A 71508-nucleotide genomic window follows, 5' to 3' on the forward strand; every position below is an offset into this window, starting at 1 on the left:
ACAGTGGTGGTGGGGCTGCTGCAAGAGCTGGTTCATTCATTGATTCATGCATTCATTAATTCATTGGAGAAACCCTCAGGTTGTGCACTGTATGTACCGCTCAACATGTGGAGCTTCCAGCCCTGAACCAAATGCACAATCTCTTGATGGGGGATAGTGGTCCTTACTCTCCATAGTCTTCCCAATCAGGATGTTTTTCTTGTGGTCCAGATGGCCCTGACACTCCCACCATGGCCTCACCAGACCCAGATTTTGTGATTGGTTCCAACTTCACCCTAGTCTGCTTGGCTGACTCCCAGCCCCCTTAGTCAGTACATGTGGAACATCAGTGGGCTCTCCAGGCCTGATGGCTAGACCCTCTTTATCCCCAGTCTCTCCAGGGCACACTCAGAGGTCTATACCCACAAGGCCTCAAACTCTATTTCTAGCTTACACAGCAGTGTGGACGCCAACATCACTGTCTCAGGTATTGCTATGGTCTGAGTGTTTGTATCCCCTGCAAATTCCAATGTTGAAATCCTAACCCCCATAGTGATGGTGTTGGGGGGGGGGGCCTTTGGGAGGTGATGAGGTCATCAGGATGGAGCCTCATGAATGGGATAAGTGCTTTTTATAAAAGAGGCTCCAGAGGGGTCCCTAACCCCTTCCACCATGTGAGGACACAGTGAGAACCAGGAAGAGGGCCCTCTCTAGAACCTGGCCATGCTGGCCCCCTCCGGTACCATGAGATACCAATTTCTGTTGCTTGGAAGCTACCTAGTCTGTGTTTTCTTATAGCAGCTCATATGGACTCAGACAAGTATGATGCTAGGTTTGACGGTTACTGGTTAAAAATGAAATCCCCAAAATTAAAAATAAAGAAAGAAATCAAGAGAAATATCATTCCCTGCCCCAGGACTTTATTGGTGAGAATTTATTGCATTTTATTTTAGGATTCTTTTTTTTTTAAGATTTTATTTACTTGACAGAGAGAGAGATCACAAGTAGGCAGAGAGACAGGCAGAGGGAGAGGGAGAGGCAGCCAGAGGGAGAGCAGGCTCCCTGCTGAGCAGAGAGCCCGATGCAGGGCTCTATCCCAGGACCGTGAGATCATGACTTGAGCCGAAGGCAGAAGCCCAACCCATTAAATCACCCAGGCGCCCCTCTTTTTAGGATTCTTTTCTTGGCTGTACCACTACTCTATAAATTCAACAAGATTTTTCTAACCCATGTTATGCAAAATAAGTTTTTATATTGTTAAACTTGGCAAACAGACTCTTACTTGTAGAGGTTGCCTTTTAAAAATATTGTATGCTACCTCTTCATATTTTAAATAACTTTCACAATAATTATAGAAAAAGTAAAGTATACAGGTGAGCATGAAGGAGAAAAAAAAACTTGTCTACAGTTAAGCTTCCCGGAGACAATGATGTGGCTTCTCTAATTCCTTCATTTTAGTAACTACTTTTAATATATATATCTTAAACACAAATAGTACCATTCTTTTACCTGTTTTTAAACTTTAATCTTCTAATCTTTTATTTTTTTTTTTAAAGATTTTATCTATTTATTTGACAGAGAGAAATCACAAGTAGATGGAGAGGCAGGCAGAGAGAGAGAGAGGGAAGCAGGCTCCCCGCTGAGCAGAGAGCCCGATGCGGGCCTCGATCCCAGGACCCTGAGATCATGACCTGAGCTGAAGGCAGCGGCTTAACCCACTGAGCCACCCAGGCGCCCTCTTCTAACCTTTTATATCCTTCTATGTTAATATAGAGCCACATTAAATCCTACAGTTAGACTTTTTATTGAACACACACTGTATACATACATACATATATATATAGTATATATTGTATACACTGTATATATTGTGAACATACACAAAGGGAATGTACTATGCATACTGTTTTGGAACCAGCTTTTTTAGTTTAATGGAATTTCGTGAATACTGATTTAGAACAACACACATCGATCTACAGTGTAGCTTTTAATGACCACATGTATTTGCTTTAGGAATGTGGGGTAGCCAACTTGGCTAGTGTCCTGTGACAGAGCGTATAGGCCCCTCCTATGGGCTTTGTCTGGTCTTTCTCTATTCATGTGACAAAATGTACTAAATACCAAGTTTTGAAAGGGCCATTCCGGTCCTAAGACTCAAGGCCATTCTGCTTTACCACGAATTTTATGTTTATTCAGTGTTTTCAAATTTCCAGAAATACTCACCTCTAAGTGTCACACCACTTTGATCTCTTAAAGATACGTTTACGTTGTGTATCAACTGTAACATTGTGTATCAACTATACTTCAGTAAAAAATGTAAAAAAAAAAAAAAAGGCCATAATTACATAAAATCTAGAAGAAACCATGTCAGGTTTTAGGCCTCTGTCTTCTTTGTGGCGTGCAGTTGACAGACATATACCGGGGAGGATTAGAACTTACCAGGAAGAGGGGCTCCTGGGTGGCTCAGTGGGTTAAAGCCTCTGCCTTTGGCTCAGGTCATGATCCCAGAGTCCTGGGATCCAGCCTGACATCGAGCCCGACATCCGGCTCTGCACTCGGTGGGGAGCCTGCTTCTCCCTCTCCCTCTGCCTGTCTCTCTGCCTACTTGTGATCTCTGTCTGTCAAATAAATAAATAAAATCTTTTAAAAAAAATAAAAAATAAAAAGAACTTACTAGAAAGAGGTTTCTCTTATTTCTAGATCAGGAGTTTCCTGTTCACCCTGTGGGTTTATTGGGAAAGAGTTGCGGCATCTCAGACTTCTTTTAGTGTCAGCTGGTCTTGGAGTCTCTCTCTTTAGAAGGGAGGGGCCCTAATTCCTAGCTAGGATTGGGGAAGGTAGCCAGGATTGTGATGGGCAGATTGGAGATGCAGAGTCCAGAGACTAGAGGCTGGCACAGTTTCTCAGGTGAGTTTCACAGGCCATGTCGTCAAGGTGAGGCAGTGGGATAGAGAGAAAGGGACAGAGAACAGAGTTCATGAAAACGTGGAACCCACAGGATTCGGTGACTGATGGGGTGTTGGAGGTGAGTTATGGTAGGGAGGGCATCCAGGAGGTTGTCCAGATGTCTGAATTTTGGAGAGAAGGAAAGAAATTGGAGGGAGAGGGGCCTGCTGACCCTGACTGAGGAATCGGCGTCTGTCCCACACCTGGAGGAGGCTGAAGCATTTCTGAATTGTGGGAGTCAGACAGAAAGCTCCTTCTGTGCGTAGGGCTGACCAAAGTTTCATTTTGTTTCTTTTTCTTTTTCCTTTTCCTTTTCCTTTCCTTCTTTCCCTCTCTTTCTGCAGTGAGGGCAAGGATTTTATTAATAAATGATACTGATTAACTAGTCTCTATATGAAAAAAACCGATTTGCATCTCTACCTCACTGCACACAAAATTTTCAATTCCAGATATGCATCTAAATGTGAAAGATGAAACAGGTAGCGACTTCTTCCTAGACATGTCTCCTGAAGCAAGGGAAACAAAAGCAAAACTAAACTTTTGGGACTTCATCAGAGTTTTGTGTAATGTTTCTTACTTCTGGCCAATAATTTCCTTTAAGGCTTCTTATTTTTCGAGGAGGTGGAGCTGTCGTCCACATTATAACAGGCTTCAAGACCCTGCCTGGAGGTGCCAAATCCTTCCCAAGCCCAGAGGAGAAACTGAATTGTAGAGGTCAGCTATTTCAGCAGATTTGGGGTTATTTGCATAGTTAAATAGAGGATTGCAATCATTCCCCGATCACTTTGGTTTTTAAAAAAAGCATTAGAGGTTTTCACGATGTGTAGGATTACCATGTGGGTTAATAGACTACCTCCATAACCTTTATTCCACCAATCAAGACTTGTTAGGATGAAGATCACCCCCTTCCATACCGTGGGTTGCCCCATAGAAAACATGGCTTGTGTGGCTCAGTTCCAGAGTGGAATTGCATTTAAAAATTCACGGTCCAAATAGAAATTCCAGGCTTCAGTCCCCTCTCTCAAAGGACATACAGGAGTATGAACATGGTCTTTGGCACCTTTGGCCAATGTCCTCATGTCATCCTTTTGTCTCTAACATCCCACCATTCCTGGGAGACTCTTGATTTCCCACGACAGAGCTCTCCCTCTCCCTCACCCATGCTTCCCTGTGCCCACCACCTCCCCCAGATGGAGTTTCATTGGCTGGCTTAATTATGGAAGACCGGGAACTCTTCTTCCCTGTTGTTGGATAGGAGCCAGGTAACTTACAAAATTGTTGATGCATGATCATAAGGTGAACTTAAAGCATCCTGTAGGCAACAGGCTATAAGGAAGATCTGAAGCATTTTGCTATCTAATTGGTGGTGCCCAGGTTCTAGAGGTCACGATTCAGAGGTACAGATTGTTATGGTGAAGAAAGGGGTAAGACTGGGAGGGTGCTGCTGAGTTATCCTGGTGGCCAGGGGTGAATATATCTCAGCTAGAGACACTTCTGGGAAAGTTTCCTCCTTTGAACTGTGGCTGAGAAGTGATGTGTCCATTCCTATGATGCCTGTGGGCCTCGTGAGCTCAATAAAATATCTAAGTGTCTATGGGCTAATCTTTTGTCTGTTTTCTCTGTTGTCCTAGAAATTTACAGTCATGGCAACAAGTATGGTATAGTGGTCCTACTGGTGCAGGTTGATGTGTGTGTGTGTGTGTGTGTGAGTGTGTATGTGTGTAGAGGTTCTCAGTTATGGATTTTCTCCATCTTATCTTTGAGATATTGGGATTGTATCACCTGGGCCCTTGTATAAGAGATCCTTTCCCTTCTCATTTATACTTCTCCTGAGTTTCCTGCATCATGGGTCCAATAAGTCAATGATACAAAATCGAGTTTCCCAGTGGCTCCAAGAGGACTCAGCTCTATGACCCTGGAGAAAAACTTCACTTTCCCCTTTGAGACTCAGTTTATCTATACAGAAGGGAACTAGACAGAAATCTCTTTTTAAGTGGAGTAATAAGATTAAGTAGATTCCTTCTCAAAAGTGAGTTTTACAAGTTTTACTATCCTTTAAGACAAAGGACAAAAGCCCTATAAACTCTTAAGTTTCTAAAAGATCAGGGTTCTAATCCCAAGGTAAGCAATTCAAATAAACATTTCCAGTGGTGATGGAACAGGGTATCATGTGGGAGGCATTCAGCTGCAAAACCCATAATTGTTACTTTACAAGGTGCCCCAGGCTTATTTCATGGTTCAGTGAAATCCTTCTGTCCATTCCTCCACCCTGAGTTTATTGAATATCCTCCCCAGAATTCTACCTCATAGCCTCAAGATGGCTGCCTCAGCTCTAGATATCCGGCCCTCACACCACATCACAGTGATAAGCAGACTAGAAGCACACACCCAGATCTGTGAATATGTTACAAATGTGTGGATATGTTGCTTTCCATAGCAAGAGGAACTTTGCAGATGTAATTAGGGTTACATACAAGATAGGCAGGAAGCCTTGATTATCCAGCTGGGCCCAGTCAAACAACACAGTCCTTCAAAGCAGAGAACTTGTTCCAGCTGAGAGCAGTAGAGAGACATGGCAGGAAAAGAAGCCAGAGAGATTCCAGGCATGAGAGAGAATTGTCCTGTGCGGCCCTCCAATGCAGAGCCTTGGTGCTAGGACTGGTGGGAGACCTCAGGAGCCAAGGGTGGCCCCTAGCTGCATCACCAGCAAGGGAACAGGGACCTCAGTCTTAGCTCCAGGAAACTGGGTTTTGCCAATACCCGGAGTGATCTCATGAGTGGATTCTTCCCACTCACAAGGGGCCCAGCCAGAGGGACACCTTGATGTCAGCGGTAAAACTTGCAGAACCAGCCTGGACTTCCGACCTGCAGAACTGTGACATAATGAATTTATGTTGTTTTAAACAGCCGAGTTTGTGGTGACTTGTTATGATCTGTTATGGCAGCAATAGGGAACTCATGCAGTTATTTATTTATCTGATAGTGAGCCTGAAGAAGCAGAATCCACACTGAGCAAGGTGTACATGGGGCTCGATCTCAGGACCCTGAGATCATGACCTGAGCCGAGGCAGACACTTCGCAGACTGAGCACCCCCTCCACCCCGACCAGTGACCCACACAGTGTTTAGATACAGGAAGCAGGGAATGGCTCTTTGGGACCCTGCCTCCGTTTTTTCCGAAGTGAATAAATTCCCAGGAGCCTCCAGACACAGGCTTGATTCACCTCATTACTTCCTTCGAGTTGTTGCTTGAGGCCAGGTGAGTCTCCCAGGGTTGTCTTCCGTCTGGCATGTCTGTCCAGCATGCTGACCCCTTGCCCTGAGCCCTCATATCAGCAGCACTTTCTAACGTCATACGAGATTCGGTTATTTAATCACATGCCCTGTGCATTGTCTGTTCCCTCTGCCTCTGCCTATCCTTGCATAAAAGGTGATCTGTTTCCTTTACTGGTGTGCTCTAAGCATTTAAAACAGTACCTGGCACATAGTAGGGCCAGGTAAATCTTTGCTGAGTGAACTGGGCGCGGGAGGGGGGCAGCGATAGGGAGGCAGTATGGGTTGGGAGGGCAGTCCGGCGAGGCCACGCCTGGAAGACACAGCCTTGAGCCTTGAGCAGGAGGCTGGCAGGTGACGGTGTGGGAGCAGGAGGGCCCTGGGTTTATTTTCACCTGTCAGAAACAAAGCGAGAGTTGTACCGCAGGGAGGAGCCCAGGAAGTTCCTCTTTCTTGTCGGGGCAGGAGAACACAGACCCTGCCCTGGGGAGGGTGGGGAGGGGAATTTGGAAGAGAAGACTCCCCTCCTGTGTGAAGGGGCAGATTTGGGAAGTCCACTCCAGGGGCGGCTCTCTCCTCTTGGGGGGAGCGGAGGTCAGGGAGAGGGGAGAACCTTGGGATGGGAGCGGGACTGAGCAGAGGAATCAGGAGGGAAGCCTAGCTGAGGAGTGGGTGCACGGTCAGAAGACCCAGAAATCCCGGGAAGGGCAGGATGGATAGATGCCTGGATGCAAGGTGCGCCCGGCACAGGGAGCCACGGACTGTGGGAGTGTGGTGGGCTGATGTGGCCACAGGCGTTGATCCATCTGGGTGTTCAGAGGAAATGAGGCTGGGGTTAGCCAGAAGCCACATTAGGACCTTGGAAGGCAGGACAGATGGAGGTTAAGAGCCAGGCAGACCAGAATCTATGGCCCGATAGGCCCTGTGAACACAGGCAAGTCATCTCCCTTCCCTGACTAAACTACAAGACGGAGATGATCCCCTCTAACCTACTTGACTTTTCATTTGTCTTTTTTAAATAAAGATTTTATTTATGAGAGAGAGAGAGCGCGTGCACGCATATGGGGGGGAGGGGCAGAGGCAGAGAGAGAAGCAGGCTCCCTGCTCAGCAGGCTGGGTCCCTGGACCTGGGATTGTGACCTGGGCAGAAGGCAGACGCTTAACCTCCTGAGTCACCCAGGCGCCTGACTTCATTTTTCTGTAGCTTGTATCACTTCTTGATATTCCACATAACTTACCTGTTTATCATGCTTATTGTTTATTGTCTCTCTCTGCCCTGGAACTGGGTTTTCTGTCCATTTCATCCGGAGCACCTAGAGCAGACACAGGAGGTGCTCGGGACATGTGTGTTGAGTGACTGAGTGAGCGCACACTTGCTCCCCGGAGCTGCTCTCACCACAGTCACAACACCTAGTGGAGAGTTGCACGTACTGCACCGAATGTACTGAATGCTTACTCTGTGCTGGGCACCTTCCCAGCATCAAATCAGCTCGTTCTCACCGACGTCTTGTTTGTCCAGGTCTGGAGATGGGACCAGGAGGCTCACGGGCTTTCACATTCCCACCCAATCTCAGCTGGGGCGTGAACTCCGCCACCGCCTCCCAGTCACAGCCACAGACCCTCGGAAGAGCCAAAGCCATTCTCACCCCGTGTTAGAGTGGAGGAGAGCAGTCACAAGGGGGCGGAGTGACATGCCCAGGGCCACGCGACTGGCAGGTGGAGGGACCAGGACCTGCATCCCTGCGGTTCAGCTCCAGAGCCAGTTTGCTCGGCCGCCTGCATCCCTGGAGTGGACACTTGGATACTGCCTGTGGCATGAAGGAGACCCAGGCGGGCAGCAAGCTGGGGCAGCTGGGGGACCGACGTCTCCTCCTCCTGATGCCAAGGTGCCTCTCTTGCCCTCGGTAATCATTTTCGAGTCTTCTCAGCTTCACCTGGAACCACCCACCTCTCACTTCCTCTATTCTGGCGCCTGAACTTCCCTCTGGACCTCAGACTCTGCAGTCTCCTGCATGCTGCCCCCTCTGCCCACCAGGCTCTCGTCTGACCCTCTCCTGCATCTTCCAGGTCTCTGGCTCAATGTCCTCTCCTCCAGGAAGTCCTCCCTGACCTCCAGCTGGGCCAGGTGCCTCCTCTGGGCTCCCCCAGCTCAGCCCTGTGCCTGCTGGCTTGGCACTGACTGGGGACAGTTCTGTGAGCTCGTGCTGGCAGGGCTAGGGATGTCTTGGTCACTACTGTGTCCCCAACACTACTCAGCACAGGGATCAGCACAGAAGAGGAGCCCAGGGAATATCTGTTAATGAGTGACAGAGTGAATGGATACATGGGTTGATGGTTGTTAATAGTTGTTCTCTAACTGGTTGATTCCATTCGATCTTCTTGGTCTAGGTGCTCCTAGACCAAGACCAAGACCAAAGACCAACAGCTTAGCTTGTCTTGCCCATAGAGAATTTAAAAAAAAAAAAAAAAAAAAAGAAGCAACTCTCCTATATTGAATCTTTATTGAGTCCACGGGTCTCAGCTCAGATGTCTGCTCCTCCAGGAAGCCCTCCGTGCCCCTTCTCCCCAGGTGGGGTCAGGCAACCCCTGGGGTTCTGCCAACCCAGCTCGCTCTGCACTTCTTGCTTTTTCTTCATGACCAGTATCATTTCAGCTCACTTAATATTTCCAGGCTGCTCATGGTGACCTTGGTACCAAGCCTGATTGTATTACGCTGTCAACAGGAGCTGCCGTTATTAGTTTGTTATCATTACTATTGGTTATCATTACCTCGGTCCCTGGTCTCCTTAACTCTGATGTTCTCCAGTTGTCCCTCCCTGGCACCCCCTCTCCCTCGATTGCTCCCCTCGATGGGGACGGGGGCTGAGGAGGAGGGTGACATTGTTCTCAAGGGGACTCAGGGCCAAAAGTCAGGGATTTCTTTCTCCTTTTCCACTTTGGTGGAAACCCAGAATTTCTGGGGTTCTTGTTCTCTGTGTGCACAGAGGAAGGAAAGAGAGCCCTGGGGGTGTCGGGGGGTGGGTCCAAAGTTCCTCCCTGCGGGGCCACCACCCATGTCTGTCCCGGGAGCCACTGTCATCACAGTGAGGTTGCCACAGGGCACAGGGGAAGCAGAGGATGCTGGAGGCGTGCAGGTGGATTGAAGACAGCGCCTGCCTGTGCAAGCCGGAGCACACGGGGCAGGTGCCGGGACCCATGGGGCTTGCTGACTTATGGGGCCACCAGTGGGCGGGAATCCTGCTTTCCATATATCCTCCCTTCAGAGGGCTCTGGGGACGGTGTGTGTGTGCATGCACGCACGCTTGCACGCGCACAAAAGAGACACAGAGAACTAGAAACACACACACACACACAGAGAAATATAGATAAATACAAAAGAGATTGGCAAAGGTAGAGAGAGACCAGAGATAATGACATACAGACAGGAAGATATGGAGTCAGAACCACAGAACCAGAGACCTAAAGAGAACTAGGGGACAGAGAGGCAGAATGTGAATATATGACAGGAGAAACTGTAGCAGAGGGAAGAACAGGGAGGGACATATAGGAGAGAGGGAGACAGAGGACAGACAGAGACAGCAAGACCAGTGTACAAACACACAGAGAAATAGATTCAGGGGAGTTTTAGAGACAGACCCAGAGCGAGAGGTAGGGAAAGAGCTGGAACATGGCCCTCAGACAGGAGAAGACGGGCAGAGGGAGGATATGCGGGCCCCAAGTGGCCAGGTCACACCTCAGTCAGGACGGGAGTGGATGTGACACTGATGCTTAGACTCTTGGAGGCAAAAGGAAGAAACTAGACTATTTTGATAAGGGATAGGTAAAGCATGTTGGAGGCAAAGAAATGATTTTGCAGTGTGTGGTGTGCAAAACTCAGCCCTGCTTTGCTGTGTGGCCCTGAGATGGGCCCTTCCCCCGACTGACCTGGCAGGCTCCGGGGGCTCCGGAGTCCCCTGAGGGGCTGGGAGTTCGGTTCCTCCTGTGCACAGAAGGCAGGACCCTGTGGGGATAAGCCTGGGGGGAAGAGGCCAGCTGTCTGCAGAGGAAGGTGTGTTTCAGATGGGTGATGAGACCCACTGTTCATGCTTTCACTGATAATATTTCTTTTATCCTTACAATAGTTGTACGAAATGGAAACTATTATTACTCCATTTTACAGATGGGGAAACTGAGACTTACAGAGGGGACATGACTTGCCAAAAAAAAAAAAAAAAAAAAAAAGACAAAGCTGGGATTCACAGGCAGGCAGTCAGGCTTTGAGCCTGTGGACTTAACCTCTAGCAATATTACAGGCAGAAAATACAAAAATGGAAATGATTGTAATAATAGTGACTGAGCACTTACTCTGAACTGTGTTAAGCACATCCATCTGATAGCTCATCAAACCTCCCAACACCTGATGAACTAAGTTCTCCCCATTTTGCTCTTGAAGAAATTGGGGCTCACAAAGAGAGCCTCTTGCCCATGATCGTAGACCCAGTAGTTTTTCCATATATCCTAAGGTCCCATGCCCTTAACCACTGACTGAGCAGGGAATGGGGCAGGCCTCGGGCCAGCGTGGGGTCCAGGGAGGGCTGGAGAGAGAAACCCGGCTCAATGAATTGGGCTGAGGGGAGGAGCACAGTGACCCTGGGCGGCCCCATTACAGCGCGCTGGTGATGATTACCACAACACACAACCCTGGGCTGCAGGTGACGTTATGTCCATTCTGCAGCTGGACAAATTGAGACTCAAGAAGATTAAAAACACGCCACAAGTCACACGGTCAGTCAGTAGTGGCTAGGAGTCAGGCCTCTCGGGGTGAAGTGCCATGTCCATGACCTAGACCTTCCTCTAGGAAGACCATAACCGGACACTCCCAAGACACCTTTTCTGAATGTCTCTTCTCTCTTCCCCACCAGCCTCGCTTTTGACCATGTGGAGTCTGCCAGCTGCAGCCCAGTTCACCACCGGTGCCGACCCACTGACCATCACCCAAGGTGAGAAGGACGTTGTTCCATCTACGTCCTGGACGCCCTGGGCGCCCCAGACTCAATGGCAGATTCAGAGACGTGGGCAGAGAAAACAAGGCTATCATTCTGATCCCTGTCTTCATACCTAAAGCACCCATCAGGATTCTGTGGCCCAAATCCCAAAAGGACAAATCTGATTGGCCCAGCCAGGGTCTGACAACAACCGGTCAGATCTATTGTACTCAGGGCAGGGGGGAGGGGTGGACTGTGCCTGGCATGGTTGTGCTGGGGAAGGGCGGCTTAGAAGTGGGCAGTGGGATCGGGCCGGCATCCTAGTTACAAGCGTGGTTCTCCTTACAGCTGGTGTTAATGGACCCACTGTCGTATCCCAGATCCTTCTGCTTTATTCCTACAGCCCCCTTTAATGAGGCTCAGAGAGGGGAAGTAAGTCGCCCGTGATCGCACTTAAAATGAGCAGTAGATCTAGCATCTGAGTCTAGGCCTTGACCTCGTTTGTCTTTTGGCAATTCCAGTCCAGTCTCTCTGGGTCCCTCTGTGGCTACGTTTTGTCTGGTCCTCCTCCGTCTGGGTCTATGCCTCTGCCTCCTCTCCCTTTCTCAGAGAGGGAGAACAGAGAGAAGAGGTGACCCTCTACTGCGACACCAAGGATGCCAACCTTACCATCTGCTGGTTATCCAGCAATCTCCCCCTCATGTTCCATGAGCGCATGGGGCTGTCCACAGACTGCAAGACCCTCACCATCCTGCCCGTGCAGTGGGAGGACTACGCGCCTTACAGATACCAAGCTCAGGGTTTCCACCAGGCCCAGAGCAGTGATCCTGTCCTCCTGACTGTGCACTGTGAGTCCCTTTCCATTCTCCCCAGCCCTCAAGGACACCCCCTATCTCGGTGATTTCATTCAGTCTCACAGCTCCAGATACCATCAAATGTGGACTTGTCTACCCTTGAACTCCAGACGTGTTGCTAACTGATGTCTCTGCTTGGACTCTACTGTGAACATCCAGGTTAAGAGATCTAAAACTTAGTTCCTTACCCTTCAGATGTTTGCTACAAAATCTTGTCTGGGTAGGGGCAAGGAAAGAGCATTTGCTGGCACGCTTTAGATGTGTCCTACAATCCCGCTTCACCCAGGGATCAGGCCGACGTTTCATTTCCATTAGACTCCGGCACCTCCTTTGTAACTGACCCAGAGCTTGGGTGGAGAGAAGAGAAATAGTAGTATTTATTGATTCCTGAGGTCTAAGAGAGCCATTGCTGATGAGATCACTCCTGCTACGGTCGTTCTTGTCCTCCCGGATGGTCCTGACCCATTCGAGATCAAGGTGGATTCTGGTGTATCCAGGGGGGGGGGTGGTTGAGGTGACAGAGGGCTCCACTGGGACCTTCTCTGTGGAAACACCCTCTCACCCACCTCCTGACTATTCCTGGTTTTTCCACAATAATTCCACCCCATCTTCCTCCAAGAGAACGGCCACCATCCAGGCTGTGTCCAGGAACACGAAGGCATATACAGGTGCCTGGTGTCCAACAGTGCCACCCACCTGCTCTGCATGGCTGCTCTTCCAAGTCCGAGTCCTTGTGAGTCTCTTTTTCCTGTTCCTCTCCTTTGCTCCTCTGGGAAGCAGAGCTACCCCAATATCCCAGAGGTTGGGGAGGACTCAGAAGAGTGGGGATTTCCTGCGTGGCTGGTGGCAGAAGGGGGCTCTGACCACGGGAAAGGACCTGGCTCCAGGCTTGGCCCATCTTCCACAAGACCCTGTTGGCTGTCTGTGGGTTGTGTCCATTCTTCGATTCTCTGAAAGTCACTGCAGGGGCTGATTCTCTCTATATAACAAACACGCAGTATTCACACATCTCAGCACACAAATAATGACCACATATGCACAGCACACTCACATACATGCAAACACACACAAGACACATGTAATTCACACACAGTGAGTACACACAACACTACCAATTGACAACATACATGCAAAGCACATACAACATGCACGCAACAGGGGCGCCTGGGTGGCTCAGCGGGTTAAGTCACTGCCTTCAGCTCAGGTGATGATCCCAGGGTCCTAGGATCGAGTCCCACATCGGGCTCCCTGCTCAGCGGGGAGCCTGCTTCTCCCCCAACTCCCCACCCCCGCTTCTGCCTGCCTCTCTGCCTACTTGTGATCTCTGTCAAATAAATAAATAAAATCTTTAAAAACAAACAAACAAACAAAACCCAACATGCACGTAACAGATGCATATAACACACAGTACATATCACAGCATAGACCTGCGTCATGTGCTCACAGGGTTCACACCAGCCCCCAACATGTACAAGCAATACACTCACACATACACACAACCCATCTGCTACACACAGGATATACTCACATAAAACACAGACATCCATACCTCACACAGAACATGTACACAACCAACAATACTGCAAACACACAACACACTCTCATGTCAATCATGTATACACACAATATAGAACATACAACACACACATTACAGTCACTCACCGTCTTCACATACAACGCAGGAAATACACTACATATTGTACATTCAGTGCCCTCAGCACATGTACACAACTGACACACATTACACATACTATACATACATATACATGCTTACATAGTTTATACATACTACGCACACAACGTAGTCATACACAAAGCATACAGAACATCATACAATTCACATGCGTTAACATACACAATACCACATACAACATACACTCCCGGGCAGAAAATATATACACACACAACACACTCACAGAGTGAATATGTACAATACCTCATAGTCACAGAACATACATACACAACACACACATACAACAGACACAAACTTACACACACGACATGTCCACATACCACACACCATACCCACAAAACCCATAACATTCTCACATAGTCACACAGTACACACTCGTACCTCCCGTATAATATAGTCATAGGCAAAGAACACACACACCCCACCCACAACACATACACACACATCCCTGGAAAGCCCTATGGCATGTGCCTGGTGTTGGGTGGGCAGAAAGAAAGGGCTACTTAAGATGGCGAAAGTCCCCGCCACAAAACCTGAGCTTGGACAGGAGAACAAAGACCCAAGCAGGAATCTGAGACCCCCTGCCCCGGGGCTCCAGTGGACCAATGGGACCCCGACGAGCAGGCGAAATATCCAAATAAGGGAAACTTGCCAAAAGACCCCTGAACTCCCCTCGAGGCCGCTTAAAAGCCCCCTTCTCCCTGCCTTGGGCGCGACTTCCACCACTCTGCTTTCCAGAGTCGAGGAGCCTCGCCCGAGGGGGCCCACCTCCTCCCGGAGCAACTTTCCTGGCTCCCCTTCTCCTGAGCCCCGAAACTTCGCCGGAGAGCGTTTTCAATAAATCTTGCCTCGCACCTACTTTGCCCGGTGTTGTGTTGATCTCGCCGGAAAAACTTTACACCTGGAAGGGTCCCTGACCCCCACCCTATGTCTCTCTGTGTTTCCAGAAATGCTGCCCAAGCCTCACATTGTGTCCCCAAGCCTGACTCCCGTGGAAAATGCCAGCTCCGTGACGCTGACCTGCCAGACCTCCCGCAAGGTGACTGCAGTCCTGTGGTTCCTGAGGGGCCAGGCCCTCGGCCGAGCGAGCACCTGATGCCGGGCCGGCACCCAGAGCCTGGTCATCCACGGCCTCCAGCGAGACGACCCGGGCCCCTGTGGGTGCGAGGTCTGGAGCCGGGGCCGCCAGGCGCGAAGGGAGCCCCTCACGCTCACCGTGGGCTGCGAGTCGCGCAGGCTGGACCTCGTCCTCCTCGCTCCTCCCTCCCTCCCTGCGGTTGCTCCTTCTAACCACTCCTTCCACAGTTACTGAATCCCTGCTCTGTGCCAGCCGCGTCTGGGCACAGGCGGGGCGTCTTTCTTTGTGGGGCTTACATTCTAGTGGGAAGACACGCCCTGGACAGCTAAGCGAGGGAGAGGCAGGTGAGCAGAACCACGAGGCAGCAAGAGGGCCAGGGGCAGCTGGGAGGGGCGGGTGTTGCCGTCTTGGTCAGGTGGGGCAGTCGGGGGAGGCCTCCCTGAGGAGGTGGTACTCACGCAGGACAGCAGGACGCTGTGGGCAGCTCAGGGAAGACAGCGCCGGGGGAGGGAGCAGCATGCGAGGTGGGCAGTGCGCAGTGGGCGCAGGAACCCAAGGAGGCCAAGGCAACCGGACAGAATTAGGGGGAGGACAGAACAGGAGAGGGGGCAGATCCTGCAGGGCCCCGTGAACCATGGCGAGGGCCTGGAAGCAACAAGAGGCTCTGAGTGGAGGGAGGAGAGGTTCAGACTTAGGTTTTCACAGGGTATCCTGGGCCCTTGTCTATGGGGTGGAAGCAGTGGAGAGGGAGGAGGTTGAGAAGGTGTTGTGTTTGTTTGGGTCCTTGGAGAGACAGACCCCAAGGTCGGATTAAAGTGGTGACCCATGCAAGGAATGCTCCCTGCAGAAATGTAGGGAGGGGGCCTTGTCCCGCCCTGAGCAAGCAGGGGAGGGGGAGGGAGAGAAGGTTGGATGGAAGTGTGGAGACCACCATGCAGTCTGAGGAACACCATCAAGGCTGTCTGGGCGCCCCGAATCTCCCAGGAAGGGGCCTGCCTCATTTTCCCTAACACCTTCAGGTACAGGTCAGGTGCAGCCCATGAGAGGGCTGGCAGTGGATTTCAGGGGCTGGGCACTTGGTTATTGAAACTCGGGCTGTCAGAAGTCTGCAAGGCGCCTTCTCAGGGTGGCCACAGTTGTCCGTCAGGGGAATGAGAAGGGGTCGGACCACGGGACCATGGATGCATTTTGAATCTAGAACTCAGGATTTGCTGCTGTTGACACCAGTGGAAAGAGAAAGGCACTGACTGCAAGGATTTTTGCCTGAGCTCTTCAAACGGTGTAGTGGCCACGAGCTGAAGCGGAGAAGAGGCACCTGCAGGGAGAGAAAGTAGGGTCCGCATGTATACGTGTTACATGTATATATACTCCGCATGGATACGTGTTAGGTACCGGGGCACATGGAGGGGGGGCTTCCACACACTGCTGCTCTCTTCTCCCCTTCCCACTTCGGTCATGAAGCCCAAAACTGCTCTTCTGTTCTCCCTCTCTGCTGAGCAAATGTGGGGTGCTTGCCGAGTAACAGCTGTGATTGTTGGAGCTCCCAGCCTACCTGGGGTGGGGAGGTCGATAATCAGGCCAAGAAAAGTAGTGTCAAGAGGACTGCCATGGGACGGCAGGATTTGGGGAACCCAAGGAGGCCCCACCGGTCTGGGGCATGTGGGAAGGCTCACTGTGAGAGGTGGTGTCCACCATGAGATCCAGAGGACGAGTAAGTCGCTACGTGGAGCAGACTCCTGGAAGAGCATTCCAGAGAAGGGAGAGAATGTGTGAAGGCTCTTACTTAAGAGGAAACATGATAAAGATGGAACATCCGAGAAGGATCTTATTTCTGAATTGAGAGGGGAGAGGTGTGGAGAGGGGAGAAGTAGGGCCAGAGGGGTCTGGATTGTGAATGAGCTGGTCAGCCATGGCCTTGGCCTTGAAGGCACTGGGGAGCCATGGAGGGTTCTAAGCAGGGAAGGGATAGTGTCAAGTTTGTACTTAGGGAGCTCTCTGGCTGTTGTGTGGAGGATTTGACACCAGGATGGGAAGACCCTGAGGGATCCTGGTGGCCATGGGGTTCAGATGGGGAGAATATCCAAGGAAACGAGGAGGGGATGAGGACAGGATTTTCCTCCTCTTCCGGAGTGTCCCAACTAGAAACTCTTCGCATCCTTCTTGGCAGTAGTTCATGTTAACTTAAGTAAGACAAAGACTCAACTCTTAGTTTGCATGAGAAACTCAACGGTTTCATTTGTTTCCTTCCTGAGTTTCATTTGTTTCCTTCACATGCATGGGAGAAGAGCCAAGTGCCAATGATCTCCTTCCGGCTTCAGGAAGGAACTCCGCAGGAATCTCTACTTCGGAGAATAGAAGGATGGAGATTTAAATATTACAACAGGGCCATTTGCTCATCAGTAAGAAAGTCCACCAGAATGATAAAGTCTTTGCAAGTGTGGGGCTATGCTCTCGGGACACAACAATCTGGGAAGCCTGGATGCGCTGCGAGGCTCCTTGGTGAGCGCTCGCTTTTGCAAGAGCTGGGGGTTTGTTTTTTATTTGGATGTTTTGCACTGGGTTTCTCCCTTCCATGTGGTGGACTACAGGCTGCCTGCTTGGCAGCTAAGGAGGGAAAGGGAACATCTTGCTGAGACTCCTTTCAATGGCAGTTAGAAGAGACTTCGTTCTCCAGGCTACAGCCTAGAATTCTGTTAGAATCAAGAAGTGGGGGCAAGGGGAGGGGTCTAGCTTCCAGCGAGGAAGCAGAGTGGGCAGAACAGGAAAACTCCCCGGCGGGGGATATTTGGCTTTGCACACAGATGGCCCAGATCGAGTGGACATCACCAGCAGGGCATTGTCTGGGGCGGTCAGCACTATCCAGGCAGAGCTCAACTCCAGCCTGACCCTGCAGCGTCAGGCAGAGTCCCAGCCGGGCGCTAAGTTTCACTGGACCCTTGAGCACTCCACCACGGTGTAAGTGGGGAAGCAGTTAATCATCGAGGCCCTAACCTGGGAATACGAGGGCATCTACAACTGCACAGCCTCCAACCCGGTGACACACCTGGCCCGCTCTGCCTCCATCCTGGTCAGAGTGGCAGGTGAGTGCGTCCATGCCCCCCTCCCTACCACGCCATCTTCTAGTGTAACAACAATGTAACATGGGCCAGGTTCCCAGTCTGGAGCTGCCAAAGCCCAGCCTCTAATGCTTGGGACCCAGAACCTCTCCTTCCCGGCTGTGGGCCCTGGAAAACCCTCCAGGCTGCTCTGAGCCTCAGTTTTCCTACCTGGAAATGGGGGTTGTGATGCGTTATCTTCCAGAGTTGTTTAGAAGGACAATGAGTCAGGGAGATAGCCAATGAATGAAGGAGTGAACTGGTAGGAATTATATTAATTATAGGAATTATATAGATTTTATTTTTTTTAAAAATTTTATTTATTTGACAGAGAGAGAGAGAGAGATCACAAGTAGGCAGAAAGGCAGGCAGAGAGAGAGGGAGAAGCAGGCTCCCCAGTGAGCACAGAGCCCAATGCGGGGCTCGATCCCAGGACCCTGAGATCATGACCTGAGCCGAAGGCAGAGGCTCAACTCACTGAGCCCTCCCCACCATGCCCCTAATTATAGGAATTGTATTAATAACAGCTGGGTGTGACTAGCAGCAAGTACCTGTATTTTTATCTTGAGTTCTTGAGAGGGCAACACAGTGTCAGAGTTTTGTATCCCAGCTCTAATCCTTATTGGCTGTGTGACCTTGGGCATGCTGCTTAACCTCTCTGAACCTCTGATTCCTTGTGGGTAAAATAAACATAACAACTGTGCTTATATCAGAGGGTCATTCAATATTAACCAACATTGGTAAGGTTTTTATGGCAGTGCCTGGCATATTGCATTTGTTAAACAAATAAAATTATTCTTTATTGAGCCTAAACCACATGCCTGAAACAAGCCTTTCCATACACAGTATCAGCAAGCCCTTCGTGGGTGCCCCCTGCCAGCCAGTTCTGAGGTAGGCCTGTGGGCACCTCCATTGTGTAGGAGAGCCTGAGACCCATCCTAGGGTTTGAAACCAGGCTGGCCACCTCAGGAGTCAGGTTCTCAGTTGTCACCGAGAGGAGGACCCTATGCACCATCCCCAAACTACCTTACTGAATCTTCAAAACAACCCTCTGGTCTTGTGAAGACCCTTTGATGAATGGAGAAACTGAGGCTCAGAGGAGGAAGCAGTGAGTATGGTTGATGGTCACGGGACTGTTGCAGGATTTGAACAAGGTCACGTAGGAAGGGCTCTTGGAGCCTAGAGCCTGGTGGAGGACAGCATCTCTCACCATCGTCAGACCATGTCGCGGCCTCTTACTGAGTACTGACTGTGTCCGGCGCGGCGCTCTTATTCCCACGTGGGAGCTCCCTTAATCCCCTGGAAGCCTAGAGGGTTATGAATGGCTATGCTTGTTTGACACAGAAAGAAAGGCTCAGAGAGTGAAACTAAGAACCGCCGAGGCCCCCTGGAGACCCCCTCCTGCCCCGCCAAAGCAGAGAGCCCCTTCCTCTCCCCCACCCCCCCCATCCTCACGGCTGCCTTCCTAATCCCTGTGGCTGGACTTCACCCCTTGGGGAAGGCTTTTGGGCAGAAGCTGGAAGGGCAAACACAGGCCCACGTTAATGATTACAGCTGTCATTTATTAATCAATCACCCGTGGTGTGCCCGGCATCCAGTCACCACCTCATTTCCCCTGCGCATCATTACTGGGCCTCATCACTTTGCAGATAAGGAAATGGGACTCAGAAGGGGATGTCACTTGCCCGTGGTCCCAGGGCCCCAGAGAGTCAAAGGTGACTCAGGTATGAAAAAGGAGGGGGAGTGTGCCTGGGTGGCTCAGTGGGTTAAGCCACTGCCTTTGGCTTGGGTCATGATCCCAGAGTCCTGGGATCAGGTCCCGCATCAGGCTCTTTGCTCAGCAGGGAGCCTGCTTCTGTCTGTCTCTCTCTCTCTCTGCCTGCCTCTCTGCTTACTTGTGATCTCTGTCTGTCAAATAAATAAATAAAATCTTTAAAAGAAAAAAGAAAAAGGAGGGGGAAAGGGGGGGGGAGCCAGCTTTCTGGTTTTCAAAATCCTTTCCTCTGAAAGCTGTATTTGACCCATTATCCCAAGCAGTATTGTCATCCCACCAACATTTACTGATCACTTTTCATGGTCTAAATATTGTCCTATCTGGGGCATGTTGAACATTCCATATTTTGAACATGAATACTCTTCTGTTGAGTCTTTTTTACCAAACGCTGACACTATTATCCCTGTTCTGCAGAGGAGACAGCTGAGGCACAGAGAGGTTAAGCAGCTTGGTCAAGGTCACACAGCGGAGATGTGAATAGGCCATTTGACTCCAGAAATGATGCTATTAATACCACAAAATGCTGCCTCCCAGTGACTGGAAAACACCTGTTTATCAAGTGACAGTGGAGACAAAGCCACAGCTTGGGAATGAGGACAAGGGCAGGCAAGAGGGTGTGTCAGACCAGGGTCCTGATTCTTTCTCCTTGCCCAGGTCCCAGGTCTTCCCTGTCTGCAAGAGTCATTGCTGGCATTGCCCTTGGGATCCTGACTCTCATTTCCCTATCCACAGGGCTGGGCTATTTCCTCTGCAACAGAAACACCAGATGGTAATGCTGGGAATGAATGGGTTAGAGAATGTGGCCTGCGGCCCAAAGTGTTGCTGACCATGGTGCTGAGCTGTGTCTGTAGCAACTGGGGAACTCAGGGGGGTTGGGACATTGCCCAAGGATGGATGTGGGATACGGGTAGGGCCTGTGAAGATGACAAGGACTGGAGGCAAAAGAATGGGGGATTTGGGGCTTCAGGTTCTCAAGCAAAAAAGCGGAGGACCCCATCGAGAAGGGAGCAACACCCACCTCTGCAGAGGGGCCCTGTGCAGTGTACTGTTCTAGTGACTTCATCATTGATGCTCAGGGCAGCAGCGGGGTCTGGGGAAGGGGCTGGTACCAGGAGTCTGGGCCTCTGCTCCCAGCTTTGCCACTAGTGATCATGGATGAGATTGGAGCCAAGAACCCTGAGGAGGTCTCCCCTGTTCCAACAGCCACAGCAAAAAAATAGGATATTCTCTCCTTTTCACTTTCAGAAAACTTTCCCAGTTGATTGCTGTAGGCAGAGAGAACCAGTCACAACATTCATCCCTGCTGAACCTAGAGTCAGCCTTATAACCCACCTCAGCACGGTGCTTCACGCACCCTCTACTGATGCATGGGAGCTGACTAAAAGCAAAATGAAACATCTTTGACATCTCTGGGCTGGGATTCCGGAAGGAAGCCCTCCCCCCTGAAATGGAAGAGACTGTCCAATCCAGCTCAGTTTCACAGAAAGGAGATCCACGCCCAGGAAGAAGAAAGGATAAACCCATGCTCCAGAGGCCCACTAGGGCTAGGTCTTAGATTTCCATCCTCGGCCACCTCCTCAAAGAGCCTTATCTAACCCAGAATTAGATTTCCTGGTCAAGTTCACTGGAGCTGTGCTGGGGAGCCCTGGGGAGGACGGAAGGAAGGTTTCTGCCACTACCTTTCTGGGGATAGGAGTGACGTGGAGAAACAACCCCTTCCTTCACATCTCTTCCCATCTCCAGACCCAGGTTGGCATTCCCTTTCTCTAGACTGGCCGAGGCCCATGTATGCCAACTTACCTGAACCTGAATGACAGGTTGGAGTCAAAAAGGTAAGCAGTGCTCCAGAGGGACCCTCCCTGCTCCCCTGACCATCTGGTCCTTCCCCAGGCCAGGAGGGCTGTTCCAGTCCCACCTCTTGGGTTGGGGAGTGAGGTGTATTCTCCTGATACCTAGGGCTGGCTTAAGTCTTTATGCATCTCCTCCCCTGCCTTCTCTGGGGATCCCAAGGTCTTCCCTGGCTTCCCATCTCTTCTTGTCTTCTTGCCCTTCACTATGACAATGCCTAGCCTGAACTCCTCTGAGAATCAGGAGGGATGTACCTGCCTCTGAGGCCAAAGCTGTTCCTGAGAATTTCTGGGACTGGTCCCCATCCCAAACCCTTGACCTCTTCACTACTTTCTTTTCCCCCAGGTACTACCCCCAGAACCCCCAGAGCAGTTTTATGAGGTAACATGGGATCTGCTGAGTGTGATTTTAAAAAGCTGCTGCGGAAATACGATTGAGAATGTTGTGTTTGACAAGTCTGAGAAACCACCCTGTAGACTCTTCATTGTGCATTGCAAGGCCAGGGATGGAGAGAAAGTGGCCGAGGCCTCGGACGCAGCGGGGCCAGATTCTAGGTCTCTGGCTCCTACTGGGTTCCTTTTCCCTCCAGGGCTCTGAATTGGATTGCAGACAAGGTGGCACTAGCTAGCAGGCACTGGGGTGTGAAGCAGTTTGGGAGTAGAGGTTGTAAAGGGAGCCAGGTGAAAAGACAGAGTTCTAGATCTAGATCAGGGGAAGGGCCCTGGGTCCTAAACTTACATCCACTTCTGATTCTTTGTAAGGACTTGGTGAAAACTATTCCTCTCTGGGGTCGCTGAAGAATGCAGGCTGGCACTTTCTAGCCACTGTGATTTTAAGGCAGTCTGTGCTCGTGGTTCCTAACTGACCTCTCCATTCCCCTGCAGAAGGATCTACCATCAGACCCCCCAGGAACTATTCCCACAGCCCCAGAAAACCCCTGCCCAAAGTTGCTGTGGATCCATCGGTCCCCACTCTCCCAAAAGGAAATATAGAGTCAAAGTATGAGGTGATTTTATGCCACCCTGTATCTTCAGACAGATGGGACAGCGGTCGCCATCCTGCCTCTTCCTCCCTGCTGAAAAGTCTGTAGGATAAACTCTCAAGAGAGTTTTCCCTTCGTTATTTTTCGGTTCCATCCCATTCATTCTATCCTACCACGTTCTGCTTCATTTCATTCTGTTTCTTTCCAGTCCACTTGATTTTACTCCGTTCCGTGTTTCTATCACATTTATTTCCACCCCGCCTATTAGAAGGTGGAGGAGGGGCAGGAGTGTGTCCCCCAGATTGAGAAGGCACGCAGACCGGAAGACACAGCAGCTGCCTCCGCACTGTTTACGTAGAGTTTCCTTCAGAGTAACTTCCCGACGGGATCAGAGGGATGGGCAGGCGGCAGAGCAGTAATTCTCCACGGACTCCAGATCTCAGTCCGCAGATTCCATAGAGTGAAGTCACAGGGTTTAATGCCTAATAGACCTCCTGCCGCCACCTGTGCGCCAGAAGGGGTGCAGGTGGGGAAGAAACTAGGTCATTTCGACCAGCTATCCAAACAGCTTTGGGGAAGACCAGAACACACCCTCCCTGTTCCGTCTCCGTCTTCTGCGCGTCGCACCCGCCGTTTCCCGTTCCCATCCACTCCTTCCTCTTCCCGGTCCCTCCAGGGACCGTCAGTCCATGCTCCGGTCCTTCTGTCCTGTCCTGCTCCCTTCCAGCAGCCCAGGCTACTTTCTGTCCCCTTTAGCTTCCCGTTTTCAGGCCGCCTCCTTCCCTTCCACCTCCTTGCAGGAGCTGCACTCGACTCCGTCTCCTCATGCCTGATCCCGCAGCACTCCAGCTTCGTTCCCCCCCGGACGGCCATTCTGAATTCCCAGTTGCCCTTTGTCGTATTAATTTTTTGTCACTTGCCTTTCCGCTCTTTCCCTCTCCTTAGACGCCTTCTCTTGCTCCTCTTTCCCATTCGGTTCTAATCCTATGTTCTGTGTCATTCCTCTCCTTTCCACGCCCGCTTATTTCACTCCATTCTTTTCCTTTTCATTCCTTTCCACTATGATTTTTCCATGTATTATTTTTAAAAATATTTTATTTATTTGAGAGAGAGAGAAAAAAGAGAGCGAGAGCATGAGAGGAAGAGGGGGAGCATCAGGCAGAGGGAGAGGGAGAAGCAGACTCCCCGCCTAGCAGGGAGCCCGACATGGGGCTGGATCCTAGGACCCTGGGATCATGACCTGAGCCAAAGGCAGACACTTCACTGACTGAGCCACCCAGGAGCCCACGATTTTTCCATTTATTCCATTTCCTTCATTTACATTTTTGGACCCCATGCTACTAATTCCATTCCACTCCCTGACTTTTAAGTTTCCATCCATTTAATTTCTCTCCATTCCCATCCCTTTCAGTGCCTTGACAACCATCTATCCCTTTTGATTTATTTCCTTTTATACTGGTTTTTTTTTTATATTTATGTCCCTACATTTCTCCCATGGGGGATTTGAGGCAATTCACAGCAAGCTTCTACATCACACTATATAATGGTGCTAAATTACAAATAGGAACCACAATTAGGAAAATATTTTTAATAATAACAGGACGTCAAGGCATGGATAAGAAAATAAATATGCTGGACCTACATAGGATCTGTCCCTATATTTCTCATTTGTCTTTGACGTTCTTGGTAGCCAAATAAAAAAAAAAAAAACATTATCAGCTTAATTACCCAAAAGGAAGAAAGCTATTTGCTCATTCAGGCAAATGGGAAGAAGAGCTTCCCCCTAGAGGTGGCCATAACTCAGGAGATGGCTTCCTGGCTCTCAGGATTAGTGGTTATTTCAGAGGGACTCAAGTGAAACATCCATGTGCTGGACTAGCCAGATTACTCCACATCCAGGGATGGGCTTTAGGCAGTATCCTCTGAAGGAGTCAATGACCAATCAGACTTTTAGGAGGCAAAAGAGGGAGGCGAGGACAGATTTGGAAAAGGGAAACTTTAGGGACACAGAACTCCAATAATTTAGTGTCTGAAGTCCTGCCTTGCAGTAGAGTGACTAATGTGTTAACTTCTCTGTCCAGAGGGTAGACCCATTACTGTGGAGGCTATATTGGAGGAGGCCTGGCTTTAGTCTAACTGACAGACGAACCATCCTCAAAAGATGTGAATGTCTTATAGTCAGGAGATTTAAATATTATTATTATTATTATTATTATTATTATTATTATTATTTTAAGTAAGCTCCACACCCAGTGTGAGGCTTGAACTCCTGACCCCAAGATCAAGAGTTGCATGCTCTACCAGCTAAGACCACCAGGCATTCCCATAGTTAGGGACTTTAGTAAAAAGACAAACCCTCTGAAAGTAATTGAGAGAACACTGGGGAATCTCAGATAACTCAGTGTCAGAAGTTATGTGTGGCATCCAAGGACGGGAATGTTACCAGGAAGCTTTGCTTTTGTATGTGGTTGCTATTTGCTGAGCGATGAATTTGCTAGGTTGTTCTCAGTCCAGAGTGAGTTCCTATGCACGCTTCCTGGTCACTCTTCCTCTATGACTTTGGATTTCATATAAGAACATGCTCTTTTACTATTTAAAACTCCCAGGTTCTCCAGAGGAGACTCAGACGGGCTCAGACCACTGTCGGGATTGTGTTTACGCTTGTCAGCTCCTCGGCCCGCTAGGAACTGGTATCATTAACCTTTTAGGTCCCTCTCTTCATCGGGGTCTGGGGAGGAGAGCTACATTTGTTTCTTTCCCTCAGTGAAGCCAAAGCTCTTCCTAGAAGTCTCACTCGGGGAAATTCCTCTTCTGTCTCTTTGGCTAGAATTCTGTCACACGGTATTCCTTGTGGCCAAGAAGGCTGAGAGGGTGAGGCGTTAGGCTTCCTAGTCTTGTCAACAGGAGCAGACAAGGAATAAGATACAGGGGGAAGTGCAGGGTCAGCAAACTCGATGTCCGCCACATTCTGCAGGGACAAGAGGGAGCAAATCACACAAAGGGTCTGGAGTGGAGTCTTCCAAGTTGAGGGGCATTAAGCGAAAAGGCTCTGAGTGGGTCTATCACAGTTCATGGCTGCAAAACAAATGATCACAAATGGAGCAGCTAACGCTGCATGTTATTGTCTCAAGAGTTTCCATCCAGAGTCCAAGCACTGCTTAGATGGGCCTTCTGCAAGGCTGTAATCAAGATGCTGGCCCAGGCTCCAGTCTCATCTGAGGCTTGACTGGGGAAGCATCCACTTCCAAGTTCATGTGGTTCTCGGCAGTCTTCGGTGCCTTGCAGGCTCCGTAACAAGGGCCTCAGTTTCTTACCGACTGTCAGCTGGAGGCTGCCCTTAGTCCTTTGCCGTGTGGCCCTCTCCATAGGCAGCTCACACCATCACATCTTGCTTTTTCAAAGCCAAGACAGAAGCTGCAATCTTACATAACAGACTCAGTACCACCATCAGGCACGTCCTACCATCTTGCCCTATTCTACTGGTTAGTTGCGAGTCACGGGTCTTGCCCTCAAGGGAAGGCGATGACCTTAGGGCATGAATACCAGGAGGTGAGGATTATGGGGGACACCTCAAAGTGTGTGTCCTCAGTGGTAAGGACACATGAGGGCCACTGTAGGAAGAGAGGTGCACACATGACTGAAATGCAGTAAGATGGGGACGATCTTCGGAGTGTCCAAGGATGGAGGACGGTGCCAGAGCACCTGGGCCTTGGACTAAATAGAGCAAGGAGACCAGGAAGCCCTACCCAGAAAATGGAACTCACGTTTTCTCTTTGTGTAACAGGTGCTTGTGAGTCCAGAACACAGCATTTACTGCCAGATCATCCCCGGAGTCTCACGGAAGCAGATATCCTTTCTCCAGAAATCCTCGAGGAATCACGCTCAATCACGTGTTTGATGAAATTTACCAGGTGTCTCTTCTATCCCAGCCATTCTCTTTGCAGACCTCGTGACATTCTGTTTTAATGTGTTTTTCAAGCTCTGGACCCAGCTTTTGGTTCGTGTTTCTTTAAAAGCAATAAAAACAGGCGGAAGAAAGTGATCCAGAACTAGCGGGCCAAGGTTCGAGACCCAGCAGCTGGGGAAGCTGCGAGGATGGGCAAACACTGGTGGTGGACGCAGCAGCCAGGTGTGGGGGGTGTGAGCCAGCCAGAGGAGAGCAGGGGTGTACACAGGGAGCAGCCTTTTCAAATCATGGCGGCAGATGAGAAACAAGGAGAGACTAAGAGATGATGACAAGAAAAAACCAGAATGACACGAAAGACTGACGCACCCAAGGGAGGAGCAGATGCGAGATCCTTAGAATCCCCAGGGATCTGGGGCCGGAGGTGGTGAGAGTCCAATTTGGTGAAAACAGGGCGAGGAGTCAAGGACGACTCCCCAGGAGCCGTTGAAGACCGGCAGGCCACTTTCTGAGGCGCCCCTGACGGAGGGGCACATCTGGGATAGACAAGGAAAGTCAAGAATTTGCTTTAGGCATATCAAAAATAGATTAGCTGGAGAATAAAACAGGTAGTTGTTCCTAAGAAGTTTAGAGAGAGCGCGGTAGGAGAGATACACATCTGGGACTTGACAGTGGGGTTTAAAGTGATGGGGTTGTAGGAGATCTTGTGTCAGGGCTCTCCAAGACCAGCCTCAGGCTCGAGGATTTGCTAGACGGATTCACAGTACCCAGAAGTTGTTATACTCATGGTTACGGTTTATTACAGCAAAAAGAGAGAGAGAGTAGAATCAGCAAAGGGAAAGGTCCATGGGGTGGAGTCTGGAGGACACCACACCCAAAACTTCCTTTCTCAGTGGAGTCCCCAGGGAAGTCCCCCAGCAATGATGTGTGACAACACTTGTGATGGGTTGCCAACCCCAGGCAGCTCACGCTGAACCTGAGTGTCCGGCGTTTTTATAGGAGGTCAGTCACATGGACATGTACCCTAGGACTGACCTGTCACTGAAACTCCAGGCCCTACAGAAGGAACGTTGGTGTTCACCATAGATAACGTTGTTTGTATAAACTATGGACAAGCTGGTACAGTGTGGCTCAAGGCCTCTGCAAAAACAGAACATTGTAAGGGTTGTTCCTAGAAGCCGACCAAGAGCTAGTCATGGAAATTGGCCCTTCTTGGGTTTGATACCCCAGGCCTGTTGAGTTAACCCTTTCCCCTACAGATTGCAAAAAAGTGGATAAAGACAGAGAACAGTAGGGGCAGATAACTAAGCCTGGGTCCCTCCAATGTTTATAGCTTGAGAAGAGGATTAAGCAAAGGAAAAGGACTGGTTTTTTTCCCCTCCTACTGCCAAGAACCTGCCACCCCTGTCTTCCAGGTACAGGTTATACTCTCCCTCTAGTGACTCTTGCTCTTATCTTCCAGCATTTAGAGCAAATGGATTCATGATCTCCCTGTTTCTCAAGAGGTACTGAGCCCTCACCCAAATCCTGGCCAACAGAACCGCAATATGAAACTCGGGTCTTACCCAATCCCCAAACAGCTGATACAGAGACCTCTGGGTTCCATGGGCATGTCCCTAGCATGAGTTCCTGTTCCTCAGTAGTAGCAGTTCTGAAGTCCCCATAACATTCAGGTTAGGTCAGGATTTGAGTGCTCCTGGAAGGAAAACTTAAACCATCTTGTTCATTTTGAAATAAGAAGGAAAAAAGAGGAAACAAAAGACAAAGTTAGTTTTAAATTATATATTACTAATGCCTTAATGTCTGAAGATCTTAAATTTTTAAAAGTGGGAAAAAATATAGAGAAAAAAGAAGATGAGTTCATGGTCAAAGCATCCCATCATGATTTTGTCATATTTACATACTGAATCTGTAGATCATTCTGCAAGATTTGACAACTTTACAACACAGCTTGTAATATGGTGATTGTCTTTTACAGCTGTCATTGGAGTTTTTAAGGTTTCTTATGTTTCCCTTTTTTTTTTTGCTTCTATTATGAATAAATACAAACTTTCCTGTCTTGTTTGCAAACTTAGTATTACTTATGTAGAAGAAGGATATTGATAGGTGGGCAAGGGGCAATATAATGTAGGAAATGAGAGCATGAACTCTAGTGTCAGACTTCTCGGTCCCTGCTCTGCCCTCACAATACAATCCCGGCTAAGTTACTTAACACTTCTGGGCCTCAGTGTCATCTCTCATAAAATGGAAGTAACAGTCCAACCTTGTATGAATTGCTGGGAGGACTAAGTGAGAAATATTTATAAGGACCTTATAGCGGTGCCTGGCCCAGAGTGGTACATAAATGTTTACCATTATCTGTTTCATATTCGATGCCTTTCTAGCCTCTCCTTGATGTTCATTTCTTTTAGTTCATTCTCTTGGGTCTTGAGGTTTGTAATCATATCTGCCAATCACATTAATTTTGCATTCTCTGTGCCCACTGGTTATGATACCTGTTTTTTTGGTTTTGTTTTTGAGAGAGAGAAAGCGTGCTAGTGGGTGGGGAGGGGCAAAGGGAGAGAGAGAATCTCCACTGGGCGTGGAGCCTGACGTGAAGCTGGATCCCATGACCCTGAGATCAAGACCTGAGCCAAAATCAAGAGTCATATTCTCAACCGAATGAGCCACCCAGGTGCCCCATGATGGGTATTTATTTTGTACTGAAGTTTTGTTTTCAAAACCAGTCCCTGTCTTTCAAACATTTACTGAAACCCTTACCAATGAAATGAAACAATGTGTAGTATTTGCTTCAAAATCACTGGGGGAGGAGGACAGTGGAAAGCATAGGTGGGACTAGAGATGAGAAAAGATCCAGTGGAAAATTAATTTACATGACAGGCCAAAGGGGGTGGCCTTTAACTAGTCTCCCTACTTTTGTGCTGGAAATTTATGTAACAAAAAGTTTAAAAAAAAGAAAAAACAATAAGTTACCTACTTCCATTTAAAAAACAACCTATTTAACCCTGAAACGTTAGAGGCATGCCCATTAAGAAGAACACAATCAAGAATGTTACTTGTATTGATATTGTTGTGAAAACGACAGCCAACATAACCCAAATGCAAAGAAATATCTGGTTAAAAATACTGGCAAGGAAGAGATCAAATAATTATCTGTAGATGACATCTCACTAGAAAAGTCAAAGGAAATACTATAAGAATTCCTAACATTTCAGGGACGCCTGGGTGGCTCAGTCAGTTAAGCATCTGCCTTCAGCTCAGGTCATGATCTTGGGGTCGAACCAACTGAGCCAGCGAGGCACCCCCCAAATAATTTTTTTTTTTAAATCATCCACAGGGGTGCCTGGGTGGCTCAGTCGGTTAAGCTTCTGCCTTTGGTTCAGGTCATGATCCTTGAGTCCCAGGATCGAGCCCTGCATCAGGCTCCCTGCTGAGCGGGGAGTCTGTTTCTCCCTCTGCCCCTCAACCCTGCTCATGTGCTCTCTCTCTGTCTCCCTGTCTCTCAAATAAATGAAATCTTAAAAAAAAAATCCACAATAACCAGTCATAAGGAATTTGGGGGGGTGGAGATTACATTTCAAATAGCAATAATTTGTTAAAAGTTAGAAGTTATGTGAAGAAAACTACAGGAATACTTTGATAGCAATAAAAAAAAATTTTTAATGCCGTATTTTCATACAGTGGCACCAATGGCCAGCTCCTCCCTGGTGGGTTGGAAATAAACACCACTGTTTTCTCATAGGGTGATTGTGCCAGTTAATGAGATGTTTAACAAAGGGCCAGGGACCTTTATTTATTTAAAACAAAACAAACATTTATTGAGCATCTATTATGTGCCCCCTACCTTGGGATGCTGGGGATACAGCACTGATCAAAGTAGATACAAATCCTTTCCCTTATGGTGGTGTCTGGGGGTGAAAGCAGATAAACAACAAACCAAATAAATACCTACAACATATGTTAGTGAAAAGTTCTCTAGACAATAAAGATAAAGAGGAAGGCAGGGAGTAGTGGGGAGTGAAAGGTTTGTTAGTGAGTTTACAGCAGTTGATGGGGGAATGCCCCATGAGAAAGTGACATCTGCCTAAAGACCAGATCCGATGGCAGAATCCAGGCGAATCCTGGAAGAAAGAGCCTGCCAGCCAGCATAAGTAGCACATGCAAAGGTCCTGAAGTGGGAGCTTCATGGAGTTCCTGGGGAAGATGGAAAGGCCAACGTGGCTGGAACCGAGAGAGGAAAAAATGGTCAGGAGATAAGGCAAAAAGCGAAGGAGAGGGATGGTGAACATATCCCCAAAGTCTTAGAGGCAGAGAAAGAACTCAGTTTAAAAAACAAAAGGATTCTTGCTATTTCACCGTTATGAACTACAAAAACATACCAGCATGTCAGATTCTTGAAGGACTTGGCAGGAGCTCCCTGGACTGTGTAACGGGCCACTGTTTTTGGACTTGAGGACCAAAAAGGAGACTGCGCGCAAGCGTGACAAAGCTGCGGGAGCCCGGGAGGGGACCCCGCCGTTTCATCGAATCCCGTTTCCACGGCTGCTCCTGCCTGGGAGTCCAGCCGGTGCCAGGCTAGCTCTTTCCAAGTCAGCCACCGCCCCCCACATCCAGCTCCTCTGGGAGCCCGGCAAAAACTCAGTCTCGGCCCACGCAGTTACTCCAACCCGGCGCGTCGGGCCGTAATTTCCACGCTCACCTCCGGGAGGAGCTGGACTCCCGCGTAATCGCCGCGGGCGCCGCTGAGGCTTCTGGGAATTGTAGTCCTGGCTCGCCAAGCCCAAACGCACTTCCGGGTTCGGCCAGAAACGCAGCCATTGTCCCGAGTGCGGGTGGCTGCAGTCGCCGCGCACCTGGCTTCGGACGTCAGCCGAGCGGCCCTGCGGATGCCGAGTAGGGGAGGGGGCCGCACTAACTTAAGCCGAGTCTGTCGTATGCACAATCGGCGCAGGGGGTTGCTGAACCCGACCTCTTTCTGCCGCAGAGCCGTGCGGGGTACTGAAGCTGGGGCAGGCCGGACTTGGGCCGCGAGCCGGTGGACGTCGGTGAGGGGCGGGGCGGCGCTGGGTGTCCCATGCGCGCATGCGCAGGGTGTGGGCGGGAACATGGGTTGGGGGTGTGAGTGGGTGACCAGGGACCCTCGCGGGCGGCGCTTTAGCCTCGGGTCCCCGAAGTAGGTGGAGATACTCGGGTGCAGCTACCGATTCGGGACCGAGGGCGTGCACCAGTTCTTGATCCGGTAGTGCCCTTGTCCCAGGCCTGCGAATGCCGAGGTTGGTGAAGACAGGCCAAGTGCTGGGCTGTGGGGAGGTCCTGAGAAGCCCGCCTTCCCTTCCTCCAGTGCCAGGCCGGTTTAGTGCAGGATCTGAGGACCGAAGCCCAGGAGGATGGAGTACTCAACAGCAGATTTGGAGGAGAGGGGCTCTGCCGCTCTCCTTGTATTTTGAGCAGACGCTTAAGTAGGAAGCATGAGGTGGGAGTTGAGATTTTTGGTGTTTGGTTTGGGGACCCAGCGGGTCCCCTGGGTAGTGAAGAGACCAGGTTTGAGTTGCAGATTCTTGTTCCAGAAGAGGCAGTGCTACTTGAGCGAGCCCTCTGAGAATCGCTGAGGGGCTTCAGACTCCCAGTTTGAAGGAGGGCCCAGGGGGCGCGTTCTAGTCGGAGCGCTCCCTGCACGTGCTGCGGGGTATTCGAATGGGAAGCGGAGATTTGGACTGGTAATCCTGGGATCCAGGTAGGGTAACGCAGGGCCGTAGGGCATTCAAGTTTGGTGGAGACTTTGGGTTGGAGGTGCAGAATTGGCGTCCGGGAAGGACGGAGCTGCAGCAGCTGCCTGACATGGACAGCTCTTTGGTAAGGAAGCAGGGTGCTGGGAGCATGATCATGAAGTAGGCTTTCCCAGGGCCTTTGCTCCGGGGCTACTCTGCTTGCAGGCATGAGAATGCCCGGGTTGGTAGAGGAACAGAGTCTGGCTGCAGATTTGGACCTGGAAAGGGCAGAATGGGGAGACATGAATGGTCCTGCGACCCTAGTACTGCCTGAGATGCTCGGGCGAGTGGAGAGAGCACCTCCACTCCAGAGATTTGGGGCTGCAGAGGATTAGGGCTGCTTCCTGTCCCCTGTGCGTGAGCGGGCAGGCGCACACACATGGGTATTTGGACGGGGAACAGGAGGCTGTAGGTGGGAATTAGAGGGTGCTGGGGTCTTTGTACAGAGGGTGCTCTAATCACATGTTGGTGGTACCCAAGGTGGTGGGAAGATAGGATCTCCCTAAGCCGCAGGTGCCCAGAAGTACATTTGGGCAGGAATCTGGGCAGGTATGGCTCAAGTAGGGGTCTTTGGGTGTTGGTGGAGGAAGTGGTGTGTGTGCAGGTTCAGGACAGAGCCACATTGTGAACCCACTCTATATCTTTGGAGTAAGAATCTGGTGGGAATAAGGGGATGTGGATAAGGGGGAGAGATGGAGTGGGGTTGGTAATGTAGTGTGTGGGCTGGGACTTCCCAGGGGCTGTTCTAATCTCAGACCCAGAAATCTCGAGCTGGCACAAAGACAGATGAGGTCCACTTTCTGGGCGGAGGAAGGGGTGGCACGTGCTGGGGTGTGTCAGGAAGCTCCCAGGCCCATGTGGGCTCTGCTGCTGATTCATGCCTGAGGGTCCCCAGGTTGGTGGAGGGACTAGATCTGAGCTACATGTTGGAGGCTCAGGCGGGTTTGGGACTGGAGATCCTGCTGGTGCTGTTCTGGTAGGGGAGAACAGTGGAGCCCAGAACGATGGAGGCACCAGGCCCTCCCTATGTGTGACCCAGCTCTGTGCATATGCTTGGTTATTTCAGCTGGAAGTGGGAGGCCATTCATGACAGGTTGCGAGAGGGTCAGGTGAGGTGAATGGAGGGGTCGGATCCTGGGATGGGTGGGGCTGTGTCAGGAGCTTCATGCGTTCAGGGAGGGTGATTCTGCGTGGTCCATCCCAGAAGCCCTGCTCCTTGCCCGAGGAAGGGGAGCTGGTTTAGGGTGCAGAATCAGGTCATGGTGGGGGAGGAGCGCATGCTAGGTGGACCTCAGTGTGCTGGGCATTTGTGAGGATCTCAGAACCCGGTGGCGCAGGGAGGGACTGACATGTGCTGCAGATCTCGGTGGTGGGCAGAGGCTGTGTTTGGGCATGACTTACAGTTAGGGGTCCAGAGTCCTGTGATGGTAGTGGGAGTACTAGGTTGCAGGTGCAGAGTCTTGGCCTGAGACAGGGACTGTGGGACTCTAGGTGCATGCAGAGCTTTTCAGGCAGAGAGCTCTAGATGCACGCTTGCCATGGGGAATGCATCCTGGAAGCAGAGACTAATCCTGGGTGTGGGGAGGTGCAGGAGTGGGGGGGCACCACCGTGGATTGGCGCCAGGGTGCTCTTCTCAGGGCTTCTGCCCTTACAGCTCAGGACCCTCAGACCTCTGCCTGTGCCTAGAAGAGCATGGAAGAGCGGGATGAGAAGCCCCCAGAACCTCTGAAGATCTGTGCACAGGTGAGTGGAACTTCCCTTCCTTGAGGACACCCAGAGCTTAGAGCTGGCGACTCTGGGCTTGGGAGCAGACCTGGCTCTCTTTGCAGTGTTTTGGGAGATTTTGGTCTCCCCTGACTTGATACACTCTACATTTTCAGAGGCTCCCTGCATTTCCTCACCATTTTAATCCAGATAATTCTTCCGGGGAGGAATTTGGCACCCTGTATCAAAGGCCCTTCGAGTTCTGACTGCCCTGTGGCCAGCTGCTCCCAGTTTCGCTTGGAAACGGGAAAAAATGTTCAAGAATGGGCCTTGCAGGAGGAGTGTCGAAGAGTCATGGGAAGACTATGAAATGGGCGATGCTGTGGCCATTGATGGGTGCGATAATGCTTATTTCCCGATGTACGAAGATAGGTAGGATCTGTGTTCAGTAAATAATGTTAAAGAATGATCATCTTTTTTTTTTTTTTTGAAAGATTATTTAGAGAGAGGGAGAGAGAGAGCACACGTGAGCAGGGGGAGAGGCAGAGGGAGAGTGAGAGAGAATCCCAAGCAGACTCCGTGCTAAGTGTGGAGCCTGATGCGGGGCTTGATCTTATGACCATGAAAGTGAGACTCAGGCTGAAACCAAGAGTCAGATGCTTAACTGACTGCACCAGCCCACAGGAATGATCATCTTAAAAAAAAATTTTTTTTAAGATTTTATTTTTTTGTCAGAATGAGAGACAGACAGAGCACAGCAGGGGGAGCGGTGGAGGGAGAGGGAGAAGTAGGCTCCCTGCTGAGCAAGGAGCCTGATGCGGGACTCGATCCTAGGACCCTGGGATCAGTCATCTTTTTTTTTCTTTCTAAAAGGGAAGTAGTTTGTGTTTGTATAGAAAATGTGTTAGGGGGCACCTGGGTGGCTCAGTGGGTTAAGCCTCTGCCTTCAGCTCGGATCATGATCTTGGGGTCCTGGGATTGAGCCCCGCGTCGGGTTCTCTGCTTGGCAGGGAGTCTGCTTCCTCCTCTCTCTCTGCCTGCTTCCCTGCCTACTTGTGATCTCTCTCTCTATGTCAAATAAATAAATAAAATCTTTTTTAAAAATGAAAGAAAATGTGTTAGAAGAATATAAATAAGGAGGTCAACAAAGCTTATGTGCAAGTTCCATCCCTAGTGACTTCATGTCTTCATTTACTTATCTATCATTTTCTGTTTCTGTACAGCACATTTTAAGGTTAAGAAATCAACAAAGCACTTTCCTGCAACAAATATTCTTCGAAGACGTTTAACTTCTTAAAAATGTTCAGTGAGAATTTCACCTCTTCCTTCCTAAACAGTTCAACCCTGAAGCCGTTAGGTGGGGCTTGGCTGCGTGGGGTTCTGTAGGCAAGGGAGAGCTCCCTCCTATAGGCCGAGGAGGGTGTCCCTGTGTAGGGGCATCAGTGACCAAACATGGTGAGGCAGGTGGCACCGGGCATCAGAGCGCAGGTGGGGTGAGGTGACAGACGTCTGGGGGAGGGGGATCTGCTCTGGGGTGACAGGGCCAGAGCAGGTGAGAAGGGCGTCCACAGGGAACAGCCCAATTGCAGTGAGTCTGTGCAAAGGGCGGCCCATGGGGTGTGAGATGTGCACTGTGTTGGGTCAGGGGCCCCTCCCGGTGTGCATCACAACTGAAGCACGTTGAAGTTATTAACGCAGGAGGGTAGCCCAGGATGGGCTATGACAGCTCCAGCCCAGGCCGGAGGTCAAGGGCGTCCACCTGGAGTACAAGTCCCAACGGCATGAGAGCGAGTCTATAAGAGACCAACTGCCTAGAGAATCAGAGCCCGAGGAGGGTGAGGAGGGCCTCTTGGCCAAGCTCAGGGGTCCAAGGAGCATCTGTGTGGGAGAGGGGGCAGCAGTGGGGATGAGAGAGGAATGACCCACAGGGGCGATGGTCAGCTGAGTAAACGTCATGAGGCTCTTGGGAGCCAGGGTTCTCGCAATCAGATGGGGCAGGAGGAACAGTGGAATGAACTTTAGTGGTCGATGGGGATTGTAGGTATCGATGTTGTTTTCAGTAGATGTAGGTGTAGAAATAGGTAGAGCTGTGTGTGTGTGTGTGTGTGTGTGTGTGTGTAGACATACATATGATCCTGTTTCTGTCCACTGTCAGGGCCTGGGAGCAGTGACATTCTCACACCAGTATGCAGGCCTGGTGCACAGATTTCCACCTCTGGCCATGGGCTTAGACTCAGTAGATATTTAGGGTTCCATGTTTTGCTATTACAAATAGCACTACTGTAAGTGGGTTTGTTTTTTGTTTTTTGTTTTAAGATTTTATTTATTTATTTGACAGAGAGAGAGATCACAAGTAGGCAGAGAGGCAGGCAGAGAGAGGAGGAAGCAGGCTCACTGCTGAGCAGAGAGCCTGATGTGGGGCTCGATCCCAGGACCCTGAGATCATGACCTGAGCTGAAGGCAGAGGCTTAACCCACTGAGCCACCCAGGCGCCCCTGTAAGTGTTTTTGTGTATGATTCCCTGTACAGTTGACTCTTGAACAAGGCGGGGGTTAGGGAAACCGACCTCCTGTATGGTTGAAAATCCACTTGTAACTTCTGACTCCCCCAAAAACTTAACTGCTAAGAGCATACTGTTGACCGGACGTCTTACTGATAACATAAGCCATCAACAATGCCTATTTTGTATGTTTTTAAAATTTTTTTATTTATTTGAGAGAGAGGGAGAGAGCACGAGCAGGGGGAATGGGAGAGGGGGAAGCAGACTCTCCTGAGCAGAGAGCCCACCACGGGGCTCAGTCCCAGGACCCCAGGATGACAATCTGAGCCAAAGGCAGATGCTCAACAGACTGAGCCACCCAGGCGCCCTGCACATTTTGTATCTTACACTTGTTTTCTTATCATAAAGTAAGCTAGAAAATTACTAGGAAAATCATAAAGAAGAAAAAAATACATTTACAGTACTGTATTTATTGGGGAAAAATATCCATATATTAGCGGACCCATGCAATTCAAATTGGTGGTGTTCAAGGGTCAGCTGGACATGTATGCAAGAGTTTGAGAGGGAATTATGCATTTAAATTTACATAAGTACGTTCACACTTTGTCAAAACTGTAAGTAAAGCATGCTTTGATTATGACCGTTGGCATTCTGCTTTAAGCTAGTGACTTTGGGTATTTTCTGGGAACCTTCATGGTCCACTTGCCATTTTTTCCCTCTGTTACACAACTGAACTAGCGATCTGTTCATTGTAATTTTGACTTTTGTCACAAATTCATTGATGGCCTAGCCAGTGTAAGGCCCCGTGTGAGGTGCTGGGGAGAAAGATGACCTAGCGCTCCCAGAGAGAAATGTGCAGCTTTTTTTTTTTTTAAATTATGTGATGTTAGTCACCATATAGTTCATCATTAGTTTGTTTTTTTAAGATTTTATTTATTTACTTGGCAGCTAGAGACACAGCAAGAGAGGGAACATAAGAAGGGGAAGTGGGAGAGGGAGAAGCAGGCTGAGCAGGGAGCCTGATGCAGGACTTGATCCCAGGACCCCAGGATCATGACCTGAGCCAAAGGCAGATGCTTAACAACTAAGCCACCCAGGCGCCCCATCATTAGTTTTTGATGTAGTATTCTGTGATTCATTGCTTATGCACCACACCCAGTGCTCCCTGCAATCCGTGCCTTCCTTAATACCCACCACCAGCCTCACCCATCCCCCCCCCCCCCCCCCCCCCCAAAACCATCAGTTTGATTCCCGGAGTCCACAGTCTCTCATGTTTCATCTCCCCCTCCGATCTCCCCCCCTTCACTTTTCCTTTCCTTCTATGTCCTCCATGCTATCCCTTATGCTCCACAAGTAAGTGAAACCATATGATAATTGACTTTCTTTGCTTGACTTACTTCACTCAGCACAATCCCCTCCAGTCCCATCCATGTCAATGCAAATGGTGGGTAGTCATCCTTTCTAATGCCTGAGGAATATTCCATTGTGTATCTGGACCACGTCTTCTTTATCCATTCACTTCTTGTATATTCCAAGGCTATGCAGGAAAAGCAGAAACATCTTCCTTCTTGTGTTAGTCATCTGTGTCTCCATACCCCGAAATTCAGCAGCTTAGAACAACCAGCATTTATGATCGCATGCGGTTTCTCAGGGTTGGGTGCCTGGGAGTGGCTTCTCTGGATGTTCTTGGTGATCAGCATCTTGTCAGAGATTGTCGGCCTCAGCTGCTCTCTTCAGAAGGCTCATGGGTAGGAGGACCCCCTTGCCCGATCATTCTCGTGGCCGTTCATGAGAGGCCTCGGTTCCACACCACACAGACCTCTCCCCAGGGCTGCGCACAGCACGGCAGCTGCTTTCTCCCGGTGCGAAGGACCTGAGAGAGAGGAGGGAGAAGAGAGAGCGCTTCATGGCACACAGCCAAGATGGAGGCCACAGTGTCTTTTATCATCTGATCTCAGAAGTGACACAGCATCACTTTTTCTTTTTTTTAAGATTTATTTATATGAGGGAGAGAGAGCATAAGTGGGGGTGGGGATGGGGAGGAGCAGAGGGAGAAGCAAGCTCCCTGCTGAGCAGACCCACTGGTACTGTGTGGGCAAGGACTACATAGGGTGTGAATTCCTGGAGGGTGGGAGCCATCGGGTGCCATCTTGGAGGCTGCCTAGTGCACTTCTCCACTCTGAGTGTCCTCTAACAAATTTTAATCATTGTCAGAAGATGCACAAGTACTTTGTTTGGGCATGATGAATATCAGTTAAAGCCCCAGCAGGAAGAGAAATCAGGGGAGCCCAAGTCTTGGTGCTAAATGAGGGCCATGAGCCCAGTGAGCAGCCTGATGGACATCAGCTGAGAGGTGTCAGTGACTTACACACGGGAAGTAGCTGGTCCAGGGAAGGCCCTGCCTGCCTTCGGGGGCTGAGACCAAAACCCTGACTGGTACCCATTTCATAGTGTCCACATAGTTAAAAAACATCACATCACTCACCAGATAATTTTTGTCAAGCGTACCTCAGTAAAGTTGTAAAGTAAATAAATAGTAGTGAAAAAATGAAAACCTTTAAATTCCTCTCCTGTACCCAAAGCCCTGCACGTATGTCTAACCCCATCAATTTCAGATGACTCACATTACGCTCCTACTCAGTACTGAGAATACAAAGGTGAAAAATATACAGTTCTTCACAGCACCAATCTCCTGACCCAGAGGAGAGGTGTAGAAATGGAAGCAATAAAATAAGGAGACTGATTTTACTGTTCCGGTAAAGCTCCGATAAAAACAGCTACGAAATCCTACGGGAAGATGAGATGAGATTCTGCTATCCAGGAATGCTTCCTGGGAGAGGTGGCCTAAATGGTGAAACTTCGAGCGGCGGAGCAGGAAGGGACAGAGTTTGGATCAGGCATTTAGCACTTGGACCGTCTCTGGTGAACTTCATGGACTTAAACAGGTTTAACTAAACATTGTTACCATTAATCTCTGCGTTGATGAAAGAGACCTATTATTCCTCTAAACAAAAATGTTGAGATAATTGGGACCTACGGTGGCTCAGTCTGTTAAGGGTCTGACTCTTGACTTTAGCTCAGGTCATGATCTATGGGTGCTAGGGTCAAGCCCCACATCAGGCTCCACATCTACATGGTACCAGAGTGGGTCTGTGTGGCCAACAGGATCCTCAGATCGAGCCCCACATCAGGCTTCCTGCCCAGTGGGAACTAGCGTGAGTGTATCATTGGGAGGGAGCAGAAGTCTTGTAGGTAGGATATGTTGAAACAGGTGGTTTTTCACATCCTGGCCTACTCACTGTGGGAGTTTTGAGCCACGACTTAGCTTCCTGGTTATTTTCCTCTTTCTCATCTGTTTTGCTTTCTCAGGACTCTCCTCTTGCTCAAGAGATTATCGTTAAGGTCGAGAGAGAAGATGCCGGGTCACTGGCCCTTCCATCCCAGGTGAGTTGGCCTCCACTGAGAAATGTGCATGGCCAGTTGGCAGCAGGGACCCAGTCGAAGTGAGCTGGGGGTGAGCAGAAAGGGAGGAAACGGGTACAAGTGGACAACTTTTACAAAAAATCGGCCCATTCTCATGCTAAAGATTGAAGAGAGTGAGAGCTGTGAGGAAGTGGAGAAGGCTGAATGCAGTACCATTGGCAGTGAGAGCGAGGCAGCTCTGGGAGGTTAACAGCATTGCTGGTCTGTCTGAAAGGACCATCCCGAGGTAGTTACCACCCATAGTACTCTGTCCCGCTGTTTTCAGGAGTCTTCCTTCCCAGCAGCATTCTGGAACCTACATTTTGTAGACTATAGACAGACATTCAGATTCATTCTTGTAGCCAGGAACATTCTGTGAAAGCCCCGTAGGGTAAAGTACGGTTTGAAAGAGGATTTTTGAATAGATCAAATAGAAAGATGAAAACGAATGACCCAGTTACTCTAGTCGGAATAATCAAGATGGAAAAGATAAAAGGGGCACTAAGTGGGAAGGAAAAGCATGTAGACTAGTGGGCGGTTAACTGTAGATACTTGAGTTGAGTGATGGCCCCACGCTGTCAAAGAATGAGAAGAGTGAGGGACAGCAGTCTGGTGTTGTAATGAGAGAGTTCTGTCTGCGTGACGTGGGAGGTGGAGTACTTCGTGGAGATTTCAAGGTCTGGGGTCTCACCCTGAGAGCGGGGTGCTGAGGAGCAATTCTAGGGGCTGGAAGTTGGGCAGCGCTAGGTGTCGGTGACTGAGAACACATGTTAAGCAAAGTTGATGCTGCCTCCCAGCCCCTGACTTTGGACATACATGTTAATTTCTCTGTTCTTCCAGCTTTTCATCTGAAAAAAATGGTGCTGCTATGAGGATTTTCTCTCAGGGACCTTGTGAGAATTCAGTGAATGATAGTTCATGCAGCATGCTTAGCTCACAGCCTGAAAGCACACAGAAAGTGCCTCATTAAAGTCGGTTAGTTTTAGGGGCACTTGGGTGGGGCAGTCCGCTAAGAATCTGACTCTTGGCTTAGGCTTAGGTCCCGATCTCAAGGTCGTGAGATCAGCCGCTGCATTGGATTTTGCGCTCAGCAGAGTCCGCTTAAAATTTTGTCTCCCTCTCCCCCTCTGCTCTCAGATAAATAAATACATCTTTAAAGAAATTAAATAGTCAGTTTTACGTTACCATCAGAGAACTCTACAAATGGATGCTAGAGACTGTGCAAGATGAGACAATACAAGTTCTTGAAGTAGAAAACAAATCCGAGGTATTCTATGTTTCCAGTGGAGAGGGGTTTTAGTTTTTCAGGGTTGGTAGGACAAAGGTCAAGAATAAGGTAAGTAGTGTGAGTTTCACTGTCACTGGGAGGACATACACCCTCCCCCTCTGATGCTGAGTGACTGTGAGCCCATGGTGCCTGCAGAGGAGGGGGTTGTTGGGGGAAATGTGGGTTTCCATTAACACGGGGATACACAGGGACTATTTGGTGATGATGTTGAAGCTGTAGGATTTCGTTATTTAGAAGCAGAGTGCCCAAGGACCCAGTTGGAGGGGGATGGAATTTTGAGGGGTGGGTAGTTTGGGGCAGGTGAGAAGGATAAGAGTAAAAAACCTGATCCACTTCAGGACTTTTCAAATGGGTGTGTGATAAGCCTGTGAGATTAGGGTGAGAGAGAGGACTTGAATCAGGATTTGGACCAAAAGTCAGATTATTTGGATGTATTACAAAGTCTGTTGATAGTCCGGATTTATTCATTGAAATCATTTGCCAAGTGTGTATATTCCATAGCTACTGTACACCAACACTGTGCTCGGCACCTGAGTTACAGTTAAAACAGTCATTACCTTGCCCCTGCCCTCATGGATTGTAGCCTAGTGACAAAGATGGCCATTATACAAATGAACAGAATGTATGGTGAGTCTTAATGATAGAAATGCACAGTCGCATTGTATGTGGAGTTCCGTGGGATTCAGGGACTTGGTCCTATTCATGAACCACAGTTCAGGAATACCAGGTATAAACCAGGTGTTTATATAACACCAGGTCCAGCATCCAAAACCCACAGAGGCGTACATAAAAGGCACCTGTACACCTTGACTGGAATCTTTTGGACAGTCAGGACAGTTTCCAGGCTGTCAATTTTTCCTTCTTCCGTTTGTCAAACTTTTCCTTCTTTGTGAACATTGGAAGAAAATGATGCCCAGCTGAACAGAAATGTGTGTCCTGTTTTAGGAAGGAGTGAACTTCAAAATTGTGACTGTGGACTTCACTCAGAAGGAAGAAAGCACTTTGAACCCTGCTCAGAGGATCCTGGACAGAGATATGATCCTGGAGAACCATAGGGACCTGGTCTCTTGGGGTAGGAATTAATGAATTTTTATATTGAAATGATTCCACTGGATTATGAGCTATGCAGTTCAGAGGTCAGATTGATTTTGACCACATGTGGATTACCTGTGTGCTTTTTATTCCCCAATGAAGATTTAATTTTATTTAATTTAAATTTTTAAAAAGATTTTGTTTATTTATATGACAGACCGAGATCACAAGTAGGCAGAGAGGCAGGCAGAGAGGGGGAAGCAGGCTCCCCGCTGAGCAGAGAGCCCGATGTGGGGCTCGATCCCAGGACCCTGAGATCATGACCTGAGCCGAAAGCAGAGGCTTCACCCACTGAGCCACCCAGGTGCTCCGAAGATTTAATTTTAATTTGTAGGGTAGCAAAGGTGCAGCTTCTTTGGTTTGAACTTGTTCAGTCCTCATAATTTCTAAAAACCAAAGACTGGGACTAAATTCTGCCGTGATTTTCTTTTGTTCCCAGACCAGACACCCTAAGTTCTATATTGGTCCCTATCAGCTTTTCAAACCAGATGCCATCTCCTTGTGGGAGCAAGGGGATGAGTATAAACATTTCCCAACATTACATATCCAGGTGAGAAACAGACACTTAGGAATCATTACAGGTATTGAGGGTTAATTTCAAGAATCCCCATAGGGCATGCTACATATTTCTCCATCTCCCACTCTTATGGACTGCATACATTGCCACTTTTTCCAGGTGTACTCTCTCTGCTTGACCTAGTAGCCCCACATGCTTCTGCTTCTGAGCAAATCTTCATTCTCTCTCACTTGGAACCATAGGAATCCATTGGGCCTTAATTGCCGCTAAGGCATTTAGGGAACTTGGGATACCAGTGCCCTCATTCTTTCTCTTGTTTCACAAAGTAGTTTGCCATTGTCTTACTGACCTGTGCCTCCAGAAATTCCTAGAAATGTAGATACTGTTTTCAATTTCACTGAGCACACATGTAGCACTAAAGAGGGTAGAAAGGAGGCTGGTTTCTTTGCGAAGACTTGTAAAATTGTTTTTGTTGTTCTGTAGATTCTGCACAGGTGATCTTATTTTGGAATATAGAGATATTTGGCATCTAAAGTCTTTTTATTCAGAAAAGCTGCATTTTAATATCATTATACTGTTGGGCTCTGGTACTTTTCTGCCTCTTGCTCCATGCCAGTCTTCTGTTTTCTTAATCCAGGTTATAGGTCCATAGCTGAAAACAAATCCATATATATTTTATATATTTGTCAGCTTTTCCCCAGTATTCCAACTTTAACATTCTTTGGCTAGGATGTTTTATTTTGCTTTCTTCTAGATTTGGCAATGGCACTTGGAAGAAGAGAATCAACCTCAAAGCAGAACATTTTTGATGAAGAACCATCCCATGGAGTGAAGTTGGAAAGGTTGACAGGAGATGATCCTTGGTTGTCTTCGTGTGAAGAAGTTCAAGATTGTAAGGACCATTTGGAAAAGCAACAGGAAAGACAAGAGAGACCTTTGAAGGAAATAGCATTTACTCCCAGGAAAGCGATTACTTATGAGAAGGTCTATAAAAGCGAACTTGAAGAGAAGAGTGGTCTGAATTCCAGTTTTCTTTCGCCCCAGATGATACCCATAAGAAGCCATTTTCATAAACATGCCTCACATGTTAAAAAATTGCATTATGATTCTATTGTAAACACTCATGAGAAGATTAATGACAGTGAGAAACACTGTGACAATAATGAATGTGGAAACCCTGATCAGAACATTCACCTTATTCAGTTTACAAGAACTCAAACAGGAGATAAATCCTATGGATTTAGGGATAGTATTCAATCTCTTAGCCATGATGTACCTCTAAATATACATCAGAAAATACATGCAAGAGGAAGGTCCTTAGATTTTAAGGAATGTGGGCAAGTTTTGAACCACAGTATAACCCATAATGAACAACAGAGAATACCTGTTGAAGAGAGTCAGTATAACTGTGGTAAAACCTCCCAGAGTTCATCCCTTGCCCAAAACCTGAGAAACCATTCTGAAGAGAAACCCTTTGAATGTAATCAGTGTGGGAAATCCTTCAGCTGGAGCTCTCATCTTGTTGCACATCAGAGAACTCATACAGGGGAGAAACCTTATGAATGTAATGAGTGTGGGAAGTCCTTCAGCCGGAGCTCTCACCTTGTTTCTCACCAGAGAACTCATACTGGAGAGAAACCTTACAGATGTAATCAGTGTGGGAAAGCTTTCAGCCAGAGCTATGTTCTTGTGGTGCACCAGAGAACTCATACTGGAGAGAAACCTTATGAATGCAATCAGTGTGGGAAGTCATTCAGGCAGAGCTACAAACTTATTGCCCATCAAAGAACTCACACGGGAGAGAAGCCCTATGAATGCAGTCAGTGTGGTAAATCATTTATCCAGAGCTATAAGCTTATTGCACATCAAAGAATTCATACTGGAGAGAAACCCTATGAGTGCAATCAATGTGGGAAGTCCTTTAGTCAAAGTTACAAACTCGTTGCCCATCAGAGAACTCACACAGGAGAAAAACCCTTTGAATGTAATCAGTGTGGAAAATCCTTCAGCTGGAGCTCTCAGCTTGTTGCCCATCAAAGAACTCATACTGGCGAGAAACCCTATGAATGTAATGAGTGTGGGAAATCTTTCAACCGCAGTTCTCATCTGGTTATGCATCAGAGAACTCATACTGGAGAAAAGCCCTATGAATGTAACCAGTGTGGGAAGTCCTTTAGCCAGAGTTATGTTCTTGTTGTACATCAGAGAACTCACACTGGAGAAAAGCCCTACGAGTGCAGTCAGTGTGGGAAGTCCTTCAGGCAGAGTTCATGCCTTACTCAACATCAAAGAACTCATACTGGAGAGAAACCCTATGAATGTAATCAGTGTGGGAAAACATTCAGTTTGAGTGCTCGACTTATTGTACATCAAAGAACTCATACTGGAGAAAAGCCCTTTACATGTAATCAGTGTGGGAAAGCTTTCATTAATAGTTCTAAACTTATTAGGCATCAGGCAACTCATACTGAGGAGAAACCCTATGAATGTAACTAGTTTGGAAGCCTTTCAGCCAGCGTATTCTTTTTTTTTCTTTTTCTTTTTCTTACATTTCTTTCTCCTTCCTTCCTTCTTTTCTTTTTTCTTCCTTTCAAATGTCAGCCTTCTGTTATTGTGGATCTGGAAGTTTGGTCTGGTGAAGAAAGAAAAACAGTCAAATATTTTACTTAACATTTTGTATTAAAAAGATCAAACTTGGCCTGTAAGACACATTGCCACATAAGTAATAAATATTGGCACTTTTCCTGGAAGAAAGCACTCTGACCTGAGGAAATGATCATTAAATGGGCAACTTACTATGGAGTGATTGTGAGTGAGGTAGAACTCTTTAACAATAAAGAGTAAATGAGAATGCAAACACTGGTGAGCTTGTTGTTGAGAAGATTGGAAAATTGGTGTAGGTATTGGAACCTAGGCTGGAAAATAGTATTTCAGTACCATTTTATGACATGATTATCACAGTAGCTACTTTGTAATCTGTTTTATTCAGCACTTTCTATTATATGTTAAGATTTCATAAATATTAGGAAAATGGCTATGATAATGAAGTGGGAAAAAATGCAGGCCAAGTGTATAGAACAGTAACTTCCAGAACCATTGTGGTACTTGTGTATGGATCAGAGTTGAAAGGCTTTCCAGGTGTATCTTTTTGATTTTTAGCTTTATGCCTTTTTTTTTCTTCTCTTTGGTGTGTGTGCTGTTGTACTGTAGTAAGTAATATGAGGAGTCAGAAACAAAAAGTAAACCAAAGATTTCCATCTTTGACCATTTAGGAAAGACTAGGTAGCTAGATAGAGATTTCTCGGGGTTCTGAGATTTCCATTTGGATTAGCTTGAGCAGGTCACTCCTTAGGACTTGGATACCCAGGGATTTTCCTCATTGAAAATATTCCCCTGGCAATGGGGAACTGGAAATTTAGATCAGAAGGGGTTCTATATGAGGGATTGAGAATATGCAGGTTGTGTAGAGGGCATATTTTTATATTTCCAAAGCGGTATAAAGGAGCTCTATTTTTAAGGGTTTCCCCCATGTAGTCTTGTGGGGTTTTTTCCCTCTGGGGTATATTTCCTGATGTCTGAGTCTTCTGAGTGAGAGAGCACTGTCATGCTAAGTGCTTATCGCCTAAATTAAGCTTGCAAGAATGATTTTAGGTAAGATTTTGTAGCTCTTTGTTGGTTTCTAAGATGTGTTTCGCATCGCCTAAATCATATATTTTAATCCTATGGATTATCATGGGCCCGAAACCTCTGATCCTGGAGAGTTAGTAAAAAGTAAGCTGAGAGTTGAAATGGGAGACCAGAGAACCAAGATGAATTCTCTGGAGGAAGAACGAGAAATCAAAAGTGACCTCTGATAACGGTTGCCCTCCGTAAAATTCTGTCCCCATGAGATGACCCTAAGCAGAGCCACCTCTCTGAGGTTTAAGCCAGAGTACAACACACATGGCAGTGATTGAATTTTTCAGGAACAGTTGTCAAGGGTTGACAGCTGGCTCCACACACAGCCTGAGAGCTCTTCAGTTGGTTGATGAATGCATGGATAGAGGAACAGCAGGGGTTCTGCATGTATTCCCTTCTGGGGAGGACATAAAATGGTAAAAAGTCCAAATTTAGCAACCGGACCTGAAGAGGTTCCCCCCCCCACCCCAAATTAGAGATAAAACCAATACTAGCTAGGATGATTTTCATCAGGCATGTTGAATCTTACTTTGAAGGCAAGAAGCCATGATTGTACAAATGGGTGAAGGATGAGGGCTCTGAATATTTCTTGTTTGGGAAGTGATTCATTGCAAAGTAATCTCTTCGATAAACATTGAAAATATTTCATTGAAAGTGAAATTTTTAAAACTGCAAAATTTTTGAAATATGTGTGTAAGTGTGCATGTGTGTATTTTTCTGGCCAGCTTGAATATGTGAGTCATTTGTGTGCACTGTCGTGAGTATTGTATCAGTTTTCCAGTGGGGATTAAGGATTGCCAAGCATATTGATAAAAGATAGAGTCAACTGATAAACAAAAATGGGAATTTATATTATTTGCTCAGTAATTTCCCTTGTAGGAAAAATATTCTTTTAAAGATAATCCACCAAAAATTCCTGTATCAATAGTAAGTTTAGGTCATGTGACCACATGTCAAAAATATGTAATTAAATTTATGAACCTAAAATTTAAGGTTAAAAAGGAGAATCAGTAGTTTGATTTTAATGACACATATATGGCATATGTATGTGTATGCATATATACGTAGATATACACACACACACACACACACACACACACACACATATATATATATATACACATATATAGATGTCCCTTGCATAAAAATTTTTGTCTGTGTAAAATTCACAAAACTAAAGCTGTACTTGGCCATAGAAGAATTTATAGAGGTTTTACAAGCCAAATTTCTCTCACCATACCCCAGTAAAATTAGAAATAAATGAAAAGTGACCAAAATGTTTTTAACTACCTAGAGGTTAGTAAATACTCTCCTAGAACCAATTTTTCATTTCCCCTAGTCTTCCTGGGTTATAACTGACATACATACAGCACTGTGTAAGTTTTGGGTATACAGCATGTTTGATTTACATATATTGTGAAATGATTATCACAGTTAATATTATCAACTCGCAGAGAGACAGAATCATGGTTTTTTTTTTTTTTAAGATTTTTGTTTATTTATTTGACAGACAAATCACAAGTAGGCAGAGAGGCAGGCAGAGAGAGAGAGGAGGAAGCAGGCTCCCTGCTGAGCAGACAGCCTGATGTGGGACTTGATCCCAGGACCCTGGGATCGTGACCTATGCCGAAGGGAGAGGCTTTAACCCACTGAGCCACCCAGGCACCCCAATCATGGGGTTTTTTATTTTCCCTGCTGATGAGAACCCTTAAGATTTACTCTTTAGCAACCTTCAAACATACCAAATAGCAATGTTAACTCTAGTTGTTTTGTGTCCTCTCACACTCCTGATCCGCCTTTACTGCTTTTGTACCCCTCCCACATCATTTTGTATTTTGATGTTTCAGCTTACTTCTAGGCTTGGAAAGATAAGTGTGTTTTATATTTAGAGAGATTTCAGCTAGGAGAGGGGAGATCCAGATTTTGAAATACTATTTTCAGATACACTTTTGTATTCTTAAATTTCATTTGGATTTTGTGCTCAAGGAATCAAAATTTCATTTGGATTTGTGCCTCTGTTCTGTGTGTCTTATCTGACAGGACCAGTTAAATTACCAATGCATTTAGAACTTTAGCTTGGAAAATCAGTATTTTTTCAGTTTGTTGACAAAGCCTGCACTTGGACTGTTTCACCACAGAACGGATCACATCCATAAATAGCACATTACTCTTTACAAATTGTAGCAACCTGGGTTCTTGGTTGGGAAGCTCATGAGCCAATGCTAGCCAATTGGAAAAAGGAGTTTATTGAAAGGACGTTAGGTGGGTCCAAGAGCTGGCAAGAAGCAGTAAGATCATGTTCAAGGATTTATAGACAGAAATGATTGTCAGAATTATGCTGCAGTGCCTATGAGAATTCCTTAAGTTCCCAGAGTATCTTAATTAATTTCCTTGATCTATCTCTACATTGATTTCTTTTGATTCCAAGTCTGAGGCAAGTGCCTGGGTTTGGTGACACCTGAGCTATGCCATCGTTGGAGACATCAGAGGTACCTTTTGTATTTCCTGGAGTCTCATGCGACTCATGCTAATTAAGTAGAGGATTCGTCATTCGTAGAATTTTATTCATTTGCAAAGCAGCAGCAAAGAAGGTTTCCAGTATAGCCCTCTCTTCTGCCTAACCCATAAGTCAACATTTTCTTCACCTTCTATACTCTGATTTAAATATGTATATAAAATCTCCTATGTAACATAATAGAGCTATCGCTCTTTAAAAAAAAAAAAAGTGCTTACTCTCTTCTCCGTGTAAGGTTAACTAGAGCTTCCCATTATTACATCCACTTCCAAGTCTGGGATCTCTGGGTTCATTCGTTTTCTAGTGAAAAATCTGTCATGTAAAAAGAGGGTTCAAAAAAAAGAGGGTTCAGATGCTGGGCATGAAAAAGGGGGAGAGAGCATAAAATCAGGTCAAGTTAGCAAGCTAATATTAAGTAACGTTTGTTGTTGCAAGTAGATATTCAAAAGCTCTCTAGAACTGTTTTTGTAAAACTAGGAACAAGTGGGTGACAGTTTTTACTGCTTAGGATAATTTAATCCTTATTTGGATTAACTTGAGGTGTAACTCAATTAATGAATTTTATAGATTTTGCTGTAAAAAATAGTATTCCATTTAAAATGTCAATTTTGGGACCTGCCAAGGGGATGTTCATGTTGAAACTAAAGTTGGGTTTTCTATCTTATACCCAATGTAGCATTGGTATTTACGTGGAACTCGGTTAGTGATCGATAAACCTTTCTGAACTAATATTGCCTGTCTAGGCTCTTTAGCTTCTAAACATCAAAAAGTTTAAACTTTTAAACTCTTAAGCATCAACAGCTTTTATGTTCTATTGAGTGAATCTTCATTCTGTGGTTATGACAGTCTTTATGATCACTTCCCCAGTTCTTCAGGGAGCAGTCCTTGAATTTAGGTGTTGGATCAAGACCTTGAAATTTGGGTATTTGCTTGGCTACTGTTCCTTTTCCTTGCCCAGGTTCTACGAGTTCATTTTCTGACAGTGTTTGTTCAGTTCTGCATGGTTGATACCTCTGCCTTCGGTTCATTACAGATTAGACAGCTTCCTGAATCTTCTGACCGTAAACTCTTCCTCTTGTTTTCTCTTTGGCTTGTCCACATTTTCCTCCACCATGACTTGTTTTCTGAACCTACAAGGACCACGCTACTCCTACAGGACATTTTGTGGCAAGCTGGAACTCTATGGGTGTAAGTACCTGATTTTTCTGTACCTTTGAAAAACTTTCAGGACATGCCAGTAGCCTGACTTGGTTATTATAAAACTGAAGTTTAGTTAACATTCGATGTTACATTAGTTTCAGGTGTGCAGTGTATTGATCAGACAATTCTATGCATTATTCAGTTCAGTGCTCATCCTAAGTGTACTCCCCACCTGTCCCACTATACTATGTAAAATAGCAAAATGTAGATAGGATCATAAGTAGAATGTGCTGAAATTTTGGTAGTGGGGATTAGGTTTTAAAAGAACCAAACCTATAGAAAAGCCAAAGGATATTTTTTGATGAAATACCAAAGCTGTTTATTAGTATTCTCCGATGTTATTCTTCTCTACTAATTGTATCAGGATTCCATCACTGACACTAGTTGCGTACTCCCTGCTTTAGTATTTATGTTGCACTGGGGAAGAGGGAGTTGAAATCTCTTTTTGTAATCTGGTGGATGGATTTTTATGTGTTGCTGATAGCATTTGTCACCTAGACCTGTATACAATACAGCCAAATCTAAGCTGTGTTCCCAAGAAATGGGACACCTAGTCACCACAGCTTCCCCATGTGGTGTGGCTTCTACCTGTGTCTCAGTGCTCAATTACGGCTTCTCTGCCTAAATGGGAAGAGGGGGATGACTACTGTGTGTGGGTTACTGTTTGCTGTTATTCCTGTATCGAGTCCAGTTGTACTTTTTTTTTTTAATAAAAGGAAAACTGAAGTTTTTAGCTTTAAAGGAAACGAAAATTGTGGATTTGTGTTCATGAGACGTGCAAATTGGTCAGAAAACACGGAGTTAGAATAAAAATGTTTACGTAGGAGAGGGAGAGTAGGTTAAAACTAGTGTTAAATTAAGTGTTAAATTGGAATGAGCAGCATTAGCACCATGAAAGGCTACATATTCATCCCAGGGAACCAGCAATCATGCAGTGGTGATAGACAGAGGCCATAGGGACCACTAACCCAAGTAGAATTCCTACCAGTCATGCAGGAACACTGTGAGCCTTGAGAAACCATCAGACATGAACGCTAGACCAAGGTCTAGGTCTCTATGGATCCATCGTGAGAGGCAGTGTCAACAGTGTCCAAGAAAGGCACTATCTGAGTCTGTTCAAACTGGTATAACAAAAATACTGTAGACTGGATGCTTTAAGTAATGAATAAAAGCAAAGCACCAGCAGATCCGGTGACTGGTGAGGACTCGCTTCCTGGTTCATAGGTAGCCACTTCCTTGTCCTCACACAGCCAAAGGACAAGAGCCGTCTCTGGAATCTTGTATCGGGGCACAAATCCCATTCATGGTGAATTTCACCCTCATGAACTAATCAGAGCCCAAAGGTCCCCATCTTGTAATACCATCACATGGGGCATTAGGATTTCAACATATGAATTTCGGTGGTGGGGGGCGGGTGGGGACATAAACATTCAGTCCATGACAGGCAAAAACTTGACTTCACAAGAGATGTTTTATATTGATCAGTCTAAATTTCCTGCAGCCAAATGTTGGTCAACATCAAAGTTTTGGATGAATGATAAGGCTTAATGTGCATCTGTTTAGGAAACAGAAGCTTCACTAGACCAATGACCTCGCAACTGTTTCATCTCACACCTAAAATTCCAGTTCAGTCCTCTCTCTCACACTCAGACATTGGCCTTTTTATTACTTACTTCTGGTGGATAGGCCCACTGGCTGTGTAAGAACATACAAAGATACCATTAATAAATGGGCCCGACTTCAGGTGTATTTGGTCATATTTATCATCCAAGGGACAAGGTTTTCAAAAAGTGATTGGGATTATTGGCAATTCACCTTCAGTGAGAGCCCATATTTGCTCTTTGGTAAAGCTTAGGAAAACAAGGGGAAAAAATGATTTTAGTTAATATGGCCCATCCCATCACTTGGGGGTGGGGAGTGGGGTAGGCAAAGTGTAGATTAATTATCCAGGAGATGAGCTCTAAAGGGGAGAAATATGAATGCCTCCTCTAAAGCAACATTAAATATATGGACTTAGGAACTAAATATCTAAATGGGATTCCAGCCGATATTTCTCTTTCCAGAATGGTTTCCTTAATCCCCCTGCTTCTGACAGTTGCTCACATTGTTCAAGGTGGGAGGACCTCATATCACCCAGCCAGATATACAAGAACCTGACTGAAATATGAGTTTACTTCCCCTTGTGGAAAAAAGTACCCCTTTTACCACCCATCTGGAATAAATTAGATGATAATTGGTTTTCTACTACCCCATCCTGGGCTGGAGCACATGTGTTAGCATCTCTTCCCAGCACAGTCAGTTGACCCTCAGTGGGTGTAATTTTACTAGCTAAATCTACAGCCTTTGGATCCAGGTCACCACAGCATTCAAAAAACCATTTAATTTACCCCAAAAGGCCCAGGTTATCATTACTACAGAGGGAGAAAGACTGGGCATTTTTATAAAAAATTGTATATGTTCCCCTAAATAAAACAACAGTGCTATTTGCAATGCCTCCTAGAGCCCCTGTAATCACGACACGGAAACTTACTAATGAAAGTCACTTAATAATGAATCTCCCATCTCAAGGTCTCCTGGCTCCATAATCTTTGTCCTTAAAATCTACTGGGTAGAGTAAATGAGGACATCCCCAAGCCAACACCCCAGGAGAGAAAAATTACCCCCCCTCCTGTTTTTAAAAGATTTTACTTATTTTTTTATTTAAATTTTTAAATTTAAATTCACTTTATTTAACATATAGTGTAATATTCATTTCAGGGGCAGAATTTAATGATTCATCCATGGCATATAAAATCTAGTGCCCATTACATCACGTGCCCTCCTCAATGCTCATTCCCCTGTGACCCATTCTGTCCCACCCACCTCTCCTCCAGCAGCCCTCAGTTTATTACCTAGAGTTAAGAGTCTCTCATGGTGGGGCGCCTGGGTGGCTCAGTGGGTTAAGCCTCTGCCTTCGGCTCAGGTCATGATCCCAGGGTCCTGGGATCTAGCCCCACATCGGGCTCTCTGCTTGGCGGGGAGCCTGCTTCCCTCTCTCTCTCTCTCTGCCTGCCTCTCTGCCTTCTTGTGATCTCTGTCAAATAAAGAAATAAAATCTTTTTAAAAAAAAAAAGGGTCTCTCATGGTTTGCCTCTGTCTCTGTTTTCAACTTACTTACCTTAGAGCGTAAATGCAGGCAAGCAGGGTGGGAAGAGGCACAGTGGGAAAGAGAGAAACCTAAGCAGACTGCACTGAACACAGAGCCTGATGTGAGGCTCACGATCCTGCGATCATGAGCTGAGCTGAAACCAAGAGTCAACCCCTGAGCAACCCTGGCGCTCCATAATCAGCCCCTCTGAGGACCTTCAACGGGGAGAGGGGGGGCTAGAAACCTGCCTTGTACGATCACCAAAGACTGTCCAGCAAAGTTTTGCTTCAGAGATGAACCTAAAAGGCTTTTCTCAACCCCATACAATGAAAATATTACTGATCCACCTTCCTCACGCACATATACACACACAAAACTGACTCAGTGATTAAGATGTATGAAAATAAAGTTTAATCTCATTTGTGATATCGGATTAAAAAGAAGAGTTTTTTTTTTTAATTGTACAGTCCAGTTCCAGAGATGGAGGTACAGAAGGCACAGTTTGGTGAGACCCACATTTCCATTCATGCTGCTAAGACAACCAAGGTTGAGACAGCCTTCCTAGAAAGTAACAATATGTATCAAGAGCCACTCAAATACTTAGGTCCTTTGCTCCAGTCATTTTTCTTGACAAGGATAAATGCCCAGGGAGCATCACTCCAATATAATAATGAAAATTGGTAAAGAAAAAAAGAAATGTCAACATTAGCAAAACTGATAGAAAAATTTGGCTTATCCATGATAGAAATATCATGCAGACATTTAAAATGTTTTACAAAGGAATGTCTGGGTGGCTCAGTCAGTTAAGCATCTGCCTTTGGGTCAGGTCATGATCCCAGGGTCCTGGGATGGAGGCCTGCATCAGGCTCCCTGCTAAGCCAGGAGCCTGCTTCTCCCACCCCCTCTGCCTGCTGCTCCCCCTGCTTGTGCATGCGCTCTCTCTCACAAATAAAACCTTTAAAATAAAATAAAATAAAATGTTTTACAAAGAGTTTGTAATGGCATTGTTTGACCAACAACTGACATCAGATCCTACATGTCTGTAGGATAAAATATCTATGTTATTCAACAGAGAAACAAACTAACAAAAATATTCCCTGTGTGGAGCTGTTATTTCTTCCTTGGCCAACAATTACCTTCTGTTCCTGGTAGATCAGGACCCTAAAGGCCTCATGTCTACCACATTCAATTATAATTCCCACCACATCCAATTATTATTTTTTTTTTAGAAATCTTTTTTAAAAAATTTATTTATTTGACAGAGAGAGATCACAAGTAGGCAGAGAGAGAGAGAGAGAGAAGCAGGCTCCCAGCTGAGCAGAGAGCCCAATGCCAGACTCGATCCCAGGACCCGGAGATCATGACCTGAGCCGAAGGCAGCGGTTTAACCCACCGAGCCACCCAGGTGCCCCTCACCACATTCAATTATAATTCCCAGGTCTTATCTCTATATCTGTTCTTCCCCGTTTTCTGTGGTCTAGTAGTTTCAATCAGAAAAGAATGTTCTCCTAGGAAGATGCATTGGGATGCTTGGAGGAATTGTCGGTGCCCAAAAGTAAACACGCCATTAAGATGGCAGCTGGATGCGAGCCAGTAGGCGGAACTGAGGATTAAGGAAGTAGTCCAAAATGCCTCTTGTATCTATGTGGCTGCAAGTGATTGGTTGTACAACTTTGGTATATATACACATGCGCGGGCGGTGAAAGGGGAGATCCCAACAGCTACCCAGAAATAAAGCTTGCTTCGCTGAGGTCTCCTAGTCCTTGCTGGCGAGAGTGACAGGAATCTTCGAAATGTACATCTCAAGATTTGGAGCCCACATACTACCTGACATGATCAGGCAGAGATCACAACCACTATAAAGTAGAAGTCTGAGTAGAGTGAGTAGATAGAGTGTTGTTAAATTAGGAAAATAATGGTCTGGCCAGGGGCAGGGCCAGCTTTGTCCCATCACAAAGAAAGCCTAGGGCTTTATTTCATAAACTTGCAGTATAATCCATGATTTTACCCTTAACTCCAAGTATTTAAATAATCCTCCCGCACCCCCCCCATTCACAGAAAAATATTCAAAGTTAGGAAAAGATGATGATATTGTCATTATTTCTGGAAAATAGAGAGGGTCATGTCTTTAAAGGAACTTGGATCAATTTCAGCCACATTGTAGAGATGGAGCCGGGTTGAACAAAGTTTCAAGTCTGTCCATTTCAATTTGCCTTATCTTCAGGAAGACAAAGGGGATCAAGAGAAACATGCAGGGGGCGGGGAATTTTAACTGATCTCATACTCTGTATGTATCATGTGAAGGAAGGTATTATGTGGCTGGATATTAGATTTCCTGGTGTAATGTAATGTGTTGAATGTTATATAAAAGTGATGGGCACTTTATAAATGCCTATTGATATAAGGTAAGATGAATCATTTACTAAGCTAAAAGAATGTTTCCAATATATTAATGCAATTTCATGGTTCATAAGCTGGATTTAACATAATAAATACAGATTAAAAATAGCTACTGTGATCTAGGGTTAAAAGAAATGGGAAAATTTATCAAATTTAAAACAATGGCAGCAGATCATGGATTGTCACCACCATTTTTCCTATATGTTAATGAAAAAGAGAAGCTTTTTTTTTTTATTATTCATTTCAGGAAGCTTGGAAAAGAATTATAATGAAAGAATAAAGCAAATGGTGATATTTCTTTAACAAGGTGCTGGATGGTGAAAGAGTGTCAGACATAAACTCCTTCTCCCCCGTAATGTCTCTGAAAGTCTTTGCAATTGAGACACCAACCCAAGAGACAGGAAGGGGATGACCCTGAATAAGCCCACAAGCACATGAGGGTGGAAAATAAGATTTACGTTCTGATGTTAACATTTACATAAAATCACTTAGCTGTCACAGGGTGCCTGGGTGGTTTAGCTGGTGAAGCCACAGACCCTTGATTTTGGCTCAGGTCACGATTTCAGGGTCCTGGGATCAGCCCCCCTGCTCTCTCCCGCACTCTCAAATAAATCCTTTTTATTTTTTTTAAGGTTTTATTTATTTATATGAGAGAGAGAGATCATGAATCTTTTTTTTAAAGATTTTATTTATTCACTTGACAGAGATCACAAGTAGGCAGAGAGGCAGGCAGAGAGAGAGGAAGGGAAGCAGGCTCCCTGCCGAGCAGAGAGCCCAATGAGGACCCGGAGACCGTGACCTGAGCAGAAGGCAGAGGCTTTAACCCACTGAGCCACCCAGGCGCCCCCATAAATCTTTTTTAAAAAATCACTTATGTGTCACACTTGAGCCCTGCAATTCTCAGTAATTAGCATATCAAACAATTTAAACAATTTCATATGATTTAAACAATGAATTAGATTTATAAATGCCTATTTATAAATAGGCATTTGTGATCTGATTGTTTGGAAACATTGGTTCAAATTCCTAACCTAATCACCAAAATGCAATTGATCTCCACCCACCTAGCTCCTATGTCCCCAAATAAGAAAATAATTTTATTTATACAATGTATATCTTAACTTTAAAAAAAAAATTCTTTTCCACTACACAGGTGGTTCTCAAACTTTGCCTTGCATCAGAAAAGGAGGGAGGGTTTCTTATAACACAGAATTCTGAGTCCCCAGAAACCTGACCCAGGGTTTCTGATTCAGGAGGTCTCGGCTGGGGTTTGAGGATTTGCACCCATTGCCGTTGTGGTCCAGGCTCACAATCTCAGAATCGCTGCGGTAGAAATGTTTAAACAGAGTTAATTTATAATTAGCTCACAAAAGTTCTAAGTTCTTACCTTAAATTTTTCCATATTGTAAACATGAACTCAAAGCCAATCGAAGTTTGTCCCAAACTTGAAACTCGGTTTCAAACTTCTGCTGGACGGAGTCCGGCCGCTGGACCTGACGTAGGGGAAGCAGGTGTAAAGCCCCGCCCAGGCCCCGCCCAGGCCCCGCCTTCTGGTATTAAAACTCGCCCGGCCTTCCGCTCCGATCATCTCAGGAGAGCAGCGCTCAGAACCACCTGTCCAAGCAGCCTGCGGTCGTTTCTTCCAGAGTTCTACCTGCGTGGAGTCGAACTCAGGACAGGACGGAACACACTTGGTAAGTAAGTCTGTCTGTGTGTTTCGTTCGTTTACTCTTGCATTTGTTAAGAGGGCATCCCACCCTCCACAACACACACCCACACACACACACACCCCACTGCTCTCCGTTTCTGGGGTCAGAGAAGGAGCAGGATGGGAGCTGGAGTCACGCCTGCATCAGAGAAGAGTGGATCTGGCCCCTCTGAAGGGTCCTGCAGCCCAGACATTGAAAACTACAGCCAACCTCAGGCAGCTTCTCATTCCCCTCTCCCAGCAACACGTCCATAATGGAAAACTCCTTATCGGGGTGGCTGGTCTGTGTACTCCCAGAAGGTCACCAGATTCACCTCCATCATTACCGGCATCCCACAACTTCACACTGCCCTCGCCAAACCATGCCCGACAATCACCAAAGCCACTGGCCTCGGCTGTGTCTTCTAGGGTTTCCTCAGGGTCACCATACCTATGGACAGCATACTCTGTCTTCTTACTTTCATCACCAAACACTTCACCCACATCACTCAGAGAATCTCCCAAGTCACCTAGCTACTCTCCAGCCATCACCAGATTTTTGTGAGACTCAGCATATTAACCACGGGAAACACTAACTCACGGACTTCACGGGGTTCCTCCCCGGTGCCTCTTATCTCTTCACCCCCAGAACTCAGAGTGTCCCCTGTTTTGTCTAGCTCTTCTTGCACCCTGCCCAGGTCTCTGTGACAGTCAGCCCATCATCCACAGAAGACATTTATTAACTCACAGACCTCACTAGGTTCCCTCCCAATGTCTCCTTTTTTTTTCTTTCTTTTTAAAATTTTATTCATTTGAGAGAGAGAGTGAGCATGAAAGGAGAGAGGTCAGTGGGCGAAGCAGAGTCCCCACTGAGCAGGGAACCCAATGTGGGACTCTAAGCTGAAGGCAGTCGCTCAACCAACTCAGCCACCCAGGCATCCCCAATGTCTCCTTTCTTCACAGGAGTGACTCTCAGATCTCCTCCTGGGTCCTCACACGCAAATCAAGTCTCACTTGGACATAGGCACAACCTTCCAACCACTTGGCATTATTGTCCTTTTATTCCAAGATGTGGCCAAACCACTGATCAGCATGATGTACTTACTGGCCATATCTCCCAAGTCATAGGAGAAGAGCGGAAAAAGATAAAACAAGATGAAGGCAGTGAGGGAGTCAAACCATGACAGACTCTTAACTCTAGGAAACAAACGGGGTTGCTGGAGAGTAGGGGATGGGGGTTGGGGTAACTGGATGGTGGGCATTAAGGAGGCCATGTGATGTAAAGAGCACTGGGTGTTCTATGCAGCTGATGAATCACTGACCTCTACCTCTGAAATGGATAATACACTATATGTTAACTAATTGAATTTAATAAGATTAAAAAATATACAATTTGGTATTTTTTGTGTATGCATATAGTTGTGTAACCACCACAACAATCAAGTTTATCACCCTCAAAAGAAACCCTGTAAAGGGGGTGCCTGGGTGGCTCAGTCGTTGGGCATCTGCCTTCAGCTCAGGTCATGATCCTGGCGTCCTGGAATTGAGTCCCACATTGGGCTCCCTGCTCAGAGGAAAGCCTGCTTCTCCCTCTCCCACTCCCCCACTTGTTTCCTCTCTCTCTCTCTCTCTGTCAAATAAATAAATAAAATCTTAAAAAAAAAAGAAACCCTATAAACATTAGCAGTCACTTCTCACCTTATGTCCAACATTCCCGACCCTCAGCCCTAGGGAACCAGTAATCTCTCTGTCTCTGAGGCTCTGCCTATTCTGGACATTATATATAAATAGAATCATATAATATGTGAACTTTTGTTACTGGCTTTTTTCACTTAGTATAATGTTTTCAAGGTTTATTCATTTTGTGGAGTGTACCACAACACCATTCCTTTTTATTTTACTTTATTTTGTTTTTTTTTTTATTGTGTTATGTTATCACCATAAAATACATCCTTAGTTTTTGATGCAGTGTTCCAACATTCGTTGTTTATTCACCACATCGAGTGCTCCATGCAATCCGTGCCCTCCTTCATACCCACCACCGGGCACTCCTATCCACCCCCCAAAACCCTCAGTTGGTTTCTCGGAGTCCACAGTCTCTCATGGTTCATCTCCCCCTCTGATATCCCCCAATTCACTTTTCCTTTCCTTCTCCTAATGTCCTCCATGCTATTCTTATGTTCCACAAGTAAGTGAAACCATATGATAATTGACTTTCTCTGCTTGACTTATTTCACTCAGCACAATCCCCTCCAGTCCCATCCATGTTGATGCAAATGGTGGGTATCCATCCTTTCTGATGGCTGTGTAATATTCCATTGTATATATGGCCATATCTTTATCCATTCGTCTGTTGAAGCACATCTTGGCTCCTTCCACAGTTTGGCTATTGTGGACATTGCTGCTATGAACACTGGGGTACATGTGGCCCTTCTTTTCACTACATCTGTATCATTGGGGTAAAAACACAGTAGTGCAATTGCTGAGTCATAGGGTAGCTCTATTTTTAATTTTTAAATATTTTATTTATTTATTTATTTGACAGAGAGAAATCCAAGTAGGCAGAGAGGCAGGCAGAGAGAGAGAGGAAAAGAAGCAGGCTCCCTGCCAAGCAGAGAGCCCAATGCGGGACTCAGTCCCAGGACCCTGAGATCATGACCTGAGCTGAAGGCAGAGGGTTAACCCACTGAGCCACCCAGGTACCCTCTATTTTTAATTTTTTGAGAAATCTTTACACTGTTTTCCAAAGTGGCTGCACCAATTTGCATTCCCACCAACAGTGTAGGAGGGTTCCCCTTTCTCCACAGCCTCTCCAACACTTATTGTTTCCTGCCTTGTCAATCTTTGCCATTCTGACTGAACACCATTCCTTTTTATTATCAAATAATAATCCACTGAATCCACATTCTCTTTATCCATTCATTGGTTGATGGATGTGGGCTTATTTGTACTTTTTGGCTATTATAAATAATGTTTCTGTACCTTATTTTCATGTGCAAGATTTTGTGTGAACACATGTTTTCTCTCTGGTACCTACCTGAGAGTGGGATTTCCAAATGTATGGAAACTTTCTGTTTAAATGTTTGAGGAAGAGGGACGCCTGGGTGGCTCAGCTGGTTAAGCGGCTGCCTCCAGCTCAGGTCATGATCCCAGCGTCCTGGGATCGAGTCCCGCATCGGGCTCCTTGCTCAGCTGGGAGCCTGCTTCTCCCTCTGCCTCTGCCTACCACTCTGTCTGCTTGTGCTCACTCTCACTCCTGTCTCTGACAAATAAATAAATAAAATCTTTAAAAAAAAAATGTTTGAGGAAGAGCCAGACTGTTTTCCAAAGTGACTGAAGCATTTTACACATCCAGCAGCAGCCTGCAAGGGTTACAATTTCTCTACATCCTTGACAATTGTTATTACCTGTATTTTTTGTTCTAGCCATCCTAGTGGTATCTCATTGTGGCTTTGATTTTCATATTTCCCCAAGGGCCCATCCTTTAATGGGCTTCTAATCCATTTGTATTTCTTCTTTGAAGAAATGTGTATTCATATCATTTGCTTGTTGGGTTGTCTTTATTATGGAGTTGTAAGCACAATTTTTGTATTCAAAATATAAGCTTCTTATCAGATGCATGATTTACACAAGACATTTTTATTTGCTAGTATTTTCTTGAGAATGTTTGCATCTATATTCATGAAAGACATTGGCATATAGTTTTCTTGAGATATATCATTCCCTGATTTTGGCAGTATCAGCCTTATAAATGAATTGGGATATGCTTCCTTGTCTTATATTTTTGTGAAGAATTGCCACTAATGGAGTGCCTAGGTGGCTCAGTGGGTTAAGCCTCTGCCTTCGACTTGGGTCATGATCTCAGGGTTCTGGGATCAAGCCCCGCATTGGGTTCTCTGCTTGGTGGGAAACCTGCTTCCCTTTTCCTCTGCCTGCCTCTCTGCCTACTTGTGATCTCTTGATCTCTCTCTCTATCAAATAAATAAAATCTTAAAAAAAAAGAATTGCCACTAATTCTGGAGTTTTCTTTGTGCTTTTAAAAATCATTAATTCTCATTCACAGACCTGTACCCCTGGGGATAAAAATATATGTTTATCAAAAATAAAAAATTAAAAAAAAAAACTGAAATCCTGCCATTTGCAATGGCGTGGATGAACTAGAGGGTATTATGCTGAGCGAAATAAGTCAATCAAAGAAAGACAGTTATCATATGATCTCTCTGATGTGAGGAGTTTGAGAGGCAGGGCGGGGGTTCATGGAGGGAAGAGAGAAAAAAATGAAACAAGATGTGATCAGGGAGGGAGACAAACCATAAGAGATTCTTAATTTCAGGAAACAAACTGAGGGTTGCAGGGGGGTGAGGGGGTAGGGAGATGGTGGCTGGGTGATGGACATTCAGGAGAGTATGTGCTATGATGAGTGCAGGGAATTGTGTAAGACTGATGATTCACAGACCTGTAGCCCTGGGGCAAATAATGTATGTTAACAAAAAACCGTGATACATTTAAAGGATAAAAGCCAATTACTTCAAGTGAACCTGAAAAGTATAATAAAAATTTCTGAATTATCTTTAAAAAAAAAATAAAAAAAAATAAAAATCATTAATTCTCTTATCATTGGTCTAGTCTGATTTTCTCTTTATTCTTGAGTCAATTTTGATTATTTGTGTCTTTCTAGAAACTTACTAATTATCTAATTTGTTGGCATGTAGTAGTTCTTAGTATTCCCATATAATCCTCTTTGTATCATAAAGGTCAGTAATAATTTTGATTTTAAAATTTTAAAAATTTTAATTTTAAATTTTAATATAAATTTAAAAAATTTATTTTGATTAAAATGATTTAAAAAGTAAATCAGTAGTCAGTTTAATTTTTTATTTTAGTAATTGGAGTTTTTTCTTTCTTTCTTTTTTTTTTTTAACTTACTTAATCTAGCTAAAGATTTGTACATTTTGTTGATCTCTGCAAAGAACCTACTTTTGGTTTCATTGATTTTTCTCTAATGTTATTCTGTACTTCATTATTTGCTCAATCCTATTTCTTCATGATTGCTTTAATTTGTTTTTATTTCATTGTCTGAAAGGAAAAAGTTAGGTTATTAACTTGACATTCTTGTTGTTTTAATATAGGCATTTGCAGCTATCAATTCCCCTAAAAGAACTGCTTCAGCTACATCCCATAAGTTTGGTAGGTTGTGTTTTCAGTTTTCTTTTCTTTTTTGTCGTTTCAAGTTTTTATTTAAATTCTAGTTAGTTAACATCTAGTGTAATATTAGTTTCAGGAGTAGAATTCAGTGATTGATCACCTACATGTAACACCCAGTGCTCATCACAAGTGCCCTCCTTAGTACCTGTCACCTCTTTAGCCCATCCCCCACTCACCTTCCCTCTAGCGGTGTGTTCTCTATAGTTAAGAGTCTGTTTTACGGGTCTCCTCTCTATTTTCCCCCCTATGGTTGTCTGTTTCATTTCTTAAATTCCACCTATGGGTGAAATAATATGGTATTTGTCTTTCTCTGATTTATTTTTCTTAGCATAATACACTCTAGCTCTATCCACATCATTGCAGATGGCAAGATTTCATTCTTTCTGGTGGCTGAGTAAATTCCATTGTGTGTATACACACCGCATCTTATTTACCCATCCATTAGTCAATGGACACTTGGACTTCTTCCATAATTTGGTTATTGTGGATAATGTTGCTATAAATATTGGGGTGCATGTGTCTCTTGGAATCAGCATTTTTGTATCCTTTGGGTAAATACCCAGTAGTGTATGGTAGTTCTGTTTTTAACTTTTTGGGGAACCTCCATACTGTTTTCCACAGTGGCTGCACCAGTTTGCATTCCCACCAACAGTGTAGGAGGGTTCCCCTTTTTCAGCATCCTCGCCAACATATGTTGTTTCCTGTGTTGTTCATTTTAGCCATTCTGACAGGTCTGAGGTGACATCCCATTGTAGTTTCGATTCCCTGATGATGAGTGATGTTGAACATCTTTTTGTGTCTTTCAGACATAGTCTTCTTTGGAAAAAATGTCTATTCATGTCTTCTGCCCATTTTTTAACTGGATTATTTGTTTTGGGGGTGTTGGGTTTGAGAGTCCAGAATTCAGAAGGACTGCAAACTAAGAAGTTCGGAGAGAAAAACAGCTAGACAGGCCCCCTTTCCTCTTCAAAGATGCAGGCAGGGACATGACCTCAGACTCTGTGGGCCAGGCCCAGGATATGGGAAAAAATGGTGGTGGGTGAGGTTATGAAACTCGTCTTGGTGGAAACCCAGGTTAGAGATCTAAGTTTTCGGAGGGATGGAGCTGTGCACGTGCCCACATGTAAAGGAATTTGGGAGGCAGTGGTTCCGGGAAGCACCGTTCTTGACAGGCGGGTGGGTCCAGGAGCTAACTGAGGTTGTCCAGGGGAAACGGCCTCAGTGCTATGTCCCTTGTGTAGTGGGGGCGTCCCAGGATGTTCAGATGGGTGGAAGTAAGGGGTGAAGGGAGTGATGGTTTGTGGGCGCAAAAATAATAATCTGTGAAGGTTTTTTTTCTAGTAAGTGGCCTGCAGACCCAGATCGGTGGAGACACCAGCAATTGGGTGAAGCTTTTGTATGTTTGAGTTGGAATACTGCAAACAGGAGGAATCTGGTGGTGACCACGTGGGGTGGGGGAGGCCGGGGAACCTACGAGGCGTGGCTCTAGGTTAGAACAAGCTTGAAGATAGTCAAGGTTTCCTCCGGAGTCTAATCGTGGTATACTTATGTGTTTATTAGGTACGATGATTTGGGCTTGCTGGATTAAGGAACCTGGTTGGGGTGGAGGGGTACTACGTGGGTGTTTAGACAAGGAATCCCCGGATCCACTGTGAGGCTGCGTGGTGCTTGAGCTGAAGACCCCGGGTTGGCGAAGGTAGTTCTTTGTAGCTTCTAGTAATTAACGGTAGTTCAGGCCTGGATGTTTCCGTGTAAAGGACCAGTTAAAACTGCAGATCAGAGCATGGGAGAGGGACAGGGTTGTGGCATACCTCTTTGGGTGCATGCACATGTGCTGGACCTGCCCCTGTGGCGCCTGTGGTTCGACCCTTCCAGTCAAGGTTTCCCCTCTCCCCCAGCCCAGGGCCTCGTGGGACCCGCGTGACACGTTTCATGGCTGCTCCTAGTTTCTTTCCTGCACCCGGATCTCTTAGAAAGAAGTTCCACCCGGGATGCCTTTCATGTGTATTATCATTGGGATGAATTCAGGTGCGCGGGAAGATGTTTCCATGGCGGCTTTGTGGACACGGATAATCCCTGGGAGATGCAACTGTAGCAGGAAGGAGGAGGGATGCACGGAAATGACACTGGGAACGCGGGTTTGCTGATGGGCAGGGGCGAGTCTGGCCTGTGTTAGGAGACAAAGCAGGTTACAGTTACCGTTTAGTGTAATTTATTAAGAGAATCCATGCCCACTGAGCTTATTGATATAGAGCTGCCACGTTTCAGCAAAGGTCAGGGAAAATATCCTGGCATTGTTGGTGCGGCTGTAGGATACCAGGGACCCAGCAGGGGTCAGAGAAAATGAGCATCACCAGGCCCCCTGCTCTCTGGCAGCACCTGTGTGGTGCCCAGGAATCAGGATACTCACTTCCTGATAGGTTGGATTATTTTATCCTGCAGGGAGGCTTGATCCCATGAAGAATTGTCTCCCTGGGTATGTGGGACCTTGGAAATCTATGGAGGAGGTATAACAAAATCTCAGGGATCTGGGAATGAGACAAGTGATCTGAGCTCCTGATTTTGAAGGTCCTGATAGAACACATTCACTCCAGGGATAAAAGCCAAGATTCTCCAGTTTGCTCCCCCAACACTGGTATCCATGCTGAGCCCTGTTATGAGATAAGATATTTACCATGTTGGGCAATCCATTGCTGAACTGGAGGAAACTGACAAGTCCCGGGAACAGACATGGGCGCCTGGGAAGGCTAGAGATAGAGAGGAAGCCCAGAAATCCAAAAGGCTATCCCAACTCCCTATATAGGGTCCAGTCAGAATAACCTGGAGGCAAATACGGTATGATCTCATTGCTGCAGGGACCCTGCCTAAACAGATAGATTGGGTTGGCCTATGGAAAGCCTTAAAACCAGAGCAACACTTTAGACCTGTCTCATTGGCTCCTATTGGGTGCCCCCTCATCCTGGACATAAGATGCGGGACAAGTCTGCCTCCAGGGAAGGGCCATTGGAGGTGACCAGAGGTCCCTTGTTGAGCTCACTATCCACTGGTCCTCCAGAAATACATAAAATGCTGACAGCTCTGGTGGATCCTGAGGTCAAGGTGCTTTAATATTTAGTAACCCACAGAGGTTTCCTGCCCCCTTCAGTGCCATGTATAGTTCTGTAGGACAGAGTCAGAAAGGCTCTCTTGGGCATTCCCCACCCCACCTGAGATTATGAGGTTTTTATCTTTCCAATACCAGAGAACATCTTGGGCATTGATATCCTACAAGATCAAACTGCAAATCTCTGACACCTTCAGGTTAGAGTAATCAAACCCATGCTGAGGGCAAGTGCCAACTGGCAACCAATAAGCCCGCCATCCCCGCATAGAATGGTATGTATCAAACAGTATAAATTGTTGGGTGCATTGGGAAACCATCTGTACTTACACTGTGTAAGTATTTTACACCTTGCCCATGGGAGTTTCAATAGCTCAGTATGACCAGTAGAAAACCTCCAGATGGCACCAAATAAGGTAGCTTATTTTAGTGTCCTAAATAAGGTAGTGTTCCCCATCCATGTGGCTGTGCCCAACACTGCCACCATCTCAGATGTTTTAGACACATTCCTAGGAATGTACCATGCTCTGCTGGACTTAGAAAATGCCTTTTTAAGTATATCTCTGGCCACTGAGTCACAAAATCCATGTGAAGGCATGGAAACAATGGAGCTTTCGGTGCTCCCCCAAGGTTACCTGCATAGCCCCACTGTATGTCATGGGGGTGGTAGCCAAGACCTGTCCCTGTTCTCTTTCCCCACATCAATGAGATTGCAAGAACATACAGTGCATGTGTGTGTGTGTGTGTGTGTGTGTGTGTGTTTACACACATCAATAGTCTTTACGTCATGTTATTACAGGGGATTTTATGTTTCCATTTTTAAAACATTGTGGTAAAATACACATAAGCACAACATTTACAACTGATGTTATAATGTTAACATATGAAGATTTGCCTCTGTTTCAGGACACCTCACAGGCTCTGCTCGGGCACCTGCGAGTGAGAGGTAAGGCAGTGAACCCACAGAAAATTCAAGATCCAGGCACCACTGAAAAGCTTCTGGGAGTTGTCTTGTGGGCTCAGACCAGTGTTGACCCTGAAGCTGTGATTGGTAAGATGCAAGCCTACCCAGCCCCTTAGAATATGGAAGATGTTCACCCTTTTGTAAGGATGTTGGGGCTTACGAGGGACTTCTATTCCACACCTGACACGGCCTCCACCTCTTACGACACCTGATAAGGCAAGGGCATGTGGAGGTCTGGGGATCAGAGCAGCAGGCTGTCTTTGAGAAGGCAGAAATACTAGTGAAGCGGACTGAAGCTCTGGGCAGCTGTCAAATAGGGCTCCCATCTGAGTTAAATGTGTCTGTGATTCCAGAAGATACGGCCTGGGCACTGTGGCAGAAACAAGACATGGAGACAACACCCACCTTCACCATGGCTCAGATCCCCCCTTGAATAAGGTGGCATATTGATTTGCGGCAGAGGAGTGCCCTGTCCACAAGCCCTCTGTCTCTAGAAATGAGGTGCTGCTAAGCCCTATGGGGTATATTATCCTCCAGATTCCTTTCCCCTGTTCCTAGGGCAGCCTCACAGCCTGTAAGGAAGGGTCAGGGGAGAGTCCTGCTGGTGCCTGGTATGTGGATGGGTCTAGTCAAGGGACTAGTCAAGTCCATCCACACAGATCGCAGTCCTCTTCCTCCAACACCGACACCTTCTTTTTTTTAATTTTTTATTTTTTATAAACATATATTTTTATCCCCAGGGGTACAGGTCAGTGAATCGCCAGGTTTACACACTTCACAGCACTCACCAAAGCACATACTCTCCCCAATGTCCATAACCCCACCCCCCTTCTCTCAAACCCCCTCCCCTCAGCAACCCTCAGTTTGTTTTGTGAGATTAAGAGTCACTTATGGTTTGTCTCCCTCCCAATCCCATCTTGTTTCATTGATTCTTCTCCTACCCACTTAAGCCCCCATGTTGCATCACCACTTCCTCATATCAGGAAGATCATATGATAGTTGTCTTTCTCCGCTTGACTTATTTCGCTAAGCATGATACGCTCTAGTTCCATCCATGTTGTCGCAAATGGCAAGATTTCATTTCTTGTGATGGCTGCATAGTATTCCATTGTGTATATATACCACATCTTCTTTATCCACTCATCTGTTGATGGACATCTAGGTTCTTTCCATAGTTTGGCTATTGTGGACATTGCTGCTATAAACATTCGGGTGCACGTGCCCCTTTGGATCACCACGTTTGTATCTTTAGGATAAATACCCAGTAGTGCAATTGCTGGGTCATAGGCCGACACCTTCTGGATGGAAACAGAAACAAATGGGAGCAGCCAGTGGCCTGAGCTCAGAGCAGTGTGGCTGGTGATTGATGACTCTGTGAACCCTGCTACTCTAAGAGCTGGGCTGTTCTAAAGGGATTAACCCTATGACTTGGACAGTGGTAAGCTGAGGGTTGGACGATTATGAATAATCTCTTGTAGGGTTAAGATACATGGCAAGACTTTGGGTCCATCTACAAGAGCCTTAGACAACCCTTACTGTCTTCCATGTTCTGGCTCACAAGGCACGGGTAGGCCCTTATAGTCAGGAAGCTGATGCCCTGGCTCATGTAGAAGCTTTAGCTGTCGATCCTTCAGTAGATGGAGAATAATCATTGCAATGCCCAAGTGGGATGGCATATTGCTGGGGATGCTGGATTGCCTTTGCTTAATGCAGCAAGAGTCTGTCCTGTCTGTTCCAAACAACACCCGAGGCCACTGCCCAGAGTATCTGGGACCATTCCCTGGAGTTCCTAACTGTTGAAGGATTGGCAAATTGATTTTCTCCCCCCTTCCCCCACGAGTGAGTGTTCCAATATGACTGGTTTATATGGACACTGCATCGGGCCTCACCCAAGTTTTTTCCTGCTCCCATATAAACCAGGCTGCCACCATTAGGGGGTTAGAGAAACTTGAGTATTGCCTATGGATACCCTCATGGAATAGATGATAATCGGGCATTACATTTCAAAGGTCATAATATCCCAGACTAGGCAAAAAACATACCATTAAATGGAAGTTTCATCTGTCCTATAACACACAAGTAACAGGGTTGATAGCAAAAATAGAACATTAAAGCAACAGATTAAATCATTAACAGGTAAAATGACCTTGGCCAGATGGACCAAAGTACTGTCTCAGGCAAGGACACATTTGAATGGTCACGAATAGGGCCTGTTGTCCTATCATGACAGATTGGGGACCCCAGCTGAGGCACCCAGTATCATAGAGGTGTGGAACTCACAGGAAACAGACTTTGCTCCCTTTCTCATGGCAGATCAGCTCAGGGTTATGCTGCTGAGAATACCAGTCTTCATTACACGTGGAAAAGGAATTACTTATTATTGAGTTCTCTAGGAAATTATTAAATGGGGTGTTAACCTTGTTCATGACCTCCCCAAACTACCAGAGTGCATGACAACAATACTCCCTAAAGTGTACAGTCTTCAGGTCTTAAGATATAGGACATAGATAGAACCTGCCTTGTCAGGGAGTTTGGAGACTTATAGAAAAACACCTTTACACAGAGGGACAGATACAATATCTGGAAAATATTAGATTCAGACCCTCCTGCGTTCAGGATAATCTTAGCTGATCTTGAGAATGATCACCTATTCACTGGGACCTAAAACCACACAATTCAGGGAGAGTGAAAATTGGGCATTTAGGTGAACAAACACAGACAACAATTCCCCTATCTTCTCTAGTGTGGTGGAGCAAGAGAGGCCTGGCGGCGGACAGTCAAAGACAATGGAAGTTGAGTCTAAGATACAGAAAAGCTTTAAAAGTCTGTTTTTAGTTCTATTATATTAGAAAAGTGGTTCTGAACTCCTTGCCCAAAACCTAACACTATCTAGAGACACTGAGTATTTGCAGTGTTTGGATTTATGGCTACTCTAAGCAAAACTTAGTATCTTTGTTGAAAATCAGTAATAAGCAAAAGGGTTTAGTTCTAGTCTCAAATGATCTGTTAGATGTAGATTTTGTTATCAAGTCAAGGAAGTTCCTTCATATCCCTATTTTGTTAAAAGCTTTTGTCTTTGTCATGAACATTCATTTCTCAAGTGTTTTTCCTATGCCTTCTTGAGATGATCATTTTTTGGGGGTCCTTTATTATATTGATCTGATGTTTTATATGCTTTGGTTTTCAGATGTTAAACCAACTTTGCATTCCTGGTATAAATCCCAGTTGGTCATGGGGGAGTTCAGTTTGCTAATATTTTGTCAAGGATTTTTACATCTTTGTTCATCAGGAATAATGGTCTTTAATTTTGTTCATCATGATATCTTTGTTTGACTTTGAAATCAGAGTAATACTGGCTTCATAGATTGAACTGGGGAGTTTTGTGTATGTTTATTATTTTTACTTCCTTTAATACTTGATAGAATTTACCAACAAAGCAGCTTGGGCTTGGGCTTTTCTTTGTAGATAGATTTTTAATGACTAATTCAACGTATTAACTTGTTATAAGTCTAGTCAGATTTTTCCATTTCTTCTTGAGTCATTTTTGATCATTGATGCCCTACTAGGATTTTATTCATTTCACCTCCATAGTCTAATTTGATGGTGCAAAATTATTCATAATGTCCTTTTGTAACTCTTTTTAGTTTTGTCTGATTGACAGTTGTGATATCTTCTCTTTCATTTCTGATTTTGATCATTTCTTCTCTTTATTCTTGGTTTATCAATTTTATTGATGCTTTCAGAAAACTGTATTTTGGTATCATTGGTTTTCTGTTTTCTACTTACTTGATTTCTGCTTATCACTGTGTTCCTTCAAGTGATACTACCCCACTTCATATTTAACATGAGCTCGTCATGACAGGTAAACTTGAGGTGCAGGTTGGGACTTCATCTAGAGCCTTGGGACAGATTCATCTGCCCTCCTCTTACAGGGACTCTTCCTTAGTTCTGCAGGTAAAAACACTCTAGTGTATTGCTTTCCCAGGGAAATGAGAAAGTTCTAAAACTGAGATCTCCTTAACTGTACTCACCTAAAACTCCTGAACCAGAGGCTGATCCACTCATTTGTCATAGAACTCATACAATTTCCATGGAGGAAGTGGATATTCAATTGAGTCTTAAAAATTGGGTAAGGTTTCAAAAGTGAAGGAGGGGCTGGACATTTCAGAGTGATTAACATCAACAAAGAAAGAGAGTTATAAAAATGGCAGGACTTGGGCTGGCAACTTAAACTGTTCACACTCAAGCAAAGAAGGGTGGGTTTGTGACCACATGCCTGGATGTGTGTAATGCTGGGATTGGGTTATTTTTCTAAGCAACAGGAATCCTTGACAAGTCTTGAGAATTTGTCAAGACAATTCAGTAGTTCATCTGGAAAAGAATGCTAGAATTTCTAGGATTTATTTTTTTTAGAATATTTTTATTTATTTATTTGACACAGAGAGAGAGATCACAAGTCGGTAGAAAGAGAGGGGGGAAGCAGGTGCTCTGCCAAGCAGAGATCCCAATGCAGGGCTCAATCTCAGGACCCTGAGATCATGACCTGAGCTGAAGACAGAGGCTTAACCCACTGAGCCACCTAGGCACCCCTCTAGGATTTAACTTTTAATAAAATAGAATACAGAGGGAGAGATAAAGAAATATGTTACAAGATAGTAATAACTCTAATTGAAAGATTTTATCCTGGCACAGAAAGACATCTCTATCATTAGACCAATTGTATCCCAGAAAATATGTAAGTATACAATAATGTAGTAAATGAGTAAGATGACATTTTAGATCAGTAGAGAAACAATGAATTTTTCAGTCAATTTTGCTGAGAAAACTTGACAGCTATTTGGTGAAAAAGAAAAGTGGGTCTCTCCTTCACACCTTATACTGAAATAAATCACAGAGGAATAAAATAGAACA

General features: G+C 46.2%; 2 protein-coding genes across 3 annotated transcripts; both read left to right on the forward strand.

Annotated features, from left to right (window-relative positions):
- Positions 1–9392: 9392 nt before the first annotated feature.
- On the forward strand, positions 9393–23318 carry CEACAM20 (CEA cell adhesion molecule 20). The gene is given in 13 exon segments (XM_059383390.1): positions 9393–9441; positions 11096–11176; positions 11773–12009; positions 12467–12510; positions 12512–12659; positions 12662–12748; positions 12793–12816; positions 14656–14747; positions 14823–14931; positions 17588–17866; positions 20310–20424; positions 21849–21884; positions 23162–23318. Coding segments are annotated over 13 exon segments (1458 nt in total).
- Positions 23319–30790: 7472 nt separating this feature from the next.
- ZNF180 (zinc finger protein 180) lies at positions 30791–50854 on the forward strand. Of its 2 annotated transcripts, none has more exons than XM_059382047.1 (5): positions 30791–31434; positions 33813–33901; positions 39732–39806; positions 42058–42184; positions 43476–50854. In XM_059382047.1, exons 2-5 carry the CDS (start codon positions 33851–33853, stop codon positions 45215–45217), a joined length of 1995 nt encoding a protein of 664 aa, XP_059238030.1. In that variant the 5' UTR covers positions 30791–31434; positions 33813–33850; the 3' UTR covers positions 45218–50854. The 2 variants fall into 2 exon arrangements, with proteins under 2 accessions (XP_059238030.1, XP_059238031.1); XM_059382048.1 differs by lacking the exon at positions 30791–31434 and adding an exon at positions 31491–31662.
- The last annotated feature ends 20654 nt before the right edge of the window (positions 50855–71508 follow it).

The sequence above is a fragment of the Mustela nigripes genome, chromosome 17 (assembly GCF_022355385.1).
Source record: "Mustela nigripes isolate SB6536 chromosome 17, MUSNIG.SB6536, whole genome shotgun sequence".
Classification (NCBI taxonomy): Eukaryota; Metazoa; Chordata; class Mammalia; order Carnivora; family Mustelidae; genus Mustela; species Mustela nigripes.

Bases quoted from the DNA above. Each gene is read 5' to 3' on its own strand.
- ZNF180 (XM_059382047.1), top strand. From the start codon at position 33,851: ATGGAAGAGCGGGATGAGAAGCCCCCAGAACCTCTGAAGATCTGTGCA. The intron at 39,807-42,057 runs GTGAGTTGGCCT...GTCCTGTTTTAG, and splicing joins CACTGGCCCTTCCATCCCAG to GAAGGAGTGAACTTCAAAAT. The intron at 42,185-43,475 runs GTAGGAATTAAT...GCTTTCTTCTAG, and splicing joins TAGGGACCTGGTCTCTTGGG to ATTTGGCAATGGCACTTGGA.